This window comes from Glycine soja, chromosome 7, assembly GCF_004193775.1.
Source record: "Glycine soja cultivar W05 chromosome 7, ASM419377v2, whole genome shotgun sequence".
Taxonomy (NCBI): domain Eukaryota; kingdom Viridiplantae; phylum Streptophyta; class Magnoliopsida; order Fabales; family Fabaceae; genus Glycine; species Glycine soja.
In genome coordinates this window covers 20,298,586-20,370,674 of record NC_041008.1, presented here as the reverse complement: position 1 = coordinate 20,370,674, position 72,089 = coordinate 20,298,586, and the positions used below count along the sequence as shown (strand labels likewise).

The 72,089-nt window shown below is 34.9% G+C and overlaps 3 protein-coding genes, 2 long non-coding RNA genes and 1 pseudogene across 6 annotated transcripts; 2 read left to right on the top strand and 4 right to left on the bottom strand.

Moving 5' to 3' along the window:
* Positions 1-26,104: 26,104 nt before the first annotated feature.
* On the bottom strand, positions 26,105-26,985 carry LOC114417767. Of its 2 annotated transcripts, none has more exons than XM_028382833.1 (2): positions 26,935-26,985; positions 26,105-26,846 (listed from the first exon to the last, which is right to left on the bottom strand). In XM_028382833.1, the coding sequence occupies exon 2, from the start codon at positions 26,668-26,670 to the stop codon at positions 26,176-26,178; it is 495 nt and encodes a 164-aa protein (XP_028238634.1). In that variant the 5' UTR covers positions 26,671-26,846; positions 26,935-26,985; the 3' UTR covers positions 26,105-26,175. The 2 variants fall into 2 exon arrangements, with proteins under 2 accessions (XP_028238634.1, XP_028238633.1); XM_028382832.1 differs by having other exon boundaries at positions 26,105-26,853; positions 26,935-26,976.
* Positions 26,986-27,216: 231 nt separating this feature from the next.
* On the bottom strand, positions 27,217-27,877 carry LOC114420500 (serine/threonine-protein phosphatase 7 long form homolog). The gene is made up of 3 exons (XM_028386381.1): positions 27,595-27,877; positions 27,424-27,508; positions 27,217-27,339 (listed from the first exon to the last, which is right to left on the bottom strand). Exons 1-3 carry the CDS (start codon positions 27,732-27,734, stop codon positions 27,217-27,219), a joined length of 348 nt encoding a protein of 115 aa, XP_028242182.1. The 5' UTR covers positions 27,735-27,877.
* A 14,004-nt stretch (positions 27,878-41,881) lies between these two features.
* Positions 41,882-42,336, bottom strand: LOC114418716. The gene is made up of 3 exons (XR_003668085.1): positions 42,241-42,336; positions 41,993-42,160; positions 41,882-41,920 (listed from the first exon to the last, which is right to left on the bottom strand). It is a non-coding gene; the product is annotated as an uncharacterized LOC114418716 (long non-coding RNA).
* A 4,572-nt stretch (positions 42,337-46,908) lies between these two features.
* LOC114417797 lies at positions 46,909-47,679 on the top strand. The gene is made up of 2 exons (XR_003667926.1): positions 46,909-47,018; positions 47,199-47,679. It is a non-coding gene; the product is annotated as an uncharacterized LOC114417797 (long non-coding RNA).
* A 1,052-nt stretch (positions 47,680-48,731) lies between these two features.
* LOC114420499 lies at positions 48,732-51,186 on the bottom strand (annotated as a pseudogene).
* Positions 51,187-54,566: 3,380 nt separating this feature from the next.
* On the top strand, positions 54,567-60,074 carry LOC114420498 (probable transcription factor At3g04930). The gene is made up of 2 exons (XM_028386379.1): positions 54,567-54,664; positions 59,372-60,074. The coding sequence occupies exons 1-2, from the start codon at positions 54,567-54,569 to the stop codon at positions 60,072-60,074; spliced, it is 801 nt and encodes a 266-aa protein (XP_028242180.1).
* The last annotated feature ends 12,015 nt before the right edge of the window (positions 60,075-72,089 follow it).

The following is a 72,089-nucleotide window of genomic DNA, read 5'->3' as shown; positions in this document are numbered from 1 at the left end:
TGCTCCAGTGTGATAACTTTATCATCAACAAGCTCTCTAATATAGTGATGTCTAATGTCAATGTGCTTGGTTCTGCTGTGTTGAACAGGATTTTTAGAAATATTAATAGCACTCAAGTTGTCACAGTACAATGTCATGACATCTTGTTCGACATTGTACTCCTTCAGCATCTGCTTCATCCAAACTAGTTGTGAACAGCTGCTTCCTGCTGCAATATACTCTGCTTCTGCAGTAGATAGGGACACACAGTTCTGCTTCTTGCTGAACCATGAAATAAGATTGGTTCCCAAATAGAAACATCCACCAGAAGTGTTTTTTCTGTCATCTGCACTTCCAGCCCAATCAGCATCACAATACCCAACCAGCATTGAATCTGAACAATGACAGTACATAATCCCATAGTCACTGGTGCCATTTACATATTTCAGAATTCTCTTTACTTGAGTCAAGTGACTTATCTTAGGATTGGCTTGATATCTTGCACAAACACCTACTGCATAGGTGATGTCGGGTCTGCTAGCTGTTAAATATAGTAAGCTCCCAATCATGCTTCTGTACAGACTTTGATCAACACTGGTGCCAGCTTCATCTTTTGACAGCTTCAAGTGAGTAGGTGCAGGTGTTCTTTTATGGCTGGCATTTTCCATCCCAAACTTCTTGACAATGTTCTTTGCATACTTGCTTTGTGAGAGGAATATGGAGTCTTCCATCTGCTTCACTTGGAGTCCCAGAAAATAAGTTAGCTCTCCAACAAGACTCATCTCAAATTCAGATTGCATCTGTTGGACAAAATGTCGAAGCATCTCATTCGACATCCCTCCAAACACAATGTCATCAACATATATATGTGCTATCATCAAGTTATCAGCATCTTGTTTGACAAAGAGAGTCTTGTCAATTCCTCCCTTCCTATACCCTTGCTGAGTAAGGAACTCTGTTAGCCTTTCATACCAAGCTCTTGGAGCTTGCTTCAATCCATAGAGAGCCTTCTTGAGCCTGTATACATGATCTGGATGAGTTGGATCTACAAATCCCTTTGGCTGCTCCACATAGGCTTCTTCATTCAGGTATCCATTCAGAAACGCGCTCTTCACATCCATCTGGTACAGCTTGAATTTGAGAATGCAAGCTACACCAAGTAACAATCTGATGGACTCAAGTCTAGCAACTGGGGCAAAAGTCTCATCAAAGTCTACACCTTCAATCTGAGTGTAGCCTTGAGCAACAAGTCTGGCCTTGTTTCTGGTTATAACACCTTCTTCATTGGTTTTGTTCTTGAAGATCCACTTGGTGCCAATCACATTAGTTCCCTCGGGTCTCGGAACTAGCTCCCAGACTTCATTCCTTTTGAATTGCTCCAATTCTTCTTGCATAGCATTGATCCAGAACTCATCAGTCAGTGCCTCTTTCACATTCTTGGGCTCAATTTTGGAGACAAAACATGAGTTGGAGACAATCTCAATCTCCCTTGATCTTGTAGTGACTCCTCTGTTTGGATCTCCTATAATCAGCTCCTTGGGGTGCATCTTCTGGATTCTAATGGAGGGTCTCTTGTCAGGTTGGTTGATGTTTGATTCATCTGTAGCAGAATCAGAGTTTTCTGCATTTTCTGCACTTTTAGCTGTATCTGCTACATTGTCTCCCGATGTTCTGACATCTTCTTCGACATCCTTCTTTCTTGCTGGAGTTAGATCATCAACAACCACATTGATAGATTCCATCACAGTTCTGGTTCTGGAATTGAATACTCTATATGCTCTGCTGTTTGTAGAGTATCCCAGGAATATTCCTGCATCACTCTTGGGATCCATCTTTCTCCTTTGCTCTCTATCTGCCAAAATGTAACATGGACTTCCAAAGATGTGGAAGTGCTTGACAGTTGGCTTCCTCCCTTTCCAGATTTCATACAGTGTAGTTGGAGTCCCTCTTCTAAGTGTGACTCTGTTGTGGATGTAGCATGCTGTATTCATGGCTTCAGCCCAGAGATTATAGGGAAGTTCTTTGGCATGAAGCATGACCCTAGCAGCTTCTTGCAAAGTCCTGTTTTTCCTTTCAACTATGCCATTTTGTTGTGGTGTAATGGCTGCAGAGAACTCATGAGTGATGCCTTCAGATGTGCAGTATTCAGTAAACTTGCTGTTTTCAAATTCTCTGCCATGGTCACTCCTGATTCTCTTGATGACACAGTCTTTTTCTCTTTGAATTCTTAGACTCAACTCCTTGAATACTTCAAAGGTGTCTGATTTCTCTCTGATAAAGTTGACCCAGGTAAATCTGGAGAAATCATCCACAACAACATAGGCATACCTCTTTCCTCCAAGGCTTTCAACTTGCATAGGCCCCATCAAGTCCATGTGAAGTAGTTCCAGCACCCTGGAAGTGGTCTGATGTTGAAGCTTCTGGTGGGACATCTTGACTTGCTTTCCAATCTGACATTCACCACAGATTCTGCCTTCTTCTATTTTCAGATTGGGAATGCCTCTAACAGCACCTTTGTCAATGATTTTCTTCATGCCTCTTAAGTGCAGATGTCCAAATCTTTGATGCCATATTTTGACTTCATCTTCTTTGGAGAATAGACATGTGGAGGAGTAACTGGTTTCTTGAGGTGTCCATAGGTAACAGTTGTCCTTTGATCTGCTGCCCTTCATTAGAACTTCACTCTTCTCATTTGTCACCAAGCATTCTGACTTTGTGAAGTTTACATTGAATCCTTCATCACACAGCTGACTGATGCTGATCAAGTTTGCAGTCAGTCCCTTCACCAGCAGTACTTTGTCCAGACTAGGAAGTCCATCATGAACTAGCTTTCCCATTCCAGTGATCTTTCCTTTAGAGCCATCTCCAAATGTCACATAACTAGTGGAGCAAGGTTCAAGGTTCACCAGGAATTCTTTGACTCCTGTCATGTGTCTGGAACAGCCGCTATCTAGGTACCAATCTTCCTTAGCTGATGCTCTAAGTGAAGTATGAACAACAAGACTAACAGTCTTGTGTTTTGGAACCCACATCATCTTCCTTCCACTGCTGCTACTTTGAGTTCCATGATGTGGATGACCATGTAAATGATAGCAAAAGGGCTTTATGTGACCATACTTGCCACAGTAGTGACACCTCCACTTCTTTCTTTTGCTCCTTTTCTGCTGCGTTCCATGATGTCGAGACCGATGTTGTGACATCGTGGCTCCAGTGCTGTTTTTGGCAGGAACAAATTCTGTCATGGTTATTCTGCCAGCAGATTTATGATTAAACCCAAGTCCTCTCTGGTTTCCAACATTCTTCCCAAGCTGTAGCACCTCATCAATCATATCTGAGCCTTTATTCAGCATCTTTATTGATTTTGTCATGTTTTCCAGTTTAGAGTTCAGAAAACCAACTTCTCCTTTAAGCTCAGAGATTTCCTCTTCATGTGCCTCCTTCTCAGCCTCCAGATTTGCAATGACCTTCTTTAGTTGTGCTTCTTGCTGAAGAATCTTCTCACTTTTGATGCATAGTTCTCTGTAGGATATAGCAAGCTCATCAAAAGTGATTTCACTGTCTGTATCACTTGAATCTTCAGCAGATTCAAATCTCCCAATGAGTGCATTCACATCTCTGTCAGAATCACTTTCTTGTTCACTTTCTGTATCATCAGACCGACATACAGAAAGTCCTTTCCTCTGCTTCTTGAGATGAGTGGGACATTCAGCTTTGATGTGTCCAAAGCCTTCACACCCACGGCATTGAATTCCTTTGTTGTGACTGGGCTTTTCATCTGACCTTTTCTGGTATTCACTGCCTTTCCTGATGTCGAAAGGGATGTTCCGGACATGTGGTTTCTGCCTCCTGTCCATTCTGTTCAGCACTTTGTTGAACTGTTTTCCAAGGAACACAACTGCATTAGTCAGACCTTCATCAGTGTCCAGGTCATACTCATCTTCTTCTCCTTCATCATTGGACACGAACGCCAGGTTCTTGCTCTTCTTTTCAGTCCTATCCGAGAGTCCTAGCTCAAAGGTTTGAAGGGAACCAATGAGTTCATCTACTCTCATGTTGCAAATGTCTTGGGCCTCCTCTATTGCAGTGACTTTCATGTCAAATCTCTTAGGCAAGGATCTGAGGATCTTTCTCACCAGCTTTTCATCAGTCATTCTTTGGCAATTTCAAGAATGTTCATGTGGAAGTCATGAATACACTCTTCCTCCTTCATCTTCAGATTTTCGAATTTTGTAGCCAATAGTTGCAATCTGGACATCTTCACTTTGGAGGTTCCTTCATGAGTGGTTTTCAGGATCTCCCATGCATCCTTGGCCACTGTGCATGTGTTGATCAGTCTGAAGATATTCTTGTCAACTCCATTGAATAGAGCATTCAAAGCTTTGGAGTTTCCAAGTGCCAATTCGTCTTCTTCTTTTGTCCAGTCTTCTTCTGGCTTCAATCCATCAGTGGGCTTTCCTTCTGTGTCCAGCATCTTGGGATGTTCCCAGCCTTTGATGACAGCTTTCCAGGTTCTGCTATCCAGTGATTTGAGGAAGGCCACCATTCTTGCTTTCCAGTATTCATAGTTGGTTCCATCCAGAATTGGTGGTCTGTTCACTGGTCCTCCTTCTTTCTCCATGTTCATCAGAATTTATCTCCCTAGATCTCACTCAGTGATTTCGAGTGCCTGCTCTGATACCAATTGAAATTCTGATATCGATGACAGATGTCGTACCGGATGTCACGACATCACGCTTCAGAACATGCAGATTATATTTGACTGTATGAACAGATTAAACAAGTAAATAACACAAGAGAATTGTTAACCCAGTTCGGTGCAACCTCACCTACATCTGGGGGCTACCAAGCCAGGGAGGAAATCCACTAAAATAGTGTTAGTTCGAAGATCTAACAGCCACTGTTTACAACCTTCTCACCTAACCACTACCCGTGCAACCTCTACCTAAGAGCCACTCTTAGATATGAGAACCCCTCTCACTCCCTCTCAAACACTCTCCCGTGTTTACAATTAAATCCAATACACACCAGAGATTGCTCTCTGAACAATAGAGATCAACTCTACACAAACAAGAGATCAACTCTACACACTCAGGTCCAACACTTGATGTTAGAGTAACATCAAGGTGGCTCACAAAACACTCAAGTCCCCAAAACTCACAAAATAACTCTTCAATCCCGGACTTGGTAGAAAAGTCGTGCAGCCTTCATGTTTATATAGCAGTGTGCGTTTCTGGGCTGCAACAACCTGTGCTGGATGAGATCTATCATTTTCCTGAAAATCTGCACTTAAAGATCTAAAAGATACAGTTTGATCTTTTAGTTTTTATCTTTAATCTTTAATCCCTGAACGAACTCTTCTAGTTTGTAATTCGAACTTTAATTATCTTTTAATTCGTTCCTAAAGATAGATCATCTTATCTGCTGCTAACTGCACAATAATCTGTTAAAGATATAACAGATTTATGTGTCCAGTATTTTCGGGCAGGATGTCCTGGACATCGTATCCGACATCGTGGATCCTGCATTGTGCATTGTGCAGCAACTCCAGTATTTTCGGGCAGGATGTCCTGGACATTGTATCCGACATCGTGAATCCTGCAGCTTCAATTCTTCATTTGACATTTCATCTTGCCTTGTGCATTGTGTAGCCCGATCTGATTCCTTGACATAACGTTGGACATCATGTGCAGCAACTCCAGCTTTCCTTCATTGTCTAAGTGCTTATGTTTTAACAAAATCTTAGCCAATCTTTTAAAACTCAGTAGAGCTAAGCACTAACAACTACATGCCTTGTAAAAGACAAGTGATGAGGGCATTTTGCTTCATTCTCTTATCATGCAATCAGTAACTTTTGTTGCATACACCTTTGTACATGGTCACTGCATGTTATTGTCACTTGGGGACCAGTGAACTGTTCTTTATTTGCTTGAGGATAGGCAAAACTGTAAATTTGGGGGAGTTGTTAGTCGGTGAATACAACTAACTTTTGTGTATAAAACTTGTGTAAATTGTATCAAACTCCTCCAATTTATGGTTATTTTGTATTGTTGTAATTACTTTTTGTTAAAGATAGGTAATAAATATGTAGTACTTCCATTTTGTGTAATTAATAATCATTTTCTCTCAATTTCAGGATAATTAGGCAAGTTTTGAAGTGCTGATTTTCACCCTCTCGCTAAGCCAACCTGTTGGCTTAGCGAGATATCCGTTGAGCACAACAATCCTCGACTAAGCGTGAGGAAGAATTTGAAAGAAGGATGAGTTGTGCATGTTCGCTGAGTGAAGGGTCATCTCGCTAAGCGCATCGCTTCAGTCCATCCGCTGAGCGAGAAAAATCGTGCTAAGCCGAAATTCACTAATGCGCGCTAAGCGGTTCAGAATTGCGCTAAGCGCATGAGCACGAACAAAGCCACCTATTTAAGCCTGAAATCTAATTTTGGAGAGGAGTCTGGCCTTTTCTTGAAGCTTCTGCATAATTGGAGAGTTCTAGAGAGAGAAAGGTCCAAGTTCCAGAGAGTTTGAGAGAATTTGTGTGTGAAGATCTGCAGAGACTAGAGCTGGAAGAAGAAGTCGTCCCGAGAGCTTGAGATGAGTTTGTGAGTGATTGTGAGGTCCTAGAGGTGGAGGAGACAGCCCCACTACTTGTATTTCTGCAATCTTTCATTCTCTTCTCTTTGTTGTAAAAGAAGCTTCCCAGTTATGGAAAGTTAAATCCTTTGATGGATCTTCCTTGTAGGTACTTGATGTAAATATCTTTTTATCTATTTAATGATGTTTTGTGTGTTCACTGTGCTATCAAAACTTCATTCTACCATGCTTTTACCTTGATCACGTAGATGCATGTGTTTTTAGGATCTTTCAATAGTGGAAACTGGTCTGATTCTTAGAACTTGATAGGACAGGGCTAAGTTGTCGCATTTTCACGAGGAATCGGGGTATGGTAACCTAGTTGTTGTATGTTTGTCTTAATGTAGTCCTGGCCAAGTTTAGTCCAACAAGAGGAATCTGCGGATGATGCTTGATCAGGATTAGGCTAGACTATCATGAGGAATTGGGGTTTAGCATTTCAGGAGACACCATAGAACGCATAAGCATTATTAAGTAGAGAATATCCTTCTAACATCAGGCACCTATTAGGAAGACCAACGTGTCGTCTACTTGTTTTTACACATCATTTCTCATGTGATTTTCCCTTTTAATAGTTAGTTTACACACCTGTTCATAGTAAAAGCATCTCTTTTCACACTAGACACCTATTCACAGAAATAGCTTTACCAAGTAACACAAGTTCCCCGAGAGTTCAATACTCAGTTCTTACCATTTTATACTACTTGCGCGATTCGGTGCACTTGCCGGAAGCGAACATGAGGCATTTAATTTTTTAGAGACTTGTGCAAATTGTAAAGTGTTGTCAATTTGGACTATGATTTTTCTCTGGTAACTATTGCAGCAGACGTCCATTATAATTTTCAGAGTGAAAAAAGAAATTCTAAGATGTCCATTTCATGTCAGTTTTGCTAGTGAGGCATTTACTTTTTTAGAGGCGTGTGCAAATTGCAGAGTGTTCTCAATTTGGACTATGATTTTTCCCTTGTAACTAATGCAGCAAACGTCCATTATAATTTTTAGAGTAAAAAAAGAGATTCTAAGTTGTCTATTTCATGTTAGTTTTGCTGGTGAGACATTTAATTTTTTAGAGATGTGTGCTAATTGCAGAGTGTTATCAATTTGGGTTGTGATTTTTTCCTTGTAACTAATGCAGCAAACATCTATTATAATTTTCAGAGTGAAAAAAGAGATTCTGAGTTGTCCATTTTATGTCAATTTTGCTGGTGAGGCATTTAATTTTTTAAACAGTCTAGTGTAAATTGCAAAGTGTTGCGGATTTCGACAGTTATGTTACCATGCCACCTATTGTAGTATAAGTGGGTAAACTAGAAATTGTTAACTTAAATTAAACAAACAATTTATTTCATTACGTAAAGTGATCACTAAACACAGACATAAGACACTACATGAAAACCTCATAGCAGAAACAACTAAGACATGAATCATCCTCAGATTACCAATCCTATTTGAATATTGTTTCGAGGGATAGAGACATGTTACTTCCTTCGGGCCCGAAAAAGGAGTCAGTATCACTAGCATGGTTTTTGACCCAACAACTCTCGTATTCATCTGATAGGTCCTCAAGATTGGAGGTTGAGTCATGTTGGCTTCTGGGTGGGTTATTATTTTCATAGATTATGGCAAATAACTCCACAAATGGTAGTGGTGGATTGTTGTAAAAAATGTTGAAAATTTTTCGAACATCAGCATCATCTCGTAGAATAAAAGATGTGTACATATAATGTTGTCCTGACTCAAATATGGGGCACCGAAAGTGGAGATGTTGGATATGTTGTTGTGGTTCAATATTTAGTTTTTGGTGAAAAAGTTCAACCAATTGTGTAAAGGTTATGGTATTGTTGACCATGAAAGTTTTTTTTGTTTTTACTAACGAAGGTGGTGCCCTCATTAGTGTTGCAGATTTGGTCGTTGTAGTAAACACAAACATATGCAGTTGGGTATCACATTGTGGTAGGAGTTGAGATAATACTTGACAGTTCTACGAATGTCTTTAGCTGTAGTGGTATTTATAGAATTTGCTTATAGTTGGGTGAGTCATTAGTTAACTATGCATTTAGATGAACGGGTAAATGATCACTTAAGCATTGTTGCAAGGGTTCAAATCATACTTTTTTTTTGTGCTCCTATTTTGAGGTGGTTGTCCATGGAACTGGTGCACGATATATTTCTTTTGGATTCTTTGACATTCAAACTATGGAAAAAATGTGTCATGGATATCATTAATGTATTGGACATAATTTTTAAAAAAATGCAGAACATGGACACTTAAGCATAGTTGCAAGTCCAAATCATAGTTTTTTCGATTTTGTGCTCCTATTTTGAGGTGGTTGTCAATGGAACTGGTACTCCATATATTTTTTTGGATTCTTTGACATTCAAACTATGGAAAAAATGTGTCATGGATATCATTAATGTGTTGTACATAATTTTAAAAAAATGCAGAACATGAGAACTTAAGCATAATTGCAAAGGTCCAAATCATAGTTTTTTCGATTTTGTGCTCCTATTTTGAGGTGATTGTCCATCGAACTGGTGCACGATATATTTTTTTGGATTTTTTGATGTTCAAAATATGGAAAAATGTGTCATAGATATTATTAATGTGTTGGACATAATTTTTAAAAAATGCAGAACATTGGCACTTAAGCATAGTTGTAAGGGTCCAAATCATAATTTTTTCAATTTTGTACTCCTATTTTGAGGTGGTTGTCCATGGAACTGGTGCACAATATATTAATTTGAGGTGGGAAACATACTTTTTTTATTTTTTACTCTTAATTTAAGGACTTTCTTGATTAAACCATTACAGAGATACTTAAACATAGTTGATCTCATTATCACAACATTTTATACTTCAATGACCAAGACGATAACCAGTCCAACACGACGGTGGATGTCGATTACATCGTGGATTTCTTCTTTCCTGTATGACTAGTTCTCCCACGTCATGATGATGTTGTTGTTCTGTGTCAATATATCCAGTGTGGGTTGCTACAACTGAAGAACTTTGTCCCTGTTCTCCAAATGAAAGTGGTAAATCAAACTTTTGTAAAGAAGCTAAATATGATGCCACAAAATTTGGTGTATTCAAATCGACACCAAATATATTGGTCATCCATTCATGGCTAGTTGTGCTGACTGACTCGCCAGTCTGGCTAAAAGTTTAATGAACAGGTGAAGGAGTACAATACATTGACTGAGGATGTGGAATTTCAAAATGTGTTTGTTCAACACTCGTCCCTGCAACATTATGGGTAATTGTTGTGCGTGGATCATTTAGTTGTTCTGCAATAGACAAGAACAGAATAGTGTTTTTCTTATATCATTTCATGTACGCTGGTGTATGTGTCACTATTCCTTCAACCCATTGTCCAGTTAAAATATCATTGCGTTTGTTTTTTCAGATATTAATCCACTCCGTATGATATTCCATCCAGTCACTATAATGATTGCCTCGCATGTCAATTTGGTGAAGTTGATCAAGATTCATGGGATCAACAGGGATATCTTGTTGTAGTCCAAATTGTAGCTTGATCCAGTTTGTTTGATGTCATTCCATAATCGAAAAACAAATGATTGTAGTACATGCAAACCAAATCTCCCTGTCTTTGTATGCATGTCTCGGTAGGTATTCTTCAAATCCTCAATATGAGACCCAAGAAAACTGAAATATATGCTAACAATGCAACATTAATAAATGTTAATATGTACATATTGTTGGCGCAGTTCATGATAGTATTATACCTCATGGTTCTCCATATGATCTATACAAGATCTATATCAGACCAAGTCACCATGAGGTGTGGCCCTAAATTCTAATCTACCACCACTCTATTTGAAATGTAAAAGATACAAACCAGTATTCATTGTAATGTTATAATATGCGTCATTGAAATTAAAAATTTAGATTTTGCTATATGTAAATAACCTTTTAGCGAGTGGATAAGTTGTTTCGGGTCGTGGGACTCTTGGTGCAATAAAAAAACATGTGGTACCAAGCTCGTGACTGCAATAGTATGGCATAACCACTCATAACTCTACCAACCTCTGATGATGCCCGATATAGTTCTCTGTACAGGTTTGCTAAACAAGCCGAACCCCAACTATATTTTTTTATGTTGTTCAAATCGAGTAATAGGTTCAAAAACATTAGATGAACTCTATTTCCAAATTTATCAGGAATTAAAGCACCATCAATCATGTACATTATGTAAGTTCTACACCTGCATTGTAGTTGGTGTATTGTTGGTTCTTCAAGCAATGGTGCGCACAAGATGCTAAGCAACCATGTCAGCTTCAGTGCAGCTCCCTTACATGCATTTTCTGGAGGGACTTCCCCTAGTAACTCGTCGCATAACTCATCACATAAGAAGCTAGGTCTAGTCACAACACAACCATCGACTCTAATGCCTAGATCCAGTGCAACATCTTTGAGTGTGATGGTGCACTCACCCCATGACAGGTGAAAGGTGTGTGTTTCAAGCCTCCATCGTTCAACCAATGTAGGATCAATTCAGCACTGTTTGATTGTAGCAATATGTTGGAACCCGATAGATGACAATAATGGTATAATTTGTGGTTCTGGTTCAGGTATTGTATGGTAATATGAAGTGATTAAGTCGTTAATCATGGTACGTGAACGGTGAACGTGTTGATGATGCAATAGAGGTTTATGAGCCATGACAACGATGTCAAATGGTAAAGCGAGTACAAATGATATAAAATTTGAAGTTGGGTGATGAAAATGTGGTATTGACATACACCTCCCATTTGTATATCATATAAATTATGTTGAGATTCCAAAGCACATTTACACTTTATCTCATTGTAAGGTGTTGAGATTCCAAAGCACATTTTTAATTTGTCTCATTCTAATGCCTCGAGATTCGAAAGCACGTTAACTCGAATGTGCTAGTGTCACGCATCGAGATTCTAATTCACGTGAACCATGGTCCCGTGATTGATTGTATATATAAATGCACCATATCACGAAAGACTTTGCATAGTTGTGTCAAATCAAATTGTGAGAGTAAACAGAGAGAGCAAGCAAAATGAGGTCAGAGCGCCAATCTGTGTGTACGTTTATATGAATGGTGAAATCATTCAAACTTCAAGTGCAAATGCAGTTTTCAGAGGTGACAAGACAAAATTGTTACTGTTGAATCCAACAATGACGATGCCAAACATAATCACCACAATACAGTCATCAATTATAGATAATGATGTTACGCCTATAATTATTTCACTTTGGTATCGTTGTCTTGTATATGAATTCAATGATCAAGTTCAATATAGGGCAATTCAAATTATTGACGAAGAAGGTGTTTTGTGCATGTTTCATACATTTGCGAATATGACAAGTGTAATATGTATGAAACTTAAAGTTGATGTTCATAATTCATTATCACCTACTCAAGTTAATGACCTAAGTTGGGCTGAGATGGAACAGAAGCTGGACAATTCCCTGAAATTAGAATGAATAATTTAACACATTAATGTTGTTTTAGTGCATTTAAGTTTTTCTCAGTATTTATTATGTAGATGTAGTTGTTACATTCTTTGAAGTTGTTATTTTCAAAGCCTACATATGCATGATTTCATAGATGCGGAACAGTGTCGTAGCTAACTCTCACATGCACCGTTTACCCCATTAATGTGTGGTATTGCACACTGTTTAGTCACATGCGTATGTTTACCCCATTAATGTGGTTCTCAACAATCCACATGGGCTCGACACGCTATGCGGAACATTGCAGTCAACACTCATGATGCAACGAACAGACTGTCATGTACATTAATGTGTAGTGTTGCACATTGTTCAGTCACATGCGTACATTTACCCTATTAATGTGGTTTTCAACAATCCAAATGGACTCGGCACGCGATGCGAAACACTGTGGTCAACACTCATGATGCAACGAATAGACTATCATGTACATTAATGTGTGGTGTTGCACATTGTTCATTCACATGTGTATGTTTACCCCCATTAACGTGGTTCTCAACAATCCACGTGGGCACGGTGTGCGATGCGAAACATTACGGTCAATACTCATGATGCAACGAACAGACTATCATGTACATTAATGTATGGTGTTGCACACTGTTCAGTCACATGTGTATGTTTACCCCATTAACGTGGTTCTCAACAATCCACGTGGGCTCGATGCATGATGCGGAACAATGCAGTCTGTTGGATCAAGTGGCCTCAGAATAATTAAGAAGGGGGGTTAAATTAATTATTAATGTGTCTTGACTAATTAAAAACTTATCCTTCTTAATGTTACTAGATTCAATTAGGCTTTACTACTAAGTTATTAGAAAGTAAAGAACAAAAGCAATAACTTAGACAAAAGTAAAGCGGAAATAAAAAGTACACAACAGAAATTAAAGAGTGTAGGGAAGAAGTCAAACACAAGATTTATACTGGTTCGGCCACAACCCGTGCCTATATCCAGTTCCCAAGCAACCACCGGTTCTTGAGATTTCCAATAACCTTGTAAAATCCTTTACAAGCAAAGATCCACAAGGGATGTACGCTTCCTTGTTTTCTTTGAACAACCAAGTGGATGTACACTCCACTTGAATTGATCCACAAGAGATGTACCCTCTCTTGTACTCAGTATCACAACCCAAGTAGATGTACGCTCTACTTGTACCACAAAGGATGTATGCTCCAATGTGTTAAGACAAAGAATTCTTAGGCAATTAGTCCCTTGAATCTTTGTAAGGGGAAAAAAAAGATATCTCAGGCGGTTAGTCCTTTGAAATCTTTTATCAAGAGGGAGAATGGAAGAAACTAAAGAATTCTTAGGCAGTTAGTCCTTTGAATCTTTTGACAAGAGAGAAGGAATGAAGAAGAAGAATAACACAAGTTTTTGGTCAATGAACTTTTCTTGAAAGAGAAAGTATTGAACAAAAACTTTAAGAAAGATGAAGGAAATCTATTATGCATGAAAGGAATCAGTCTTAGTATTTGAAATTCGTGTCATGGTCACATATTTATAATCATTTGATGACTCAAGTTAAAGTTTGTGACTCTTGGCAATTTCTTTAAAACTAGTCACTTTAAGAGTTGTGACTTTTGTGAAAACTAGTCACTTAAAAAGTTGTGACTTTTGAAAAAATCTTCAGAAACAAGTCACTTTAAGAATTGTGACTTTTGGAAATTTATTTTTCAAAATCAGTCACTGGTAATCAATTACCATCAAGTTGTAATCGATTACACATCAACAGATGTGACTCTTCATGTTTAAATTTGAAAATCAAAATGTTTAGAAACACTAGTAATCGATTACAAGTATTGTGTAATCGATTACACAAGTTTGAAATGATTTGAAAATGTTTTATCACAAGTTGTGACTCTTGAAATTTGAAATCTAACGTTTTAAAACATTGGTAATCAATTACATGATTATGGTAATCGATTACAGCTTTGTAGATGAGTTTTGAAAAGAATGTTGGCTACTGGTAATTGATTACTGCCTTCTGGTAATTGATTACCAGAGAGTAAAACTCTTTGGTAAAAGACTTTTTTTTTTTGAAAAATTCTTGTGTTATTCAATGTTTTGAAAAACTCTTTTAATACTTATCTTGATTGAGTCTTCTCTTGATTCTTGAATCTTGAGTCTTGATTCTTTACTTGAATCTTGAATCTTGATTATTCTTGAATCTTTAATCTTACTTGACTCTTGATTCTTTGGAACTTGTTTGACTCATGATTCTTTGGCATCATCAAAAGAATCTTGGAAGGCATTGCTTCCACACAGTCAACACTCATGATGCAACGGACAGACTGTCATGTACATTAATGTGTGGTGTTGCACACTGTTCAGCCACATACGTATGTTTACCCCATTAACATGGTTCTTAACAATCCATGTGGGCTCGACGCGCGATGTGGAACATTGCGGTCAACACTCATGATGCAACTAACAAATTGTCATGTACATTAATGTGTGGTGTTACACACTATTCAGTCATATGCATACGTTTACCCCCATTAACGTGGTTCTCAACAATCTGCTTGGGCTCAACGCGTGATGCGGAACACTACGATCAACACTCATGATGCAAAAAACATATTGTCATCTTTGAAAATTTCCACAGTTGCACATTATTCACTCACATGCACTGAATATCCTACTTATGTCTCTCACCTAACCCTCCTACCTAACTTTGCCACCTAACCCTCCTGCCTAACCCTCGTACCTAACTTTGCCACCTAACCTTCTCATCTAACTCTTGTACCAAACTTTCTCACCCTATATATAATCTCACCATTTTACAACATATCACACACAATAATATTCTCACAAAACAAACCTATATTTGTAACTCTCACAATCTTCCCACTCATATCCCACAAGCACCACCCATGGCTCCACTTAAAGAAATTTCAATCATCATATACCACTATGGTCACAATGTAGACGACCCGATTTAGGGATCGATGTACACATGTGCAAATCCAATATTTCTATATGTGAGTCATTCTATTACGTTAACACAATTGATTTAGAAAATTAACAATTGTCTCCCGTACTCGAGAAACTGAAAAAGTTGTTCAGTTGTTATATTGTGTCCCTATTTCATTTCATTAGGGTCAGACATGTTATATTTCAGCACAACTACTCGACAATGACAATCTTAGAGGCGCGGTAGAAACAATTCTCCAGAATCCACAATTGAATTTTGCCGAATTGTATGTTGTTACTGACCTTATTCCTCAACCACAACCTCCATCTTCACAACCGTCGTGTCCACAACTACAACTACCACCTCCACAACAATTACCGTACAACAACCTGGACCTCAATGATCCAGTGTCTTCATACAACAACCTTGAAACACAAGACGCCTTTGATATTTGTACTTCATACACACAACTATTATACCAAAATGATTCTTTTTTTGATGCCCTACAAACCTCCTTTGACCAACAAAATCATTCTTCATCACAATATTTTACGTCACCCTCACCCTCACAACAACCACAAACACAAACATCAAACCAAAATGAACATCCCATTGCTAACGAAGATCCCATTATACGATTTCATGAGGAAAACATGAATGATTTTAGTGAGGATGAGGATCAACATTTATTTGATCACATCAATCACCAATGCGATGATCAAAGTGATGACCAAAGCGATGATGAGGGTGTTGGCGGACCAACGTCACCTCCGTCACATCTGTTGCAGTATCACCAACCTAGGAGTCCAGTGGACTTGAACCTTGACCATGTACCACACTACATTGATCGACACTATTTTGTTCAACAACAAAATAATGTACAACCACCCACCGGTGCACTCGAGGTTGGCATGACCTTCGATGAAGAAGCACAATGTATTCAAGCAGTCAAAGAATACAACATCAAAAATAATTTTGATTGCAGAACAATATATTCTGACCAGAGAATGCTAAACTTCGTGTGTAGATCACATGAAAATGATTGTACATGGAGCTTAGGCGCATGCAATTCAAAGAGGCATAAGAAATGGATTATCAAGAGTATCAAAGGTCATCACACTTGTCTTATGCCAATGCTCAAACAAGATCATCGGCAACTCGACAAACACATCATAGCACAGATCATCCAACCAATTGTCAAAACCAATACAACAATCTCCATCAAGATGTTGATTGCAGAGATCAAAACGTTTATGAATTATACTTCATCCTACAAAAAAACATGGTTAGCACAGTAAAGAGCGTTGGAGATGATTCAGGGAAACGGGGAAGAATCATATGCCTAGCTGCCAAAACTTGTGGGAGCTTTGCAATCTTGTGTTCCCAGGATTGTGGTCACTACTCAAACAGAATCTGTGTTTGAGGGGGGAGAAATTACCGGGCAAAAGAATGCTTAAACGTGTCTTTTGGTCATTTGGTTCATGCATTAATGGGTTTGCATATTGCAAACCCATAATACAAGTAGATGAGTACATGGCTTTACTGGAACTATACTGGCACATTATTGATAGCTACAACCCAAGATAGAGCAAACCATATCTTCCCAGTTGCCTACGCCATTGTAGAAGGGGAGACAACTTTAGCATGGGGATTTTTTCTAAAGAACTTGAGAAGGCATATTTCAAATAGGCACCCCTCTATCATAAGTGCCTACAAAAACTCAACTAGCTTATGGGTTTAGGACACATCCCATTTCTTCTTCCTGCGCCACATTGCACAAAATTTCCTTCGCGGTACCTCAAACTGCAAACATTTGAAGAAACCACTCATGCTGGATAGTGAGAATCTATTTTATTTCTTTGTTAAACTTTACTTTGAATCAAATTTCATAACGTAATAGATTGATTAAATATTTACAGGTTACGCATACACCGTGAAGATGCACTGGCGACAGCCTGGGGATATCCGTGCGAACAAGCCAAGTGCAGCTGAATGGCTTGATTAGTTACCCAAAATATTTTGGGTGCAATGCTTCGATGAGGGGAAATGTTGGGGACATATGACTACAAATTTGTCTGAGTCTGTTAATTCCATGTTCAAAAACACAAGACATTTGTCGGTGTCATCATTGGTTGAGGAGACATACTTCAAGACCACACAACTCTTTGCTATTAGAGGCTGACAAACTCAGGCAATGATAAACTCCAACTCACAGTATTCCGAAGTCGTCTCCTAGGCAATGAATAACCATCAACAAGGATCAAATACACATTGTAAACAAATTCGACAGACACAATCACACATTTATTGTAACAGAGACCCAATCCCCACTTCAAACACCCAGACCACCTGGAAGGTTTAGGGTCATGTTACAATCCTAAAAGTTTGATGGTGGTGAATACACTTACCGTCATGGCTGCCTATAAATCTGTCAATGTTGATCCCATGAACTATGTATTGCCGTTATTCACTTTACAACACATTTTGCATGTGTACGACAACTCCTTTTGTTTGTTGCCGAAGGAGATCAGTGGGGTCCTGATCCAAGGAGAAAGAGGACTGCAAATGGTCGTTTGGTTTCAACTCGCATTCCTACTGAGATGGAGGAAGAAGAAAATGAACGAGAAACTAGAAAAAAAAAATGAGGAATTTGCTGACAACATGCCCATAATAGAAATAATTGTCCCAACATGCCTTCATCTTCAGTTTTTTCTTAGACAAATGTGATTGTTTAAGTAATTTATTTATAATGTAATATAATGTTCTTCTATAAATAAATTTTTAAACAAAAAGTATTATCATTTTAAAAAATAATCTAATGACATAAACAAATAAATTTTATATAGTAAAATAATAATATTAAAAGTTTTAATTTTTTATTAAAGCAAAAATATTATTAGACAAAATTCAGATTTTTTTTAAAAAGAATTAAAATGTTAACTTAAAAAAAAGTCTTGTATAAATTAAATAACATAAGAAAAATAATTATACTTAATAACATCATTTTCTTATTAATTTAAAATCAATTAAGAATATATTTATATAATATAATATTTGTATTATTTTAATAATTTAAATTAAAACAAATTTAAAAATAAAATAAAAATTATTATAAAAAACGTCATACAGAAGTCGAGGTAGCTAGTCCCAACTTCTCAAGGGTGAGAAAAAAACTGGTGTATTTTGGGTATTAATATACAAACAGGTGTATTTTGGGCAAATAAGGGGAGAGAGAGTGTGCATTGCAGGGAAAAAGAAAAAAGAAAAAAAAAACCCACTTTTCTCTACTTCTTGGCTATTTTAAACCCTCCAATACTTTTAATTTGTAAAACTTCAAACTACCCCACTTTTCTCTACTTTTTGGCTTTTTTAAACCCTTCCATTGCTCCCATTAATTGAAAATAGTTCACATCAATGAATTATTGTTAGTTTGTTCAAATGACTCTTCCAAAACAACATGCGCATTTGGTTTTTGTTAATTAAAAATTATAAAAAAATATCAATATAATTTTACTTATTTAAAAAGAACTTATTAATATTATATTTTTTATATGTATTTTAACAAATTTAAGTTATAACACATTTCATTCACACAAAAAAACACTTAAATAGTAGTACATGATACCCTTAATATTTTGATAAATTTAAGTGTACCCGAGGGTACAATTGTAATTCCCCTTCAATTGGTCGAGTCGTATGTTCAGATTTGTGTCCGAAACCTTTCTCCAAGCGCCAAGAGGGAGGTACCTATGAAGGTACTCTGACCTTTAAGTCAGATATCAATCAATATAATAAAATAAAAAACAGTAATGATAATGAACAATTTACTTTACCATGAGAATCTCACCGTATATATATATATATATATATAGACTATTTTAATGGGTCTCAAATCCATGGGTCCTATATTATTATGATCATTTTTACTATCAAGGTAACATAATTATATTATATTTATTATGATGATATTATTATTTTGATAATATAATATTAAGATAATATTATATTTTTATTATTACTACCCCTCGACCTAATAACAATAATAATATTATAATATAATTATCTTACCATGATAGTAAAAATGATCATAATATTATAGGTCCATGGATCTGGGGCCCATTAAAATAGTGTGTGAGTGTAGATGACGTATCATAGGAGAATGATAATGATGAATCTCAACTGTTAGATTAAAAAGAAATGTCAAGATTAAAAAATTTTAAATTTAAATTAAAAAGTCATTTAACCATAAAATCTCTATATGATTTATAAAACAAAAAATCAAATATTTTAAAGATTTAATTTACGTCAAGATCGTCCCCACAACCACCAACAATGTGATTGCCACCATGACCATCACCATTGCCACCAATATAATCGTCGTTGTTGCCACTATAGTGATGGCGAGGGAAGGCAAATTTCCCCATCTGGGGTAGTTTTACAAACTATTTCCCCAGATGGGGTCCTTTTGAAACATTTTGCAAGATGGGGCTGTTCTTTACGTGAATAGCATGCATGCATGACCAACTCGCCAGAACTAGTGGCGAGTTTGGTCTGCAACTCCCACGTGGCATGGAAACCGCCACCATGAGTGGCGAGTTGCTTGCAACTTGAAATCGCCACCACCACCAGCGAGTCTTCTCCTGGTTTTGGAAACCGCCAGTCAAACTGGCGGGTTGGCTGCTGGATTTTCAGGCGTAGCACAGGCTTTTCAGAAGCCTACAGGCTGCTTTTTTTTTTCAGAGAAAGGGGAGTTGCAACTGCCACTGGCGATTTGAGTGCAAGTTGCAACTCCCTCTGGCGATTTAAGGGCTTTATATACTCACCGTAATTGCATGTGTACTCAGATTTTAGTTTTGAAAAAATTGTGAGTGTGTACTCAGATTTGAGCTGCGGTTTTCGTTTGTGTTTCTTCAATCTATATATCTTAATCAGGTTTGTAATTTCGAAGTTATAATTTCTTTTTAAGCATGTTCTTGTTGAGCTGTGTTTGTTGAGATTTTGTTCAGATTTATCCGCATAAGGTTTTGTATTTGTTTCTTCAATCTATATTTTACTCAGATTTGAGCTGTTATAATTTTTTTTTTCAAAATTGTGAGTGGAATTCTACAATTAAAGAAATGAGGAAATGAAAATTACAATTTAATGAAAAGTATGATACGTTAAAAGCTTGAACTTGTAGTTGTAACAAAAAAATATATAGCATTTTGTTACTCATGCCACAAACATAAGGCAATGTAATAAAAATTTAATGGTCAGAAATGTAAAAAACAAAAAATTTACATGATGAATCAATTAAAAATTATTATTGTTATAACTTTTAGAATATTTATTATAAAAGGCAATAAATTTATGATGCATGATTCATCTATGAGTTCTTTTCTCAAATTATAATAAATACTAGGTTTAGTCTTCTTTTTTTTTGCTAACTAGGTTTAGTCATATTTTGCTCATTTAAATTCAGTGTTGTTTTAGTTTGTGAAATTTGTTATTTTAATTAATTTATTTGTCTTTTATAATAAAATAAATTAATTATTTAATTTTTATTTAAAATTCTTAAATTGCTACTTTTATTCAGAATCTTAAAAAACTTAAGTAAATTAAATTGTTTTAAACCTTCGCATTAAAAATTACTAATTAAAACATTATATTTTACTCACAATAAAAATAAAAATATTTAGATTCAAAAAAGCCTTATTCTCAAAAAAGCCTTAAGTTTTGAAAGAAAATATTCTCATTTTGTAGTAAAATATGAGACTTTTATATCCTTAAATGTGACACTTTTATTTGTTAGTTTCTAGTAAAATAATTTATATTATAATTTTTTAAAGTAATTTTTAAGTAAAACTAGATTTTAGCTTTGAAGTAATTTTTTTGAAGTAATTTTTTTTATTTGTTAGTTTCCAGTAAAATAACTTGTATTCTGATATTTTTTTAAGTAATTTTTAATTAAAAGTAGATTTTAGCTTTCAAGTAATTTTTTTTAAGTAATTTTTTTATTTCTTAGTTTCCAGTAAATTAATTTGTATTAGAATTTTTTTAAAGTAATTTATTTTATTTATTAGTTTCCAGTAAAATAATTTGTATTATAATTTATTTAAGTAATTTTTAATTAAAAGTAGTTTTCAGTTGTCATCAAATTTTTAATTAAATTTCTTCAGTGTTGGTGTATATTAAAAACTACATTTCAGCTTTAAAAAAGTGTGAGCGTTCTTGACATTTTAATTTGTGCGCATAAGGTTGAAATTTGCTTCATGAGACTTTTTGTCATTAGATTTTACTATTTTGAATTTTTTATGATTAATTAATTAAAATATTGTTTTTGTAGGTACACGATGAATTCGGTTATAACAGTGTTGTATTTCAATGGAAGGGTATATGAAGATAATGATGGTGTAATATTTTAAGGCGGTAAAAAAGCGATTCAAATTAAACGTGGAATTAGTTTCAATGCTTTGAAGAAAAAAATTGGAGACAAGGTAAAGTTAGAAAATAATGAAATTATTTCTGCTATCAGTTGTAGATTTTTAGTGTCAGGAAAATATATTGCCTTGCAAATTTGCGATGACGAAGACGTTGAAACGATGCTGGAAAGTTTTAAACAACAACAAGAAATGTCAGTTCTAGAATTGTACATAGAAAAGGATGTGGCTGGTGGTTCAATGTTTCATTCTGCAAATTCCCTTACATCATGTGGAAATTATGTATCTAATGATTACACACAACCGCCAACAAATATGAGTAATTTAAATCTTGACGAAGATGATGATCATGATTATCTTGTGTCTAACTCATACGTTGAAGACTCGTTAGACGAAGATGACAGTGTTGACGGTATATCAGATACAGACAATGAAGTCCCCGAGATGATTCCACCAGTAAGAATTGTTCACCCAACAGAAGGTATGATTTCCTCTTAAAAAATATTTCACTCAATACATTTATTATTTCACGACAATTGTATTTAATGCCAAATAAGTATGATTTGAATTTTTTTTTGGACTGTAAGGTGTACAAGGAATTCAGAATCCATTCTGGAATGATGCTTTGCATTATAATAATATCAACTGGAGCCATCCTGATGAGGAGGACATTTGTGGTTTGGAGATGCCATCCACTTTTAATGTTGGCCAAGAATTATATGTTGGCATGGAATTTGATAGTAAAGATGCGGTCAAGAATGCGGTCAAACAATATGTTATGAGGGTGCATCAAAGTTTCAAAGTGGTTGAAAGCAAATGGGACAAGTATGTGGTTTGTTGCTTGAATAGAAATGCAGATTGTCCTTGCCCTTTCTACATGAGGGCAATTCTATCTAAAAAGACTGATTCATGGAAAGTCACTCAATGGGGTGGACCACACACATGTCTCAATATGACCATGACCCAAGATCATGAGAAACTTGATTCAGATTTAATTGCCACTTGTGTAGTAGGTACGTATTTTATGTTCATATTATGTTATTGTTTAGCCTTAATTGTGATTTAAATTTTGTTATTCTATTGACAGGCATGATCAGAGAAGATCCATCGATAAAAATTTCATTGATTCAAGAGAGGATTAACAGTCAATTTGCGTACAAGGTGTCGTACAAAAAAGCTTGGTTGGCGAAACAGAAAGCCATTGCTATTGAATATGGCGATTGGGATGAGTCATATGCGAAACTTTCGTCGTGGCTAACACACATGCAAAATCATTCTCCTGGATCGTATTTTCAAATACTACATGACGATTTTATTGTTGGAAATACGGTTAGTCGCGAACATCGCCAATTTCATAGAGTTTTCTGGACTTTTGGCCAATGTAAAGAGGCTTTCAAGTACTGTAAGCCAATCATACAAGTTGACGGCACACATTTGTACGGCAAATACCGTGGGACCCTCTTGATGGCCACATCCCAAGATGGAAATGGTGGTGTCCTTCCTCTAGCATTCGCGGTGGTGGAAGGTGAGACATTGACAGCGTGGTCATAGTTTTTGGCACACTTGCGTGAACATGTCACAGATAAAAATGGTATTTGTCTGATATCTGATCGACACGCGAGTATAAAGTCCGCTGTCGCTAACGAAGCACTTGGCTGGCAACCTCCCCACGGTTATCATGTCTACTGCGTGCGACACATAGCAAGCAACTTCAATCGAAAATTCAATAATGCCAAACAAAAAGAAATGTTGAAGAAATTGGGTAAAATTTCATATTTGATGGTCACGTTTATTTTACTTTCATTTATACTTTAAATTGTTATTCATAACTAATTTTATGCAGCCTATACTCCTTGCAAGCACATTTTTGATAAAAATTTAGAAAAATTTCGTGAAGTGAGTCCAGCCATAGCAACATGGATTGATCGCATCTCAAAAGAAAAATGGACGATGGCTTACGATAGAGAAGGACGTCGATATGGCCACATGACAACGAACCTCTCAGAATGTATCAATAAGGTTTTAAAGGATTGTCGCAACATTCCCATAACGGCATTGGTGAAATCAACGTACAGTAGGTGTCGAAAGTACTTTGTTGAGCGTGGCCGCCAAGCCCAAAGACAGTTAAATGAAGGCCAAGTATATTGTTCAAAGCTTGTTAAAGAACTGAGGAAAAATCAAGAACAAGCTTGTACGCACATCGTTCGCGTGTATGATATCCACTCCACAAGGTTTGAAGTAGAGGAGAGCTTCAACCCTATAACGCAACATGGCGGACAAAAGTGGGCAGTAAACTTGAATGGTCGTCATTGTCAATGCGGAAGGTATTCTGCGCTTCACTATCCATGTTCACACATTATTGCAGCTTGTGGTTACGTGAGCATGAACTACTACCAATATATAGATGTTGTTTATACAAACGAGCACATCTTAAAAGCTTACTCCGCACAATGGTGGCCTCTTGGGAATGAAGCGGCTATTCCTCCTTCTGATGACGCATGGACACTTATCCCTGACCCAACTACAATTCGTGCAAAAGGTCGGCCAAAATCAACAAGGATAAGAAATGAGATGGATTGGGTCGAACCATCTGAGCACCGAACAAAATGCAGTAGATGTGGAGCCGAAGGGCATAACAGGCGTCGCTGTCCAATGCAATCTGAGCGTGGGAGTTGTTCAAATCCTTGATTTATGTATGTTAGTCGAGTGACTTGTATTGGTTTCCGTTCTGTTCAATGTATTGAATTTCTGGGGTTCAATGAATTCAGTAGTTAAAAACATTTTGCCTTTTGTACATGACTTATTTGTGGGGTTCAATGAATTCGTTAGTTAAAACCATAAACATAAACCCTAAACCTAAACCACTAAACCCTAACCACTAACACTTAACCTCAACCACTACCCCTAAACCCTAACCACTAACACTTAACCTCAACCACTACCCCTAAACCCTAACCACTAACCATAAACCCAAACCCCTAACACTTAACCTGAACCACTACCCCTAAAATTAGTAGCTTCAAATCAATAAAAGATGAGAAAGCTAAAATTAGTAGCTAAAATTACTTATTTTGATTTATCTACTTTAATTTTTCTTTATGATTTTATTTATTATTTTAGTTTGATGCGCGACATAAAAATAGTCATTATGCTTACTTAACCATAACCCTAACCCTAACTCATATCCCTACACCTAACTCAAAACCCTATACCCTAACTCATAAACCCTACCCATAACCCTAACTCATAAACCCTACCCATAACCCTAACTCATAAACCCTACCCATAACCCTAACCCATAACCTAAGTCATAAACATTGACTAATAAACCCTAACCCTAACTCATAGCCATACACCTAACTCATTACCCTAAACCCTAATTCATAAACCCTACCCATAAAAATAAACCACTAACCCTAAACCCCATCCACTAACCCTAAAAATAACTCACTAACCCTAAACCCCATCCACTAACCCTAAAAGTAAACCACTAACCCTAAAAATAACTAATTAACCCTAAAAATAAAACACTAACCCTAAAAATAACTCACTCACCCTAAAAATAACTAATTAACCCTAAACATAAACCACTAACCCTAAACCCCATCCACTAACCCTAAAAATAACTCACTAACCCTAAACCCCATCCACTAACCCTAAAAATAAACCACTAACCCTAAACCCCATCCACTAACCCTAAAAATTAACCACTAACCCCAAACCTTATCCACTAACCCTACAAATAAACCACTAACCCTAAACCCCATCCACTAACCCTAACCCTCATCATCTAACCCTAAAAATTATCCACTAACCCTCAAAATAAACCTCTAACCCTAAACCTTATCCACTAACCCTAAAAATAAACCTCTAACCCCAACCCTTATCCACTAACCCTAAACCCCATCCACTAACCCTAAAAATAAACCACTAACCCTAAACCCCATCCACTAACCCTAAAAATAAACCACTAACCACAACTCATAAACCCTACGTCCTAAAATTAACTCATAAACTATAACCCTAAATAATAAACCCTAACCACAACTCATAAACCTAACCGTAACTCATAAACCTAAGTAATAAACCCTAAACCTAACACATAAAACCTAAGTCCTAACCCTAACCCATAACCCATAAACCCTAAGTCCTACAACTAACTCATGACCCTTAACCTCACTAATAAATCATAACCCTAACTCATAAACCTAAGTCATAAACCCTAACCCTAACTCATACCAGTAACCCTAAACTTTTAAACCTAAGTCATGAACCCTAACTCATAACCTCACTAATAAATCCTAACCGTAAACCCTAACCCTAACTAATAAACCCTAAGTCCTAAAACTAGCTCATAACCCTTAACCTCACTAATACATCCTAACCATAGCTCATAACCCTAACCCATAAATCCTAACCCTAACTAATAAACCCTAAGTCATAAAACTAGCTCATAAACCATAAGTCCTAAAACTAACTAATATACACTAACCCTAACTCTGTATTTGACATTGGTTAATTTTGCTGTATGACTTTATTTATTATTCTAGTTTGATGCGTGACATAAAAATAGTCATTATGGTGTCCGCGATGGTGATTCAATAACAAATGGTGATTGAAAAAGCAATTCCATAACAAATTCCATAACAAGTAGAATCAGATACCATAAATTAAGTCTGAAATTCAAATTACAAAGATACAACACAAATTTCAAATAGAGACATCAAAATCAGTCATTATGGTGTCCGTGATGGCGCGAGGATGTGCCACATGGTCGATCCCACCTTCGGGCTTGACGATCCGGATTTCTTCTTGCGCGCTGTCTCCGCCCTTCTTGCTCAGCCTCTGCAGAAAACTCGTGACGCAAATCAACACCTAATATGTCACCCATATCAGGTATTGCTCCGGGTACATCCCATTGCGGACCTAATGGGGCATTAGGTGTTGCCATTGGGACATCATGTTGCTGCGAAGGGGTCATGGTCGGCCATGAAAAATGAGGATGTGTTTCCGTAACACCACCAAACGAATGTTCGCTTGCAGACATATCAGTGTCATGATCCTCGAAAGGATACTGATACATCTGCGAAGGATACTGAGAAAATGTTGGTGGCGTGTAATACATTCCATGGCCACGCTGGTCCATTTGCTGCGATAAATCTTCCGCGTGAACAATCTCCCTTCGTCTGTCAAATCCTCGAGTTTCAACACTTGACTGAAGCATGTGAAACTATTGTGGGGGAAATCGACGCTCTGATGCCGGACCATGTGCCACAGGCTCAGTGATCCTCTCTTGCTCTTGGGATATAATCGCTAACTTTTCCACATATGGCACGAGATCATCAACTGTCCATGTGTTTCGCCCTTGTGGTGACACCATATACTGCAATGTCTCGGTAACTTCACCCTGCAATTATTAGGGTAAGCAAATTAATGTCGATGATTTAAAAAATAAATTCAAGTTAAATAATTAAAAAGAAATAAATACCAATGTAGCCGTGTTTGCATTGTTTGGGTCGACAAACATTTTTGTTTTTCGCCTATACCAAACCCTGTAATCCGAGTTAAAACTCAATAGGCCCTCTTGTCGAGGATAAATGTCGACCCTAAACTCAGCTCGATTATTCCACTGACTGATAAAGGGGCCCAACAGCTGGAACCAATTTTCATCTTGTTTGCCTTTCAGCGTTAGCCCATGGATATTCTGTGGTTGCGAAGGAGACTCTGGAATAGGTTGTTGCATTCCAAATTGTCGCAACACCCTATCCGGTTAGTGCCACTCTACAACATGGAAACAAATGAGTGGCACCATTACGCACCACGCCACACTGCCAACCAAACAAATGGGAGGCAACATCGACATAACAGTTGCTGGGTAAGGCTCCCACACAAACTGCATACAATAACACAATTGTTAATTTATCTTAAACCATGACATTTTATTTATTATTTAACAAATACATAATGATCTTGTTACCTCATGTCGTTTCATCATATCTAATTTGCGACGGAAAACTATTAGATCATCATTGCCAATATGTTGGTTTCCACGTCGCAGCCACCTACAAAAAAAATATGAAATAATTAGTGTCGACGCATTACATTATTTATTATTTTCAAATGATTTTTTTTAAAAAAAAAAACTAACCTGTGTCCGAGTGGTTTGTTTTCCATTATAGGAGGAGTTCTCTTTGGAGCCAAAGTCGTGCAGCGTTCCCATGCCCACATTTGGATTAAGATGCACATACCTCCGATTGATTTTATTTTGTAATCGGTGGCGCTACACATCTCTCTGTATAAATAAGCAAGCACGGCAGGTCCCCATGCATATGTGCTGCACTGTTCAAAGTCCCGTAAAAATTGGAGGTACCTTAGGGAAACTTTACTGCTGCTTTTATCAACAAATAGAACTCCACCTATGAATCTAAGGATCCATGCACGGGTAAATCTTTTTAATTGTTGTACGTTACCGTCATGGATATTTATTTCAGAAAAATGGTGAGCCAGCCAACTTAATTTGACCACACTGCCTTGAAGTTCACCTTCCTGTGGTCTGACTCCCAATAATTCTTCACACAATTCAGCCCAATCAAGATTAGTCTGACCAATTAATGGTGTCCCCTCAGTATGAAGACCTAACAAGACTGACACATCTTGAAGAGTAATCGTAGCCTCTCCGCATCTCAAGTGAAACGTGTGTGTCTCGGGCCTCCATCTTTCAATCAAGGCTGTAATTAATGAAGAATTAATTTTTAGGTACCCCATTTTCATAATCCAATAAAATCCCGATTGGCGAAGCAGAGGAATAATTTCCTCTGGTATTGCTTCTTGCCCTTGATAGATGGGTACAGCTCGTCTGATATGTAACTTCCTGTCTGCTTCTCCATTCCAAACATGTTCGGAAACATGCTTAGGTTGCAACCATAAAACGTCTCCATCTATTGGACCAGACTTAATGTGTATACCAGATGAAGATGAGGACGAAGATGCCATTGATACTGTAAAGTAAAATGTAATACAAAAAATTCACAACAAAAATTGTACATTAAAAAAATTAACTACATTTACAAAAAATCAATTAAATATACATACCACATCATTAAAATCTGAATAAATAACAAAATACATCAATTTGAACAAATAAAAATATTCAAAATAACAAAATTACAAATTTAATAACTACACAAATTTAAATAAATGTTCTAAAATACTCTACAAATAACAAAATTACAAACTTAATAGCTACACAAATTAAAATAAATGACCAACTTAAAATACATAAATTTGTTACACGTACAAAAATTTAACACAAAAAAACTTAAAATACTACCTAAAATACTATACAAATAACAAAATTAAAAATTACATACCTACACAAATTTAAATAAATTACCAAATTAAAATACATAACAAAATTAAAAATTTAAACACGTACATAACAAATAAACCACTAACCCTAAACCTCATCCACTAACCCTAAACCCCATCCACTAACCCTAACCCTCATCATCTAACCCTAAAAATTATCCACTAACCCTCAAAATAAACCTCTAACCCTAAACCTTATCCACTAACCCTAAAAATAAACCTCTAACCCCAAGCCTTATCCACTAACCCTAAACCCCATCCACTAACCCTAAAAATAAACCACTAACCCTAAAAATTAACCACTAACCCAAAACCTTATCCACTAACCCTACAAATAAACCACTAACCCTAAACCCCATCCACTAACCCTAACCCTCATCATCTAACCCTAAAATTTATCCACTAACCCTCAAAATAAACCTCTAACCCTAAACCTTATCCACTAACCCTAAAAATAAACCTCTAACCCCAACCCTTATCCACTAACCCTAAACCCCATCCACTAACCCTAAAAATAAACCACTAACCCTAAAAATTAAAAATAACAAAATTAAAAATTAAATAACTACAAAAATTTAAATAAATGACCAAATTAAAAATACATAACAAAATTAAATATTTAAATACGTACATCAATTTAATACAACAAAACTTAAAATACTACCTAAAATACTATACAAATAACAAAATTAAAAATTATATAGCTACAAAAATTTAAATAAATGACCAATTTAAAAATACATAACAAAATAAAAAATTTAAACACGTACATAAATTTAACAAAAAAAAACTTAAAATACGACCTAAAATACTCTACAAATAATAAAATTAAAAATTAAATACCTACACATATTTAAATAAATGATCAAATTAAAATAAATAACAAAATTTAAAATTTAAAATTTAAACACGTACATAAATTTAACACAAAAAAAATTAAAATACAACCTAAAATACTCTACAAATAAGAAAATTAAAAATAAACAAACCAACATAAATTTAAATAAATGACCAAATTAAAATACTTACATAACAAAATTATAAAAAAAATGTACATAAATTTAACACAACAAAACTTAATTTGCTAATTAAAATACTCTACAAATAAAAAAATTAAATATTAAAATAGCTACATAAATTTAAATAAATGACCATACTTTTTTTCCAATTATTAAAATTTAAATTAAATAACATATATTATACACAAAAAAATGTCATTAAATCAAAAAATTACCATGGAATCAAAAATTTAAACAACGTACATGTATAAAATTAATAACATATCATATATTTCAATAAAAACTATAAATAAATCAATTAAATAATATTCACTGTCTAACTAAAACTACAAATACCATATATAAAATACAAATAATATCATACAAATCTAATAAATCTAAACCAATTAATAATAATATAACAACTAAAATTAACGTACAAATCATTTTATCACAAATAATAACATATAAATTTAAAATCAACTAACCTACAACTAACATACAAAATAATAATATACCAACTCAAATTTGTAACATATACTACTTAAAATTTAAAAGTTCCAGCTAACATCAACTTAAGTTGTCAAGTTATGAAAAACTTACCAATATGAGAAATCAACTAACAGCAACACAAGAGAAACCACTTAGGAGAAGAGAGAGTTACTGTCCTACAAAAATAAACAAACATATCAACTAAAATTAAGTTAACATATATATTTATATAACACAATAAATATTTATTATTCAATAATACTTACAAAAACAAAACGCAAGAACAAACGCTGGGAGAACTTGGAAGAATAACGAAGTGCAAGAAGGCTTGCATGTGCACTCGGGAGCTTCTTCTTTTTATAAGGGAAGGGGGAAAATTTTTTAAACAATGCAAACCGCCAGCCAGGCTGGCGGTTCCTTTGCAAACGAATTCGCCAACCGTACTGGCGATTCTGCTACTGCTGCTGCACCTCCGTCCTGCACCACTGCTGCACCCTGCCCTCCTGCCTCCTGCCTGCGCGCCTACTACCTAGCTGTCAGCCTTAGGAACTCGCCAGTCAAACTGGCAGTTCCCTATGCATGGCCATATCGCTGTTGCAAGGAGCGATTCCTTCAGAATGACCAAACTCGCCAGTGGTACTGGCGGTTTGGGTGCTGCTTGCATGCATGCCACGTAAAGAACAACCCCATCGTGCAAAATGTTTCAAAAGAACCCCATCTGGGGAAATACTTTTTAAAAGTACCCCGGATGGGGAAATTTGCCGGCGAGGGAACCATGACGGTCATGTTGGTGGCGACGACAGTGGCCATGGTGGCATTCACGATATTGGTGGTGATGGTGGTAATGGTAGCAACGATGGTCATGTTGGTGGCGGCAACAGTTGTCATGGTGGCAATCACAGTGTTGGTGGTGGTGGTGGCAGTAGTTGACGGTCATGGTGGTTGTTGTAGTGGTGGCCATGGCAGGTTTGGTGAAAACGATCATGACAATGATGATGGTCATGGTGATGATAGGTTTGAGATATTTTATGATGGTATAAATTAATCTTTAAAATATATATATATTTATTTGATATATCTTATAGAGATTTTATGATTAAATGAGGTTTTAATTTGAATTTAAAATATTTTAATCTTGATCTTTCATTTTAATCCAACGGTTGAGATTAGTCATTTCATTCTCTTATAAGATAGTTATATATATATATATATATATATATATATATATATATATATATATATATATATATATATATATATATATTCATTATCATTATTGTTCTTATTTTACTATGTTGAGTGATATTTGGCTTTAGCATCGGACCCCCTCTTAGTGCTTGGAGAAAGGTTTCCGACATGAGCATGGACACATGGCTCAACACATCAAAGGAGAATTACAATCGTAACCTTAGAAGAGTACATTTTGGCATTGATTGTGGGGCCGAGTGAAAATTTCCTATGGCCTATATGTAATGGTAGCGACAATGAGCCCAGAAAACATGGAAGGGAGTGTTAACCCAGGAGCATTGAGCCTCAATAATGCACAATTCGTGCACATTGAGGACGTGACTGACCACTCGAACGTGACTCAAGAATTGTAGGCTGAGATGGAGGCCATGAAAAAGCGTCACGCGGAGGAAATTAAGACCCTTCGGCAACAACAAGCAACACTCCAGAACCTATGACAGGACCCAACTTGGAGACCATCTCATCAAACAAAAGGAAACCAAGGTATCCTGGACGTACTTAACACCATTTTTATGCCCACGACTTGTGAGGTACATCCAAGGACGATTGGCAAGGGGAGACACCACTTAATTCGATGGTTCGTACCTTAGCAATGACACCCATGGTTGCTGGAACCCGAAGGCACCCCTTCGTTAATGGAATCATGGAAGTTCACCCCCCTCCTTCTTGGAAGCATTTCACAATGGACAAATATGATGGTACCATAGATCCGAATGAGCACTTAAATGTCTATCTTACCCAAGTCAACCTACACACAAGCAATGGCTTTGTTTTATGTTGAATTTTCCTAACTTCTTTGAAGGGCCCGACATTGAGTTGGTTCACAAAATTTCCTCCGTACTCCATTGATTTGTTTGACACCTTGGCAACCCGATTCGGCAATCAGTTGGCTACTAGTTGACCCCATCACTTGACTTCCATGGCACTAGTCAATATCAAGCAAAACAAGAAGAAGCCTCTTTGAACATTCATGGGAAGGTTTAGCAAGGTCACCCTCAATACTAAAGGATTGCACCTTGTTGTTTCCCCACACCACCTAATCACAACCTTAAGACCAGAGCCTTTCTTGAATAGCTTATGTAAGAACCCGACCTCAGATATGGATGAGTTGCACCAAATGGCGGCTAAGTATATGTAGATGAAAGAATTGACTGAGTTACGACATCAGACATAGGTGGAACAAGCTGGTGAGAGGAAGGATACTGATAGAGATGGGAAGAAAATGAAACGAGACTCGTTCAAGGAAAGAGGTCCCTCACAACCAAGGTATTCCTAATATGCGGTCTTGAACACCAATAGCGAATAGGTTCTAGAATAGGCTTTTAGCTTGAAAATCATGCGAGCACCCTTGAAGGCACCTACTCCCCCAATGGTTGATAAGCAGAAACACTATCACTTTCATCAGAACTATGACCATACTACTGAAGAGTGCACAACATTAAAAGATAAGATAAAAGACTTGATCCGAGATGGGCACTTGAAGGATTTTCTTCACAAACCACCAGCTACAAAGAACTCCTATGACCATAGAAGGAACCATGTTAGGACCATAGAAGGGAAGATACCCAACGTGGTTGATATGATAGAAGAGATGACAATCGTGATACAAGGTGAGATAAGTGTCACCAAACCAATCAATTGTTCGGCGAGTCATTTACATGATAGTTGGAAGGTTCACGAGTGATGGTATTACGGCTTCGTCACGCAAGAAACATTTGAGGCTGGTCAGGTCAGTCAATGAAGTGTCCCATAAGAAGCCAAAAGCATGATCCACCACTTTCATAGATGATGATTTCAAAGGCCTAGACCCTATGCAAGAAGACCTCATGGTCATCACAATGGAGGTGGACAATTGCATGGTGATGAAAACACTTATTAATCAAGGGAGCTCGGTTGATATCCTCTATTGGCCAACGTTCCAAAAGTTAGAAATTCCTGAGGCAGAGATCAAACCCTATGATGATCAACCGATTGGCTTTTCAGGGAAAGGGTAGATACTAAGGGATATATCGATCTCTACACTAAGTTTGGTACAGGTAGAGATTACCGGATCGTCAACATCCAGTATATAGTGGTCAATGCTAGCAGTTCCTACAACATCCTATTGGAAAGACCATCTCGTATCGCGTTGAGAGCTATAGTGTCAACACCTCACTTGGCAATGAAGTTTCCATCTATTGAAGAAAGGATTACTATTTTTATTATGCTCAGGGGGTACAAAAATTAAATATCACTTATTAACATACTTTTCAAAGAAGAAATAAGAATATATTAATCATTTTTTTCATAGAGTTATTTCACTAAGATTCTAATAATGTTTTTAAAATCATGTTATTAATAACTTATTATTAGCTTTATAAAAAATAACTTATTCCTTGTTTATTATATTTGATAAAACTCTCAACATTTATAAAAGAAAAAAACATATGTATTAATAGTATAAAATAATTATATTCTCACCCAATCACAAATCATGTAAAATAAGTTTATTGAATTTTAGAATAATTAAAAAGTCATCTAATTAGACAATGATTTTTTATTTGATAACATGCAAAATTATTTTACATTATTGTCACATAACCATTAAACTCCATTTATAATCACACTAACAACTAAAATCATGTTCGGCAGGCTATGTATCAATAATACCCTTATAAGTAAGCAATTGCTTACTATACATGTGGATTTGCTTTCTACACCTTTTTAACCTTCTAGAAAGTCTAATTCATAATATAATTTGTGTTTCAAATTAGTCATTCCAGAATGTAAAGTAATTTTGCAATACGGATTAGCCTTTCTAGAATGTATATTATTACATTCTGTAATGACTAATTTGAAATGCAAATTACATTTTGGATTAGGGTGCATGAAATAAGTATGAAAGAATAGGAAGCAATTGCCTTACATGTATCATAATAACTTTCTAGTGAGTAAAAAAAAAACAAGGTTGATAGATGCACATAACAAAAATATAGCACAAGTTTAACACACTTAACGAGAGTTTATTATTTATTTATGATTATTGAATCACAAATTATTATTTAAATTACTTAAAATAATTATTCTAACTAAATGTTAATAAATTTATTATATATAACAAGTTTGATTAAATAATTGTGTAAAAAAATTTAAAAACATATGCATATAACTTGAACTTGTTTTTGCGTTACTGATTAATTGGCTTTTTTGTGTAATTTAATATTTTTTTCATTTTCGTTCTTGTAAAAATTTTGTTTATAATAATTCTTATAAAATATGTTTTTTATTTTTTGTCGTTAAAGCACCTTAGATAAAAAAATTTTGTTCAAAGCGCTTTTTCTATTATTTAAAGTGTTATCTAGCATACTTTATGGAAGAGAAAAAAACTCATTTTATACAAAATAAAAAAGAAAATTTATAAAAACAAAAATAAAAAAACACTAAATTACATAAAATATATATATATATATATATATATATATATATATATATATATATATATATCTCTAAGAAGTCTTAATTAAATTCTCTATCCCGCTTTTCACGTCTCAATGTAGCGGCCTGCTGGATGTGGAAGGGGCAAGTCAAAATAATACTTTATTGGTCCCATTGTTGGTGAGTTTTTAAAATATATACAGTGTCAACTTTATTGTAAAGAATTTTTGGTAGTAGGATGATGAAATGACATTCTTTTAGAAAACTATAACATGTTTATCTCTATATAAATTTATTCCTCAAGCGTTATTTTTGAGGAAATGGTTCTAGAACAGCCTTTTGGAAGAGAAAGGGAAGAAGTTAAAAAAAAAAAAAAAAAAAAAAAAAAAAAAAAAAAAACAGGTTGAGTGTTGGTATTATCCGAAGTAGGTTCCATGATTGTGGCTGAGTATCTCTTACTTGCCTCATAATATTACTATCATATTAATCTTCTCTTTGAATCTTGAGAGACTCTGAAACCATATCCGAACGATGTACGCGTATGTTATACTATAAATTTGACAATTTTTTTAAAAAAAATTATATAAATGTCAAGAAATTTTCGAAATATGAAAAAAAAAACAAAGTAAAAATGTACAATAAGTTGTTACACATTAAATATTGTAGTTTAAATAATAAAAATATAAATAACTATATATATATATATATATATATATATATATATATATATATATATATATACATATTATTAAACAATATATACACGTACTTACTAAATCTTAACATCATAAATTTATAAATAAATATCATTAAAATAACATGCTATAAAATTAAAATTTTCTTAAACAAGTATAGGCTAAAATAACATACTAAGCTAGATACAAAATGCATACATACTTAATGTTTTACATAAAAAAATAAATATAATTAATAAATATAAAATTTAATGCAAGCATACATTACATAAAATATTTTAAAATGATAAATATAAAAATAATAATCATAATAAAAAGCTACTAGTACTTATAGACTTCTTGTTATAAGCTGAGTGTCGTCACTAAATCATGATTAATATTTAATATTACACTAATTAACGTTCATATAAAATAAAAAGATTATAAAAATAGAAAATAATAAGTAATATTAAAAATATAAATTACATAATTAAATTTAAAAAAAAAACTATAAGATTTAAATGCTTTACTTGACAAATTTCGAACACAGCCCACTCCAAAATTTAAAACAAAAAAACATGATATTCTAGAAAATTAAGAGAAGTTTTAAGGGATATACAAATAGTAAAAAATAGTGGCATTAAGTGTATATATAAGTCATTTTTGAAAATTAAGTCGTTGATAGTTTATATATATATATATATATATATATATATATATATATATATGAAAATTGTTTCCACCGGCTGAACTCTAAAATAGAAGCCCAAAAATAATTTAGTTTGGAAAATGTTGGCTCCAAAATCATCTGGCCTATTTGGCTCAATATTATTCTTATTATTTTTTCTTTTTACTTTTAAAATTCATATAAATAAATATATAAATAATAGATCAATTTGACCCTGCCTATTCAACCAACTTGTTTAGAGATTCAGGCTAACTAGACTAACTTGTTTAGAGAAACAAAACATCAAAAGAAAATAATCCTACGCTTGAGACAAAACACATATTTTACGTAAAATAATTTGATTTTGAAGTCTATTCAAGATAACTTGTCAAGAAAACACAAGCACTTTCAAGGTTACAAAACTTCTAAAAAAAATTAAAATAAAAAGAATTAAAAGGATGTGAAGTCCTTTACGACAACTAAGAATTGAATGTGATAAAACATGATGTGGAAGCAAAGCTTCATGATGAATCAACAATGATTCAAAGGTGTTTTGATGATAACAATGATGACAACAAAAGATGATGACAAAAGTGATGAACAAAAAGCTCAAGTGAATCAAAGAACATCTCAAGAGAATCAAGAACAAGTCAAGAGTTCAAGAATCAAGAAGAATTCAAGACTCAAGAAGAAAGTCTACAAACAAGAATCAAGATTCAAGATTCAAGATTTCAAGAATCAAGAAGAATTCAAGACTCAAGAAGAAAGCCTACAAACAAGAATCAAGATTCAAGATTCAAGATCTCAAGAATCAAGATCAAGATTCAAGACTCAAGATTCAAGAATAAAGAAAGGACTCAATCAAGATAAGTATTAAAAAGTTTTTCAAAACTTTGAATAGCACATGAGTTTTTGACAAAACCTTTATCAAAGAGTTTTTACACTCTGGTAATCGATTACCATATTGTTGTAATCGATTATCAGTAGCAAAATGAGTTTGAAAATGTTTTCAAACTGAATTTACAACGTTCCAAATATTTTCAAAAGGCTGTAATTGATTACAATGTTTTGGTAATCGATTACCAGTGTCCTTGAACGTTGAAATTCAAATTTAAATGTGAAGAGTCACATTGTTTTACTCAAAAGCTTTGTGTAATCGATTACACTTATTTGGTAATCGATTACCAGTGACTGTTTCTGAAAAATCAAAAGATGTAACTCTTCAAAAAGGTTTTGACTTTTTCAAATGGGTTTTAAGTTTTTCTAAAAGTTATAATTCTTCTGAATGGCCTTCTTGACCAGACATGAAGAGTCTATAAAAGCAAGGCTTTGTTTTGCATTTTCAATTAATCTCTTACAATCCTTTACAAGCCTTGAATCTCTTTGAACTTCTTCTTCTTCTTTGTACCAAAAGTTTTGTGAAGTTTTCTGGTTTTCTAAACCTTGAAAACTTGTGTTATTCATCCTTTTTCATTCTCTTCTCCCTTTGCCAAAAAGAATTCGCCAAGGACTAACCGCCTGAATTCTTTTTGTGTCTCTCTTCTCTCTTTTCCAAAAGAACAAGGGACTAACCGCCTGAATTCTTTTGTATCTCCCTTCTCCCTTTTCAAAGAATTCAAAACGACACAGTCTGAGAATTCTTTTGATTCTTCCCATTCCCTAATACAAAAGCGTTCAAAGGTTTAACCGCCTGAGAATTCTTTTGTATCCCCATTCACAATGTATCAAAGGTGTAACAGCCTGAGATCTTTGTCTTAACACATTGGAGGGTACATCCTTTGTGGCACAAGTAGAGGGTACATCTACTTGGGTTTGACTGAGAACAAGAGAGGGTACATCTCTTGTGGATCAGTTCTAGTGGAGGGTACATCCACTAGGTTCAAAGAGAACAAGGGAGGGTACATCCCTTGCGGATCTTTGCTTGTAAAAGGTTTTTTACAAGGTTGAAAGAAATCTCAAGGACCGCAGGTCGCTTGGGGACTGGAGGTAGGCATGGGTTGTTGCCGAACCAGTATAAAAACTCTTGTGTGTTTGTTTCCTTCTTCCCTACTCTTTTACTTTCCACTGTGCATTTAATTTTCGCTTTTACTTTCTGTTAAGTTTCTCTTCTACTCCATATTCTCTTAACAACAAAAGTAAAAGCCTTAAAAAAGTAATTTTTAATTGGTAAAGTTTTAGGAATAATTAATTCAACCCCCCCCCCCTTCTTAATTATTCTGAGGCCACTCGATCCAACACATGATAAGTTGATTTAACTTAAAGATGACGGTTGAGAAATGGAGGGGGACAAAATGGAGAGATTTTTTACCAATGAATTATAAACATATTACAGAAGTGAACTTAACACTATTTTTAATCCAAAATCCAAAACCTTATATGTTGTTGAACTTATTTATTTTTATTTCATCTTTACATTTGAATTCCCATAAAGCCAAAAGATTTCTCCAATTACCAAATCTGCCAACAACCTCTCTTCCCACCCAAAAGACCCCTCCACCTGCCAAAAGATTTCTCCAATTATTATCAGACGGCCATTCTCTCATTTCTGCCGCATAGACATCATCCTTATCGTGATATTTGAAATAACCAAGGAAAAGAATATTTTAGATTATCATTTTCAATCCAAACATCATGCAAAAAGCAAACTTGTTCTCCGTTACTAATTAACCTTTCTTATACACTTTGAGAAAACAAAAGACACGACACTTTGTTTTGTTATAGTACTCTTTATCTAGCATATATAGATTCCTACACCATATAGAAGTAGAGGAAGTTGATCAATAAAAATTCAAAACCCTCAATCCAATTGCATTTCCTACTCCATTGTCCCCTTGCATCAACGAGCATAGTAGTCAATCTTCTGCATATCAATCTTCCTGAATTTTGCATAATTATCAAAGAACATATCGTGCAGCCATTGTCGCAACTTCAGCTTAATAAGATTCATCATGTTTTCAACCTTCAAAGTAGCACCATTAAACAAGATAACATTCCTTTGCATCCATATAACCCAAACAACTCTCAAGCCTACATGTTTTCCCCGTCAATCCTCTGGCGCCGATGATGTTGACAGCGAAAAAGGAGTAGAGGCTGAAGTCAACGGCGACGAAGTCAAATAATGATGAGGCCTTCATGACGGAGGATCAAAGAAGGAGGCCTCACAGTACAAGAAAATTGAATTGATCAGTGAAACCCCCACCCTCACAGTGGAACGAGACCTTCCCTCTTTATTATTTATCTCTTGAATGTGAAAACTCTAACACACACCACCAGCATTGTCGTCGCACTCATCCCCTCCAACAAACTCCCCCCACCCACCCACCCACACACACACCGCGTTCACGGCATCGGCATGAGCGATTGCAATGAGAAGTATCACGCGTTCCAAACCTTAATAATTTCATCACACAACACAACCTACGCTTCTCGTCGAGGTTTAGACTCAAAGGTTGATGACGGATCATTTTTTGGTTTTGAAGGAATCAAAGAGAGAAAAGGGGTTTGGGTTTATGGAATCGTTTGCTCGGAGGATAGAGATCCGTCGTCAGAAAAAACTTTAATTTACAGAATGATATTTTCTTAGGACACGCAAACTTGCCAGATTTGGACGCCAGTGAGAAGATTCCAAAGGCAGAGGTAGTGGGTGGTTGAAACTGTGAAAGGTGGGTAGGGTCTCCGGAAATATCCATGGATTAACGTGGCATGTACATCTGAAAATAGGTGGCATTGTTTTTTAAAATCACTTACTCACTTACAAGTTATTCTCACTGTGGACTATAAAAGGTTCGAGTCACCCATTAACAAACTCATATATCGTACCACCTAAAAAAAACTTTCGCACATTGAAAGATCTATGCAACTTTCCCACTGTAGAACTTGATCAGTTCTATTTCTGATGATTTAGATAATGCCTTTCTAAATCGATTCTATAATTGGTCCAGATAATACTTAATTTCTATATTAAGATTGGTCGATTCTACATCTCTCCTAGACTAATCTAAATGTAAAAAACAAGTAATCTTAAAAGTCTTTTTAGTTTGCACCAATGACGCATGCAGTCATAAAAGAAATTGATACACAACTTATTCGCTAGTTAATTAGGTTACTTTTTCACAAATCCCCACTATTAGAAAATACACTATCAACATCGGTTATTTATGGCATTCTACATTGGTTTTCAAACCGATGTTGAAAGTACCGATGTTGAATGTATTATTGTTAACATCGGTTTTGAAAAACCGATATTAACATAAAAATGCTAACATCAGTTTTCTAAATAACCAATGTTATATAGAAAGAACTACAGCAAAATAAATGTATGCATGATGAACGTTGATATCGATTTTCTAGAAAAATCGATGTTAATGTAATATATTAACATCGGTTTTCTATAAAAAAATAGATGTTAACTAATATATTAACATCGATTTTTCATGTATAACCGATGTGAATGTCCATCATTTATACACATATTTTGTTGTAGTTAGTTATATATAACATCGGTTATTTATAAATAACTGATGTTAACGTTTGTATATTAACATCAGTTATTTATAAATAACCGATGTTAACGTTTGTACATTAACATCGGTTATGTATATATAACTGATGTTATTAGAAATAACCAACATCAGTTTTTTGAAAAACCGATGTTAAGGTGCATGTTGACATCGATTTTTCAAAATAACCGATGTTGTTTACTATATTAACATCGGTTTTTGTTAATAACCGATGTTGTTTTCAAGTTTTTTATATATAAACTTTTTGTTTTTACAATAAACCCAAAATTGTACCTGTAAAATGCAATTTCAGACCCAATTCACAGCTAATAAACATTTTATTATGCTTTCAAGCAGTTTTAATCACAATAAACATTGACTAATTGATTTATTATGAACAACTATCAACAAATGAATTCAATGTTCAAATTACATAGGAAATGTCTAAAATGTTAAACCAAAGTAAACTAAGCTAAACTTAATGTCCTTAAATCCTAGCTCTGAGCTATAACTCAGAGATAATATTGTGCCCACTGGATCCGCAGCGCCTTTAATCTCTCTGGCTCCAATGGTCTAGGATCGTTAAAATACTGCATCATGAAATAAATGATAATAAGTTAATAATGTAATACAAATTATAAAAAAATCGAATTTGTTTGAAATAAACGTACCGCTTCCTAGTTATTCCTTAAACTTCCTAAAATAATGGTGGACATCCAGTGCATGACATAATAGCCGCACTCAGTACTTCCTTTTTGTCTATTACACTAAATACACAATGAAATTTGGATATTAATTAAACAATTAGTGTACAGACACATAAGAAGTATATATAAGTGAAAGTTTTATGTAAATGGCGTACCTTGACGACAATCCACCTAGCAGGAGCCTTTGATTTAGGCTGTGGAGCATCATCAAGACCTTTTAAAGCACTGTTCCAGGCGAGTAACAATTAAAAAGTGGTATTGTTGAGGTATTTGAATGCAAATGCTTTGAAAAGAACATTGACCTATTAATGATCCCCTTAAGGTAGTTGTATGACCTGTTATGCAATGAACAAAACCAGACAACTAGGTGTTCCTTGGGCACGATGACCACCATCTGCCAGTGTCCGCTGTAGTAGGGACGAATATGGGTTGGTATATTAGTAAACATTAATTAAATTCAGTTATTTTGTGTGACTTACCCATTCAGGTAGGCTCCAAGGTAGACATCGTGTTTTGAACTCTGCATCCAACTCTTTATGTAACTTTTAGTCTCAAACTGCGATTGTCCAGACCTCTAAATGGACTATGGCTCAAGGAATCCATAGATATCAGAATTCGCAACTCACATACTTGTTTCAGTCATATGCCTGTTTATGTTAATTCAAAGTTAAATATTTGAATAGAAAGCAACAACTTAGGTAATTAAAAGTAATCTAAAATGACTTACAGAATCCAAAACTATAACACGGATATACTGAGACATTGACCACCGTGTGCGATTTCAGAGAGGTCTTTGTGCTTTATGTAGAGCGGGAAGTCTGGATTAAAGACCCCAAACACGGTGGCATCCCATGTAACCTGGTAACGCCTCAAGAAAAGCTCTGGGACGGTCAATGTCATCAGATAAAGCGGATCATCGACCTCCAGATCCAGCTTTTGAGGTGGTTTTGCCAGAGACACAGCTGCATGTTCATGAAACAAAGTTAAATGGCCTAAATTGAGGCACGCTGGATGAATTAATTCAAAAAGAAGAAACATATAGTAAGAGTAAAGTACCTGTTGTGATAAAGATTTGACCAAATGTGTCGGCCAAGCAAGGAAGGTGTGAATTGCCTACCCCACTAAGGAAACCTCATTAGTGGGTATAGGAACTAGAGCATCTGGATTTTTAACCTCCTCCACACCCACCTTTACTTGGCCAGGCAACAAAGGAGTGTTATGAACAACAGTGGATCCCACATAAACTCTCCCCAGGGCAACCGAGAGGGCAGGATTTTCTTCGATGTACAAGCCGCACCAATCTAAGTCACCCGTCTCAGGATCGTTTCCTGAGGGATCAACACAACTCCCATTTGTGCTTACTTTAGGACCTGAGGGACCAACCAGAGGCTCCGGAGGCAGTGCAAGTCCCTGAGATTGCATCTGGGACTGAAATTGGGACTGCATCTGGCTGAACGATGCCATGAGTTGCTGAGTCACTTTTTCTGTGATCGACTCCTCTAGTTGGTCCCTGATATGTTGGGTCAGCTACTGCAATTCTTCAAGAGCCAGTGAGGAAGAGCTGCGGGACGTCCGTGGAGTCGATCCGAAGTATTGTTTGATGGTGACACCGGCTCCAGCAGCATGGACACGTCCAGGGTGCTCTGGACGTCTAATAGTAGCGGTGAGAATATCCTAACGTCCATGGGGGACAAAGGATCCCTATGTCGCCTGCTCCTCAAAGGAATCCTGCACAGAAAAGAATCATTGCATTTCGAATTGGTCTTCAAGTACACGACATGGCATTTGTGAAATTAATTTCCCAATAATCAAGTATGCACTCAGAGAACAACTTGAAATGCATTGTACCAAAATTTCATCAAATTAATCAAAATAATAATAACCTTAACGAATGAATCTAACATAAAAATACCAGTCTCCCCAAACTATCCAAACGGACAATTCAAGACTCAATACAATGACTAATGCAAACTGTCCGCAAGAATCATTGCATTCAGTCTCAAACGGGAATCTAAGGTTCACTCAGCATGAACAACAATTGTTTATATAGCAAATTACATTAATGACATACAAGAACATACACAATCTAAATTTCAATTACAAACTAAGTGTGTGTGTGTGTGTGTCATGAGGGTGTGTGATGAGGGTGTGTGTGTGTGTGTGTGTGTGATGAGGGTGATGAGGATGTGTGTGTGTGATTAGGGATTGATCACTCTCTTACTAGTAGCAAGCAAAGCATATGGGGGAGAGAAAATGAATGAGAGAAAGCTAAGGGGTATTGGTTTAATATAGGACAAAGTGAGGTTAACTAGGTCGGAAGTGAGGTTGACTAAGTGTGTGTGTGATTAGGGTTTGTGTGTATGTGTCATGAGGGTGTGTGTCTGTGTGCGTGTGTGGGGGGTCATTCGAGGGTAGCAAAGGATCATCATATTCTAAACATCATCAGCCACACCATGCACTCCTATATTGTTGGCATACAGAGATTCCCAGAGAAAGAAACAGCCGCTACAATCGCTAAAATTAGGCCTTACAATCCCTATGCACAAACAACATATTCATCCCCTAAGGTCTTCACGACAACAGCAGATTCATAAAAGGAATTCTTTTATCAACATTTCCCAAGAGGCTGATGTAGATAAAATTGTTACTGCTCATTTCATTCAGAAATTTTAATGTATTTTAGTTTTGATTGTTTTGGGCAGGGAAAACAGCTGAAGAAGGCAATTGGTAATATCGTGTACATAGAAGGCAATTGTTTTGAAGCTGTTGTTACTACTGTTGCTTCATATTTTAAATTATGAGAGTAATTTTTGTTGTTCTATAAGTTGTATTTGGTTTGGACAAACTAGTGTCTATTGTCTTTTTCTCTGCAGGATTCAAGATATGAAGCAGGTTATTAGTAGCTATTATTAAAAGCAGGCTTTAGTTTTTTATGTGCTCTCTATTAGGTTGCTGGTATAAATCATAGACTTCTACAACTATACAATTAATGCTTACAAAAACAATTTCAAAGTATTTTTCGAATCAAATATATAAATACCTGAGTTGGAGGCTTCAACACACTTGACTTTCTAGCAATGAGCGCAGAAGCACGTTTGGAAACAACAATGAGCGCAGGATCAACAATGGCTAAAATCACTCCTAGTGGAATCCAAAAATTAAATGACAATAGGACTTATAATCAATTAACATAGGTAATAAGTGAGGTTGTTATGCATACAGGCACAAGACAATGAGGTTGTTAAGCATACTTGTAATATATGTTTTTAAAATCTACTCCTAGTTGTAAGGGACCTCCTAAGAATAAGAAGAAGGATATGAGGATAATAATTTTATGCTTATCAGTTAACCAACTTCACCATTAATTAAATTTAGCTACATTCTCAAACTTTTGGTAGAGGAGAATTTTCCCACAAGTTGAGACTGGTTTGACCTTTTAAGACAAGAAGCACAAAGCTGAAACTTGCACTTGACTAGGAATAACTCACTAGCGGGTTGGAGTGATTCGAGATTCTTGCCAATGGCTGAATAGAAGCCAGCCAACGCACGATCAAAACAATTTTCGATATCTGTTTGATCTCTTGATGATTGGGATGCCATAAAAGTGGATACAAATGTCTCTCCCCTTTACAGTTCTAGCCTTTAACCTATAGTAATGATAATAGCATTTCAACACAAGCCACTTTCCCCACCATCCATCCACCTATTGGCAAGTACCAACAAATGGTACCTCCATTTTGAGTAATTCCCGGATTTAGAAAATATTGTTATGTTTTCCTGAAGAATTAGAGTAACCATAACTAACTGTGATGAAACCAAACAAAATGGAAGAAGAAAGAGGTGCACAACCCAGTCCGTAATGAGGAAATTTGCATAACCAGAATGGAGAAAATTTTTTAAAATGTTGTAGCACAGAATTAAATTAGCGAGTTTTTCTTCTTTTATAAGAAAATAGCCATGAAACTGCAACAAAATAAGCCTACTTCCTAGCATTTAAAAGGGAAAAATTCAAATGCACCTGAGCTGTTATTGGTAGCCTATGTATGTAGATATTTAAAACAAATAAGAAGGAAATGAATAATTGAATTGAGAGAACAAGAGTGATGAGATGTTCAGATGGATGTGTTAACATGAATGAAAGTTGTTGGTCTTTAGCATAATTAATCAAATTAAGTGTGATGAGGTGTTCAGATGGATGTGTTGGGGGAGTGCCCGTCTTCTACCAATAATTGGATCTTATAAGACTTAGTTTATTTCAGTTTAATTAAGGCACCAATGATGAAACTGAATCTAGTGGAAACCTATCTTTACACGTATGAAAATGAAGGGCATGGGTTCTGAGGCTTGGAAGCATGTTTGGTGTCCCCATTAAGCATCCCAATGTCTTCTGCAAAATAAGCACTTTGAGTGGATTCCAACTCCTCCTCAACCATTTATAAGATTCACAAAGTAGTGGGTTTCCCTTTCACACACCTAACCCTTTGAAAACAACCCATTTAACTAAAAATCAGATCTCTTCCATTTTATAATATATTACTATTTTGAGATTCCACTTTGATGATATTTGATTAAGGTGGGACTCTAACAAATCTGGGTGCCCAGTGGTTTAGTACACCATCTCTTTGTGAGAAAATTAAAGGTTCTATTTTAGTTCAATATCCTAATTAAACAAAGGGTGGGGCTTCCAATTGTTAATAGTAAGGGATCAATGTTGGGAATTAGAGTCTATATCAGCCCTCTGCCGTAATAAGTGCTTCTTTTAATTAGTTTATTAATGTCCCAAATCTTCACTTTATAGCTTTAGGAACTGTCTTAAACATATAATCAACATATTTGGCAATTACTTGACTAAGTTCACAGGAACGAGCTAGTATACAAGTTGGGAGGAACAGGAACGAGCTGGTTTATCTATAGTGAGAATCTGAGACTATTATTGTCATGTACTATATCTATATGACTATATCCCGTTCAATTTTAATTCCCTATATTTGGTAATTACTTGACTAAGTTCACAGCACCTGGACCATGTAGTGGAATAGGGTTGAGGGCAATAATGGAACTTTGAGGGCTTTATGACTCAATGATGGATGTACGCCAGGGTTTGTGCGTGTGTGTATGATGAGTGAGTGTGTGTGTGTGTGTGTGTGTGTGTGTGTGGCATAATACAATAGTGCAATCAGGGTAGGGATTGGCCATGGTGAGCAGCATGATGACTTGTAGCCATGTCCTATACAAAAATTCAAAAGGAAAGATATGCAGTGGCACTTGACTCAAATGGATTTGTGAGTTTCATTAAACAAAATATATTTCAAATTCCAATTTTATTTGCTATCATTGGTTTGGCCTATTTAAGGGCTTGTGGGAATTACTCTTACGATTTTGTTATTGATGATCCAAGTATATACATGGGGCAAGGGATACTGTGGTGCTTTAGGCCATCGGGATGAGATTGAGAAGACAACTCCAGAGTTGTTGACTAGTCTCAAGAATCAATTGGTTGTTCAGGTATTATTATATTATTATATATCTACATCCATAAGCTTGGTCAATCTGTGTTGAGATCAAATGGTTTACAATAAGAAAATGTATTTGGTTTTCTATACCAAGTCTTTATTGTGATGAGACTACATACATAGTCCTATCATATTCATAGTGTAAGCAAGTGCTTTTGTTTCTTACCTGTAGGTCTGTGCAAGGAAGAGGAAAACATTTGTTCTAGTTAATTATGGTTCAGTCTATGGCTTTGGCTCCATGGGATTTGGCAGCCTTGGATTCTTGGATAGAAGGGTATCTGATTAAGTATTGAAACCTAGAATCTTAGATACCTTGAGAGCTCACCATGTTTCTCAAATTAGCACTGGCTTGTACCACACTGTGGTGATCACTAGCAGGGGACAAATATTTGGCTTTGGAGACAATGAAAGAGCACAACTTGGTCATGACACATTAAGAAGCTGCCTTGAGCCCACTCAAATTTTCATTAAAGATACATCTGAAGATGTAGAAAGCACCTGAGGCTCCAAAAGCAATCACCTCTTTTTATTTGTGGTTCTGGTACACCACATTGATCAATACTGTTAAAGTTTACTGTTCTATATTATAGTACATTATAATTATATTGTAGTTATTAAGAATAATAAATAACATGCAACATTGTCACCATTTTCCAATCTCTGGAGGAATCTTCCCAGAGAAAGTGTTTTGCCCTCACAGCACTTACAATTTAAGCTTGAGATTATGATTAAAGGTAGAAGAGGCATGATGGGCAAACAAATCCAGACTGACCCAATTAGGTCCTCTAACATATAGGGTCTGGACACCAAACCAATTATGGATTTTAGTTTGAAAATTCCTTTCTTCTCATAAAAAATAATTAATCTGGTTTAGGTTAGTTCAATTTCGTCAATTGTGAAACAAGAGTTTAAATCGAATATGGACAATCACAAAAAGCATTTGAATTGTGAAAGAAGTCTTATTCCACTTCCACGGGCAATTGCCTTTAGTGGAAAACTCCACCCCACCAATTCACAAAAGTCAAATGTTTACTTAAATTGGCGTATAGTCATATAGTTAATGGAGGGGTTGTTAGGTGATATAGGGTTTAAGTTTTTTTCTCTCTCGTATGGTATTTAATTATAAACTGTATAAAATACAAATTGAATGATAAAATGAAATCAATTATATGTTATTAACAAATTTTAACATAATTAATGAATAACTATATCTCCAAAAAAGATTAATAGATTTTCGTCACGCAACAATTTTGGGTTATTTTGCATTCAACATGGGCGATTGAGATTGCTCAATGCTCATGATAGAGGTTGGAAGAAGTTGTGGCTGAAATGAGTGTCCATGTGTGTGGTGTTTATTGGCAAATCAGAAATAGATAGAAGAACGCAATGGAGTTGACCAAATCTTTAAATTTCAATGTAGGCAAAGGCAGACGGGCGTTGAAGTGTAAGAGGGTGTTAGGCCCAAAGAAAAGAATGGGTCCAGTACAAACCAAAGACTCGTTAGAGAGAAGAAAGTTCCAGAACATTTTAAGGATTTTGTGTTTAAATAATTTATTTTTACTCCTATTTAGAGTCTGACATGAGCTGCATTGTTTCTAGAATCTTCCCAGAGGAATCTTCCCAATATCTCCAAGCTCTCACACTCACTGATTTCAGCAGGTATTGGCCCTGAAAGTGCATTAAAACCTGCCCTTATAACTCTAAGCTACTTCAACTTTCCTATTGATGATGGAATTCTTCCGGTTAAGTTATTGCTATAAATGACCAACTCCTCAAGTGATACTAAATTCCCAAGCTCCTCTGGCACTTCACCAAACATGTAATTTTGACACAAGTAAAGCTTTCTAAGTGTTGTAATTTTCCAAATAGGGGTCAGAAGGGGTCCATGAAGCCTATTTGTGCAAAGGTCCAAAACCTCCAAACCAAAACAGTCAACAAAACCATTAAGAATGGGGGCAGAGATGAAATATTTTGATAAATTCAACTCAAGAAGCTTTGGAAGATTACAGATGGAAGGAGCCAAAGCACCAGACAGATTGAGTTGGTAAATTTTCACTGAATTACCACTCAACCTGTGCAGTACACACCAGTCCACTTATAAGAAGTCAAATCAGAAGAAGAATTCTTGTTAACCCTCTTCATTAACCGAATTCACAAGGACCATAATACCAAGACAAAACAACAGCACCATGTAAACCCCATTTAGGAAGTGGAAACTATTACTACACTCCAATATTTCCATCATTTCTCAGACAAACCAAAACAACATAAGTTGGCTTAATTATTTTGAAGAAGAGACAATATAAGGAAAGGTTTCACATAATCAACAATGAACACGGGACAATTGAGAGAGGAGATTCAAGACAAAGCAGAAGATGACATAATAGGACAAAAAAAAATTAATAGTACCGTGTTGTGAAAGGAAGAGCGAAAAACCAAGCTACTCTTCTCACCAAGCTACTCTTTCTCATAACCAGGAATGACCACACATTTTAGTAGTCTTACTTGGGTTCGTTGGTTTTCTCTGTCTCTCTCTCCTAAGTTTGTATCATGTTTGTTGTGAAATGCTCTTACTCACAAAAATTTAATTGTCTGTTACAAGCTTAAACTTTTTTGACCATGTATTAACAAGGAAAAAGGCTTTGAGTTCAGCAAGTCATCGTAAAATTGATGACGATGATGATAACTTAGACAAGTTTCTTGAGGGGATGTTTTCATGATCTTGGCTAATTTGATTGTGGTAACAAAAGGATTCATCAAGAGTTAAGAAAAACTCCTATTGAGTTCTTGTATTAGAGATACTCTAAAATTGAACTAAGCTAAAATAAACATGTAGTATTTAACTTAAACTTATCATATTTTTTATATTAAATTATCAAATTAAGTAATGCCACATGATATCTTTTTTACATTTACAACAACAAGTTGATATGAGATCTATTTAGAACAAGTTGCAGAATTTCAAGAAAACATTTACAAACATATATATTTGATATGAGATCTTACTAACAAGAATAAAAGCAACAAATTAAAGTAAGATTTGCAACATGAAAATATTCCTCATGAATTTTAACGATAATCTTCTTCCTAGTCGTCTTCTTTCTTGACTACCCTATTGAAGTTGCACATGAAACGTCAAAAATTATGTGAAGGCTCTTGAATTCACTTAAGAAATGCCAATAAGTCAACTATACTTGTATGCTTAGGAGTAAATTATGTGAAGGCTCTTGCGGCACCTTTACTGATCATGGGGAGGGATATTCGCAAGTTTGTTGCTTGTAACAGGCACCTTAACTGATCTTTTCACTCTATGTTTCCTGCAAAGGACGCACAAAACAATTAATTGAATGTGAAAATGAACTTTAATCTTTGAGATAACAGCCATTAATCATCAATGGTTAATAGTGTATATGAGACAGTAACACCAGAACACAGAACGAGGGTGAAGTCAAATGGAATATTCACTTTCTCTTGTGTTGTTGTGAATTCTGATAAGAAAAGTGTGCAGCTCCTAGTAAATGGAATGCACTTCCATTTCCATCCATGTTAGCCACACTTCCGTCTATGCTCAAGGAAGAAATGAAAGACCTAGTAGACGACGACATTGATGGTGTTCAACTATAGTTGTCAAAATTCAAATTTACGACACTATTGTTCCTTCGAAACATTATTTATGCTTCATGTTTCATTTGTTGTTGCTGAAAGAAGTGGTAATGTGTTCATGAAGTTTTTCGGGTAAGGTTTAGAGGGCTTCTCTCATTGGAGCTCAATTCCAAACTAGGTTTTCCCATCATATAGATTGAATTTCTAACTGTTTGACCCAATCCCTGAATTGAATTCTCAGTAAAACTTGTATGAGGAAACTCCAAACATTTTGAATGATGATCGGTTTTGCAAATTTGGTTGTCCAAGAGAATACTTTCAGAAAAAGGGATTTGAAGTTTTTTGTGCTTCCTTACTCTTGCATGACCCAAACCACTATTTAGGAGTGAAACAACTTTCTTGAACCTCACTATAGCCCTTGTAGTTTCCACCATCAAATTCCTACAATGAACTTCATTCCTTGGCTGATACATCATACTCAGAACTCAATGACAGCTCTCAATAGCTGCTCTATTAGCTTCTTCAACATCCTCCATATTACCCTCTATCTAGGGTACAAAAAAAGATAAAAGGAACTAAAAAAAAACCCAACACACAAAGGGACACAAACCTAAGATAAGAACACCAGACTTCCTTCCTGTAAAGAAAATTCTCTTCTTTTTTTTCTACAAAACACAGTGCACATTTGGACCCATGTGGCGGATTAGGATAAAGAGACCCACATAGAGACAAACCCAATTTTCAACAAACAATATCTTATTTCTGGTTCAAGTTTCAAAATTTCAGGTCATGAAAGTGTTAATTATTGAAAATATCCAAAGACCTAGTAGATGTGAGAATTATTAACTGGGTGTTGAAGTGGCCTTCTAATTCTAATACTAATATTAGATAAAAGTGAGCAAAGAAAGCAAAGATTTTTGAAACAAATGTGGCTACTCATAAGAGAAATGGCACCCAGTTTTTCCAGTGAGAAAAAGTAATAGTAAAAGCATACAGGTATAGTCAACAAACTTGTGGATAGTCAATAAACTTCCAGTGAGAAAAAGTAATAGTAAAAGTGCAATATACGTCACAAAATAGCCATAACAAAACTAGACCAACATCATTGGTGAGAAGAGTAGCTTGGGTAGTTTATTGACAATGTGGAGCATCAAAGTGTAACTGAAATCAACAGTTTTGCTAGCTTGAGCATTGGGTTTATGTGGCCTTGTGCTGGGTATGGGATGCACACAGAAAAAAAAAAAAAAAAAGTAGAGACAAATTAATAGAAATAGCAACTTAGCATAAAAAACTATAAAACAAGAACACCCACTCAAACTTAGCATACTTCTACCATCATGCAATAACCACATCACTCCTTCCAAACTTAGCATACTTCTACCATTGTGCACACAGGTACAACAACCCACAAAGTTGACCTACGTACCTCGCGGAGAAAGCTTTGAGCTTTGAGCTTTGAGCACCCACGAGTGTTTCAGCACCCTAGTACCTCGCGGAAAAGTGACAAACACGAACTGTTTCAGCACCCTAGTACCTAGCGGAGGAGTGCATGTAGGGTTTTCTTCGAGCCACAGTTCCAAGAGTAGTGTAGGGTTTTCTTCGATAGGGGGTTCTGTGGGTTCGAACGAGCGATTTTCCGACAGTATTGAAAACAATATGGGACAATGTGGGTGTCAAGCGAGCGGTTTCCGACAGATTTCAGGCGGAGGAGAAAGAGAAGAGCGAGTGCAGGGTTTTTGAGCGCGCGGGTTGTGGAATTTCAACGTTTTAACTTATAAACATAACAACATCGATTTTTTAAGGATAACCAATGTTAACTGAATATAGTTAACATCGGTTTTTATAAAACCGATGTTAACATCAACTAGGTAACATCAGTTTTATAAAAGACCGATGTTAAGATCAACTCCTTAACATCGGTTTTGACAAAACCGATGTTAACTAACATATTCATCTTAACATCATGTTAACATCGGTTATTTAAATAACTGATGTTAACATGAAGTACTTAACATCGATTTTTCTAAAACCGATGTTAAGTATCTCCATTTATTTACAAAAATGCTACCGCACTTTCGTTAACATTGATTTTCGCAATAATCGATGTTAATTGAACGATGTAGAAAGCCTTTTTTTTTTTAGTAATGTCCCTTCTGTTTAACTGTGGTATCAGATATTCTTTAAGATGTTTAGAGCACTAATCATGAGAAAATGCTCAATGGTTGGAGCCAGGCATATGCATGACTTGGTACTTAAAGTTGCTTGGATCTAGTTAGGCATGCATGGGTTAGAAAGCTAGCTGTGAGACGCATTCTTCGCAAGTTTGTCGCTAGGTTAGCGCAAAGAAGTGGACGTATAGCTTAATCTTGATGCCCATCATTAAGGATCTCACCCCATGAATATATATATATATATATATATATATATATATATATATATATAACTTCTCATTAATTCAGACTTGGAGTTTTTGTTGTCACACCATAGAATTGGCATTATCAACCCTCCTGGCATGCAGTTAGGTCTTTTGTTTTGTTCCTTTTAAGTTAATTTCTTTTTTGTTTTTCCACTAAAAAAAACCATATATATTATTTTTTTTTCGTTTGTCCTGTTATTTCCTTTTATTGTAAATGTGAAACATTGATAAATTAAGAGTACTTTTAATTACATATGGTGTGTTTGTCGGTTGACGGGAGAAGTAGAGAAGGAAATCAAGGTCATAAGTTTGAATCTCTTTCAATAATAAAAACTAGTAAATACTATTGATTCATTGATCGATAAAAAAAATATCACTTTTAACATTAAAAAACATATTATAAAATAATTTAATAAAAGAGGTACTATATAAGCATAATATTTTACAGAAAACTATTTAAATTAAAGAAATAAGATTATTAATAATTTAATTTCAGATGAACTGAATCTGGTAGATTCAAAATTAATAATGATTACAAAGTCTATATGTTCTTTTATCTTTTTTCTTTTAAACTAGTATTAAAGATGGTGAAAGAGTACAATTGCTGTGAACTTTTTTGTTTTTTGGGATGTAATAATTTGAGTAGCTTTAAATTGTGACAAGTATTATTTTTTAGTTAAGGATTAATTTTCACTTCAGTTAATTAGACAATAAAAATTAACATTAAAGAAATATTATTTATCAAAGAGAAATTTTAATTTTAATTGAACACTAATATAAAAATAATTGATTAAGGTATTACACTTATTTTTTTCCCTACACTGTTATGATGTAGATTTGAGAAGTATACTTGAGAATGATTGAATGTCGCAATATATATTAATTATTAGAAAGAAAGTGGTCTAATTAAACGTGTGTTAATTATTTAAAATACAGTCCACGTGCCAAAATAAAATCACCCATGACAAATGAAACAAAACAACTATATTATAAAGAATAATAGATTAATCCCTTAAAAAAGAATAATATATTAATTGAAAGTTTTCTTTCTTTCGAATATTTTTTTATTGATTTATCTTATAGTTTCATTATCCTAGCTAGTAGATATTTTTTGGCTTCTCCCCCTGACTGTAATTAATATATTTGATTTTGTAAAGATAATATATATATATATATATATATATATATATATATATATATATATAATATGATAATCAAATGAATCATTGTGACAGATATCCTTATTGTTTTCAAGCTTTGTAAATTCTAACATGCTTTTATTATGCTTTTGAACATCCATGCAGGATGCTGCTTCCCATTTCACTTGTCACACACATACCAAATAATTAAGATTAGAAATTATTTAATACTCATATTCTACAAATAATTATAGTCTGTTAATTATTTAAATATGATTTAAGGACTTATAGTTTTAATTTGATACTCTCTCTCTATATCTTTTAAATTGTTCCCAACTTTTTTCTAAATTACGTAAAGACATTTGGCAGTGGTTGGCTTATGATGCATGTACGTACGGAGTCTGAGGTGGTGATCAACAACTTTGCGTTTAGGTCAAAGCTACGACGTGCTTTCAAGAAAGTAGAGCAGAGACATATTGGGTTGGTAATAATGATACGGCGAGGGTTTCATTTAGGATTTGGATAAAAAAAAAATTAAATACTTATAAAAATAAAATAAAATAATTTTTTATAGATTAAAATTAGATTATGTATAAATTAAAAATAATTTTTAAAATAGTTTAATATAAGAAAATATCTACAAATTGATTTATACATAAATTATTTACTTTTAATTGATGAAGAAACTTATTCCATAATTATTTCTTTTCTTTTATATAAGGGCTTATGAAATAATTTATCTGTATAAAGCCTAGAAAGAAGAGGTGAGATGTAAAAAACTTGGATGATAGAGGTTATTCATTTGTCCCCGTTTGGAGGATTTTTTTTTCAGGGTCTTGAAAACTCCTGCTAAAATTTCTCTTGATTTTTAGAACCTTTTCTTTTGAGTAATACGCAAAATTAATTTTTAAAAGTATGGATATCGATCAACTTAATTTTCAAAAAGAACATCATTTATTTGATAACGCCAAATACCAAAATAATCGTTGCTAGGTAGTTTCAAGAATTAAAATTATTTAGAGATTATATCCTTTTCTTTTGAGTAATACGCAAAATTAATTTTTAAAAGTATGGATATCGATCAACTTAATTTTCAAAAAGAACATCATTTATTTGATAACCCCAAATACCAAAATAATCGTTGCTAGGTAGTTTCAAGAATTAAAATTATTTAGAGATTATATCTCCTATGCTTGAACCTTAAGTAAGCATTTACATTAAATATCTAAATTGTCTCCCGGATAATAATTTTTGGTATAAACAAATCACAGAATTTTGGTAAAAGATAACTATAATCGCTAAAAAAAAGAAAAGAAAAACTTAAAGGCACAATTTTACCGACTAATTTAGTGTATTATTCTTTTTTATTTTACGGTGTTTGATTCCTTTTCCCCTATATTCACAAGTCACGAGACCTTGCATCTTTACTTGTTTTGTGTTTGCAGATATTCAAAATTGCATTGCCAGGTGAATTCATGCAGCTATTGCTTTTTAATGTGATTTTTCTTTTTCAATAGTGGGGTTTCAAAGTTTATTCTCATGAAAACCCATCTGCTATAAAACTGATAGAATATAATATACTCAAAAGCTTAAACAAATAAAATTATTTTCAAAAAGGAAATTATATGGAACTGAAATTTCTATAACAAAATTGTTGTCATTCTAAATCATTATATAACAAACTCGTTTTCCAACAGAAAATCTTTCGAATGGATACATGGTACCTTAATAGTACAACTTGAAGCTTCTTGTTCATCAAGTGGGTAACCAAATTCAAAACACCCACCAGCAGTAGTACCCTACCACATCACTTTCATACATCTTTCTTTGTTTTCGAACACTCATGCTTATAGTGGTTTCACTCCAAGTTCCATCTCATGCTATGGAATCTTTCAAAATGGTATCGTATCAATGCTTATTTGATGCAGATTGAGAAGAAAAAAAAGTAAAACAATGAGTTGGAAATCTAACACGGAAGAGCAAATACAAGTTTGGTTACACGTCTCAAAGAATTTGATTTGAATCATATAAAAAGATATACTTTGTATAGTTTCTTTTTTTTTTTTTTTTTTTGTTTACCGGTTGAAAAAATGTCACCCCAAATACATGCTAATTTTTTTATTTGGATTTAATGATCTTGCACTCTAGTTAACACTCAGTACTAGAAACCGGGTTTTCAACATCGGTCAAAAACGGGATTTAACAACGGTGGCTAACCGTTTTTGTACGTAACGTTGTTGAAACTACAAATTTTTAACAACGGTCCAAAATTGACCGTTGTAAAATTACATTCATTTCTACATGAGTGCATATGCCAGCATCGATGTAGTAACCTTCACTTTTAACATCATTTCTTGTCAGCACCGATCTAGTAACCTACGCTTTCAACATCATTTCTAGCCAGCACCGATGTAGTAACCGGCGCTTTCAACATCGTTTCTTGTCAGCATCGATGTAAGAAAATTAGCAACCTGCATAGTAATTAATCAATATGCTTGATGTAAAAATTGAGAATGAGAGGTAAAAATTATTTATATTTTTAATAATCAATAAATATAATAAAATAATAATTAATTAATTAAAACCTAACAATGAGTAATAAAAATTATCTATATTACTAATAATGAATAAATATACTTATATAATATTAAATTAAGTAAAAGCTAACAATGAGTAATAAAAATTATGTATATTGATGTTAAAAGAGGGTTAATTAATTTACCATTCATAAGTAGAAAAACTACATGTAGTCTTTCTACGACTACATGTAGAAAGTACTGCTCTGAGTAATAACACATCTAGCCTTCAAGTTCCGCTACACCAAGTAGTGAAGGGAAACTGATAATAGAACAGATTGCATACTCTAATACTCATGCTAATAAAAATTAATTTCTCCTTAAATAATTCAAAATTTATTCACAACAATTTATGGGAGCAATATTAGCCTGAGTTGTAACTAGGGTAATAAATATGATTGCAACAAAATATGCAACAAAAGAATTATGATGATTGTTGAGCAGCAATTCTAGTATTGTACCTCTTGCTTTAGAGTAATGTGGACTTCATTTGTAGGGGTTCGGTTTTTCCTAGCTTTATCACATTCCGTGAGGTATCCCATTTCATGGAACCAAATCAAATCCATACTTAGGCGTAAAAGTTAATGAATTTTCTTGTGCGTGGGGATTACAGAGAATAAAATCAAAATAGTCATCAATGTTCCAACAGTATGGAATGTGATTAATGAAATCAAACTACATTGTTGGAAATCTGGATATCCAACAGCTTCATTCGATCTGAGGCCTGAATGTGATTTGAGTATTAGAAAGAAAAAAAAGGATTGATGTAGATTGATGTTTAATAAGTCCTCGATTATAAATGCATGTGTGTTCTTAGTGCTGCAATATGTGAGATAGAGATTAATGCAAAAAGAAATGGATCGTGATAGAAATAGTTGAAAATATATAACATAAAAATACATAAAAAGAATAAGATAATTATAAAGATATCAACACTCAACATGTAGAGGTCAGCAGTGTAATGACTTCCATAAATTAGTTTCCTTAACTAGAAGATTGGCACCACATTTGCCATCAATGCACCATTCCATACAATGATGCAGCATGCAGAGTCATCTAATCTAAGTGGATCAGGTAGATTCTTTTATTTAAGGGGCGAGGATCGTTCATCCTAAGTGACAAAAATGCAATGTATACGTGTAGTATAGTCCCTTGATATATTAGTAATGGGAAGCATTGAAAATACAAGATGGAAATTTTCAAGAATGAATTATATACACCATCGGAATGAATGTTTTTCATGCATGTCAATGTTACAAAATTTCTTATTGGAAAATATCAATGGTGCAAAATTTCTTATCAATCCATAACAGTTTTGTCTCTAGTATCCTAAAATTAGTTACATTATATACTACGCCTTTTTTAACACTATTTGTGTGTGCCCGTGTGTCTAAAGTCATTTAATGGCATACTTATTTTTGTTTTTGAAATTTAATATTCAAGAATCAAGATCCTATCAGTTAAATTGTGTGCAACTAATAAAGCTAAGTATATATGATATAGCAGAAAAAATAAATAACTAGAAATAATTGCACTAGTAACTTTGTCTGATTAAAAACTTATTTGTAAATTGCACACCAACATATTGTCAAAAAAACATTTAAATGAAGTGTACCTCTGCTAACTTGCTGCTTGAGTATCCTTTTTCCAGATCTGAGATTCATATCTTCAATGTCTACAAAGCCGACATGATGCATCTACAAAAAAGAGGGGAAAAGAAAAGACAAAGCACTCTAAAAAATTTCTTATGGTCAGAGTGTGAAAGATTAAAAAACAAAAAATTAGTTTTTACTGCTCTAAAATATATTTTTTATTTTCTAGGATTAATTACTTTACCATGAAAACAACATTACCCATCAACCCTTCCCTTTCATAAAAATTACTTTACCTTCTTGAATGCACTGCTTACTCCTCAGTTTCAGTCTAATACTTTGGATCTCTTGCATTACCCATCAACCCTTCCCTTTCATATTCAATATGTCTCTCACCTCAGTTTGTATTTTCTTCATGTCTTGCAAAGTAATGATCAATGAGTTTTAGCTAAGGCGATGATATCCAAAGAGATGGTTATGGATTTGGCTTTTCTAATGTGACGAGTGTATTTTAGAGTATAATAAAGTGCATTGTTGATTAGAAGGTCAACTGTTTAGATTGTGATAAATTAAGTACGCATAACACATGTATAACAAACCATGAAATTGTTAAAATATACCAACAGATTTTCCCATTAGTTATAACTTGGCACTAATCCATTGAAGGACACCTCTCATTTTGAATGCGTCAAAATCAGAAAGCATCCAAAAAGACAACACGGAAATTATCACATACTGCATAATTTTGAAGGGTATTAAATTTTTTTGTAAGTTCTATAGAAATGAGTGATATTATATTCTTACCAAGAATTTGAGGAGAAGACGTTGCTCTGCTTGACCCTGGCCTTCTTTGGCTTTTTTACTCTGGCTCTCTGTGTTCACTGATAAAGGTCTTCTAGAGCATAACTAGGAAGTCATAGTCACAGGCTTAGTTTGCAAATACTCCTCTGGTACCTACCACTGGGCACAAACCTCGAGGTGCAACAGAGATAGTGAAGTCCGACAAAATGCAAGTCTAGGAAGTCTGACGACGAGTCTCAAGAGGACGAAGAGTACGAAGAAGACGACGACAAAGAAAACGTGCCCTCTCCCTCCACCGCTCTCGTTGTCACCATCATCGTCCCTAGTTCCTCCGTCTCCAATGGCGGTGGCAACACTCCAATTTTGAAGCCCACCGCCACCATCGTCCTCACCGACTCATCTGATCCGAAGTGGCGTTGCCTGGAGCTAATCGAGGAGAAAAAGCCGCCGCCATCGCTGGATGACTCGCAGCGGCTATTACAGCGGTTGTGGACCGACGAGGACGAGATCAAGCTCTTGCAAGGGTTCCTCGACTACACATTGCAGCGAGGATCCTCGCACCACAACGACACCACTTTGTTCTACGACCAAATTAAGTCGAAGCTCCAACTCAATTTCAACAAGAATCAGCTTGTGGAAAAGATCCGAAGGCTGAAGAAGAAGTATCGGAACGTCCTCAACAAGATTTGCTCCGACAAGGAATTCTCCTTCAAGAGCACTCACGATCAAGCCACCTTCGAAATCTCGCGTAAGATCTGGAGCAACGTGACTCCAGTCGTCGACAATTCATTGGACGACGATGAAATCAACCCTAACCGTAGCCCCAACCCTAACCTTAATTTTAGCCCTGTAATTCTTAAGAATGAAACGATTTTCAAGAATTCCACGGAGAAGAAAACACCGAAACACTCTCGGAGGTGAAAATCGAGCCAAATGAATTGAGTGCAAAATGAGTGAGGTAATGCGGGCCAGGGTAGAGTGCGAGTATGCGAGGGAAAAAGATGAAAATTTAGGCGAGATTCAAAGACGGTGTTTATAAAACCCGTCTTTGGATAATGCAATTCAACAACAGTTCACTAAACTCGTTTTTGTAACGTGCAGATGACGTTGTTTTTTACAAAAACGTTGTTAAAATAAATCTCTTATTTACTAAAATGTCATCGCCTCTAAAACAACATCATTTTTGGAACCACAAATGTTGAATGCGCATCGTAGAATACTATTATTTTAGTAGTGACTGTTTTACATTATATATAAATCAATCACAAATTATTATTAACATAACTTAATTATATTTAAAAACTTTGATCATACTAGTATTATGAAATTGTTTTTTTGTCAGAGCATGTTGTATTTATCATATATGATATATATATATATATATATATATATATATATATATATATATATATATATATATATATATATATATATATATATATATATATATATATATATATATATATATATATATATATATATATATTTAATATGGATGGGGCCGAAGACCAAAAAAGAGAAATTACACCTTGACTAAGTGAGGAGTAGAAACTCCTCTAACATCATATAGAAGCACAAAAGCAAGCTTGAGGGAGCATGATCCAAAAAAGCAAAAGTCTCATCGCTAGAACAAGCCAAATTAAGAGCATCAGCAGCTGTATTAAGCTCCCTATAAACATGCAGCATCTTGACATGCCACTCCAAAGACAAACATCTTTCTAATCTCCTGGATAATGTTGGATCAAGTGGCCTCAGAATAATTAAGAAGGGGGGTTGAATTAATTATTAATGAACATTTACTAATTAAAACTTATCATTCTCAATCTTACTAGATTTAATTAGGCTTTTACTACTAAGTTAAGAAAATAAAGAATAGGAATTGAAACTTAACAAAACTAAAAGTGAAAATTAAAGTGCACAGCTGAAATTAAAGAGTGTAGGGAAGAAGAAGACAAACACAAGAATTTTATACTGGTTCGGCAACAACCCGAGCCTACATCTAGTCCCCAAGCAACCTACGGTTCTTGAGATTTCTTTCAACCTTGTAAAAACCTTTACAAGCAAAGATCCACAAGGGATGTACCCTCCCTTGTTCTCTTTGAACAACCAAGTGGATGTACCCACCACTTGAACTAATTCACAAGAGATGTACCATCTCTTGTTCTCAGTTACAACAACCTAAGTAGATGTACCCTCTACTTGTACCACAAAGGATGTACCCTCCAATGTGTTAAGATAAAGAATTCTCAGGCGGTTAGTCCTTTGAATCTTTGTAAGGGGAAACAAAAGATATCTCAGGCGGTTAGTCCTTTGAAATATTTTGTTTAAGGGAAAGGGAAGAATCAAAAGAATTCTCAGACTGTGTCTTTTTGAATTCTCTTGAAAAGGGAGAACGAAGACCCAAAAGAATTCAGGCGGTTAGTCCTTCGTTCTTTTGGAAAAGGGAGAAGAGAGACACAAAAAGAATTCAGGCGATTAGTCCTTGTTGAATTCTTTTTGGCAAAGAGAGAAGAGAATGAAAAGATATAGCAAACTTTTGTTTTCTGTAGAAGAACAAGGTTTGAAAAACAGAAAACTTAGAAAGCTTTTTGGCAAAGGAAGAAGAAGAAGAAAGATGAGTAGGAAAGGTTTCAAGATTTCTCAAAAGTTGTTCAAATAAGTTCAAAAGGTCTCAAAAGTATCTTTGAATGCAAGTCAAGGTCTTGCTTTTATAGACTCTTCATGTCTGGTCAAGAAAACCATTGGAAGAGTTATAACCTTGAGAAAATCTTTGAGAAAACCATTGGAAGAGTTACATCTCTTGACTTTTTATTCAGAACTTGTCACTGGTAATCGATTACCATAACCATGTAATCGATTACACAATGCATTTTATGAAAGATATGACTCTTCATAATTGAATTTGAATTTCAACGTTCAGATACACTGGTAATCGATTACCAATATATTATAATTGATTACACCATTTAAAAATCATTTGAAACGTTGCAAATTCAGTTAAAAGCTTTTGAAATCAAACTTTATCATTGGTAATCGATTACAGGAAACTGGTAATCGATTACCAGAGAGTAAGTACTCTGGTAACTTAGAAAATTTGAGAAAACTCTTTTGAAAAGCAAAATTGTGCTATGTTTGGTTTTTGAAAAATCCTTTTCAATACTTCCCTTGTGAAGTCTTCTTGATTTCTTCTCTTGAATCTTGAATTCATCTTCTCTTGAATCTTAAAATCAACCTCTCTTGAATTCTTGAATCTTCTTGATTTCTTCTCATGAATCTTGAAATTAATCTTGATCTTGAACTTGTTGACTCAATCTTGAAATCATTCTTTTGGGCTTTTTGTCATCATCAAAACTACTTGATTCATACTTGAATCATCATCATGAAACTTGCTTCTACAGATAAGCCTCTGTTGGATCAAGTGGCCTCAAAATAATTAAGAAGCGGGGTTGAATTAATTATTAATGAACCTTTACTAATTAAAAATCTATCCTTCTTAATATTACCAAAAGTAAAAGCAATAATTAAAGTGCACAACGAAAATTAAAATAGTAGGGAAGAAGAAGACAAACACAAGATATTTATACTGGTTCGACAACAACCCATGCCTACATCCAGTCCCTAAGCGACCTGCGGTCCTTGAGATATCTTTTCAACCTTGTAAAAATCCTTTTACAAGCAAAGATCCACAAGGGATGTACCCTCCCTTGTTCTCTTTGAACAACCTAGTGGATGTACCATCCACTAGAACTGATCCACAAGAGATGTACCATCTCTTGTTCTCAGTCACAACAATCCAAGTAGATATACCCTCTACTTGTACCACAAAGGATGTACCCTCCAATGTGTTAAGACAAAGTTCTCAGGCGGTTAGTCCTTTGAAACTTTGTGAATGGGGAAACAAAAGAATTCTCAAGCGGTTAGTCCTTTGAAATCTTTTGTTTATGGGAAAGGGAAGAATCAAAAGAATTCTCAGACTGTGTCGTTCTGAATTCTTTGACAAGGGAGAAGAGAAACACAAAAGAATTCAGGCGGTTAGTCCTTCGTTCTTTTGGAAAAGGGAGAAGAGAGACACAAAAAGAATTCAGACGGTTAGTCCTTGGCGAATTCATTTTGGCAAAGGGAGAAGGGAATGAAAAAGATGAATATCACAAGTTTTTGAACAAAGAACTTTTCTTGGAAGAGAAAGTTTTGAACAAAAACTTTTAGAAAGATGAAGAAAAGATGAAACCAGAAAGTTCTGAAAGTAATGAAAGAAGATGTTGAAAGATAGAATGATTGAAAGAGATGATTGATCTGATTTAATTGTTTCATGCCAAGGTCACATATTTATAGTTTCTTGATGACTCAAGTCAAAACTTGTAACTCTTGGCAATTCCTTTAAAACTAATTACTTAAAAAGTTATGACTTTTGAAAGAATCTTCAGAAACAAGTCACTTGAAGAAATGTGACTTTTGGAAATGAATTTTTTGAAAACAGTCACTAGTAATCGATTACCATAAAGGTGTAATCGATTACACATCAATAGATGTGACTCTTCTTTTTGAATTTTAAAAATCTTAACGTTTTAAAGCACTAGTAATCGATTACTACAATCTCGTAATTGATTACCAGAGAGTAAAACTCTTTGGTAATGATTTTGTGAAAACTTCTTGTGCTACTCAATGTTTTGAAAAACTTTTTAATACTTATCTCGATTAAGTCTTCTTTTGATTCTTCAATCTTTGAGTCTTGAATCTTGATCTTGATTATTCTTGAATCTTGAATCTTGAATCTTCTTGATGAAACTTTCTCTTGAATCTTTCTCTTGATTCTTGAATTGTTCTTGACTCAATCTTGAAATCATTCTCTTGGGTTTTTTGTCATCATCTTTGTTATCATCAAAACACCTTGAATCAATCTTGATTCATCATCATGAATCAATGAAGTTTGCTTCTACAGCCTCTAGCCAATGGCACCACCTTCAGACTACTCCTTAGAAATGTTGTTGACAACAACTTTTGAGTCAACCTGTAATTCCAGATATCTGATATGCTTGGAAGCAACCACCTTTAAGCTCTCCAAAACTCCCCAAAGCTCTGCTATAAACGCATAAGAATTTTCCAACTTCTTGGTGTACTCCCGCATAATCACCTTTCCCTATGATCACGTAACAAACCCCCACATCCAGCTAATTGGATATCACTTTTCATGGCTTCATCAGTATTAAGACAAGCCTTCCATAGGAAACATCAAATCTATATTCTTCATAGTAGAAGAGGAAGAAACCATATACTCATAAATATTCTTGCCAAGGGGAGAAGGATAACTTGCAAAATTACCTTTAATAACATCCCAGCAAAAAGTAAATCTTGCTCGGCCTTATTTCTCCAAAACCAAAGGAAATAGCAAGTGGTAGCCCACAAATCAGGCTAAGGGATACCATGAGAGGAGTGATTATTGGAGTTCAAATTCCAACTAATCCACTGAGAGAGATCATGCCCAAAGAAATCAGATATGCGCTTAAACTTCACTAGGTGAATCCAAATGGATCTGGCCAGGGAACAATCTCTTATAACATGGGAAATTGTCTCCTCAATATGAGAACATTGAGAACAATTAGGAGATCCCAACCCCCATGAAGCAATACACTTATGGTTGAAAGCCGACCATGAGACATTTGCCAAATAAAAACACAAATTCTCTAAGGAGTATTAAACTTCCAAATTACCTTTCCAGTCCCCATTATGAGGAAGGTTTTGAAAACCATTTATCCTCTTGTAGGCACTCGAAATAGAGAATTACCCCAAGTGATCACCCGACCACAATCTCTTATCAACTTCATCTAAACGTGAAGGGGGAACAATTGGCATAATTCTTTTAATCACATCCTCGGTAAGGAACTGTCTCAACCTACTCAAGTCCCATGACCACTAATAATGACCATATCCCCAACCTTAAGGTTATGCAGATGATCTGGAATAACATTAATAGTGTGTTTGGATGGAGCAATTTAGCAGGAGAATTCATTTTTTCAAGGAATTTAAAATGATTCATGATAAAATAGCTTGTTTGGATACAATATTTGAAATGAGATTTAAGTTTTGGTATTTTTATGAATCATTTTGATTGACTAAAATAGTGGGATTTCAAATTCTCTCAAAAAATAAAGAATTTGAAATTCTTTTTTCAAAGATGCTCACTCTAACTCATGTTCTTGCTTGCGACTCTTTCTCGCTCAACACTCGCAACTACGGGTGACCCAAGTTTTTACGGCTGACATCGACATAAGTTATTTTTTACTGACCTTGGCCGAGGTTTTTTCGGTCATAATTTTTTTGTATGATGTCAACCAAAGCTATTTTTTGCCAATATCAGCTAAAAAAAATTTTAGATGATGTTGGTTAGGGTTATTTTCTCACTAGCGTCAATCATGAGAATTTTTTGCTGATGTCCGCCAAGGATTTTTTTGGCTGTTGTAATCCAGGTTTTCTTAGTTGATGTTGACCAATGGTTTTTTTGGCCAACGTTGGCTAGATTTTTTCTACTGACATCAGTTATGACTAACTTTTGAGTAGGCACCTGCTAAGGTTTTTCAGCCGATGTCAACTAGGATTTTCCAGCCAACATCAATCAAAGCTATTTTTTATCCAATATCGGCTAGGGTTATTTTTCAGCCAATGTTAGCTTGGGTGTTTTGGCTGATGTCAACTAGATTTTCTTAGTCGACATCAGTTAGGAATTTTTTGGCTGACATCGACTAAGGTTTTTTGGCTGACATCAGCCAGAACTATTTCTTAACCACATTAGCTAGGCTTTTTGGTTGATGTTGGCTAGGGTTTCTTCTACTAACACTAGCTAGGTATTTTTGACCGACATCGGGTATGACTCTTTTTAGTCGACATCCCCTAGAGTTTTTTCGGTCGACATTGGTCAGAGCTATTTTTTAGCCAACATCAGTCAAGCCTATTTTATAGCCGATGTTGGGTAGGGTTTTCTGTCCGACATTCGTCAAGGCTATTTTTTAGCCAACTTTGACTAGGGATTTTTTTGTCAACGTTGACCAATGATGTTTTTCAGCTGACATCGGACAGGTTCTATTAGTCGGCATCGACCAAGCTATTTTTTAGCCGATATTGGTAGATTTTTTTGTCAATGCCTGCTAGGATTTTTTAGGCCAACATTGGCTAAAAATAACCTTGGTCAATATCGTTCGAAAAGACCATAGTCGGTGTCGTTCAAACAAACCCTAGCCGACGTTGGTAAAAAAACCTATCCAACATCGATTGAAAAATAGACTCAACCAACGTTAGCCGAAAAATAGCCTTGGCTGACGTCAGCTGACAAATATTTCCGGCATACTTTGACAAAAAAAACCCTATTTGATGTCGACCGAAAAATAGTCATGGTTGATGTCAGTTTAAAAACATCACTGGTTGTGGTCAGGCAAAACAACCTAGTTAAAATTATCAATATTTTGTATTTTTAAATTATTAAAAATTGAAAAAAAATTTAATTAATATTTCAAAATTAGATTGTGTTTGTTTTCTATAAAGTTTAGTATTAAAATTTCATCTATTTAAAATATAAAATTGAAATTTTGCATATGGAGGAAATTGAATTATCCTATCCAAACAAAAAAATTAAAATTGAAGAAATTTGAATTGATTTATCCAAACAAAGCAATTAAAAAATAAAAGCAATTCAAATCAAAGCAATTCAAACCGTAGGCATTTCAAATTTTCAGAAATTTTGAAATTCCTAATCCAAACACAAGGTAAAGGAATTCTTTAACCTAGTATTATCATCTATCCACTTGTCAGACCAAAGGTTAACTGACTGGCCATTACCAATAGCCCACCATTCCTCCTTAGACAAAAAGGGCCACACCTTAGCAACTCCTTTCCAAAGAGGGGAATCATTAACTTTGAATTCAAAGACCAATTGATTTGGATCTCTTATGGCATTTTTTTCCCTTAACACCTACTTCCAAATACTAGATTCCCCAGATCTTAGAGCCCATCCAAGTTTCATAATACAAGCCGTATTCATGTCAATCAAACGGGTCATGGCTACACCTTCATTAACTTTGGGAAGAGTTAAAACATTCCAATTAACATCATGGACTTTTCTCTTATCAAGTGCGTCCCCCTAAATAAAAGTTCTCTGCATTTTCTGAATTTCCTGAATAATATTTCTAGGAATGAACATGGACATCATAAGATAGATGGGAACAACTTCAATAACATATTCAGTCCGAGTCATTCGCCCACTTGAGTGAGCTGAGAAGTTTTCCACCCAGATAACTTAGAAGTCACTTTCTCCAGCAGATAATTGAAGTCCCCTTAGGTGATTTACCTAATAAAGGTGCCCCTGTATATCTACCCAAGGCTCCTACCTCTTTAAACCCAGACTGATTAGCAAGGTCTGCCCAAAGCTGAGAAAAAACATTTTTTGAGAAATAAATACTCGTTTTCTCTGCACTTATCACTTGGCCAGACATTTTACATAAAGTATCTAAAACTCCCAGCACCTGTTGTATGTTAGAATTTGAAGCTTGGCCAAAAAGGAGCAAATCATCATCAAACATCAAATATCATAGGCCCGTGTCTTCCAGCACACATAGGATTCGAAAGACCAACATCAACGTGATGTGATATCAAATGAGATATTTTATCCATACGCAAGAAAAAAAATTGTAACATCCCTAATTTTTACATTAGCGTTTTACTTATTATTTCAAAAATATGCAATGTAACACCTTAAAATAATGGTTACTTATACTCTTTAAAACCACCTTTCTAAACATCTTTAAAAGCAAAAGAAAAGCATAGAACAAAAACTTTTTATAACCTTGTAACCAAAACACTCCAAAGTAGGGTAAATTTTTTGCGGAATTAAAGCTTAAATATACTCCTTCACAACTTTCCGTTTAACAAATATGTCAAAGTTTAAAAAGAAGTAACTCATACATTCAAATTCGTATTCAACATAAATACGTACAAAACATGGTTCCATTTTAAACCACACTCAATATAAAAAAATAACATTGAAATTTAAGATATATATATATATATATATATATATATATATATATATATATATATATATATATATATATATATATATATATATATAAAGGTCCAAGATGAGCCTCCATGGTCACTTATAAGCAAATAAGTATCCAAGGTAACTAGTAAATAAATAAGATGACTGAACACAAGTTACTAAAACCTAGGTTTACTCATATCAATACACAAAAGTGGAAAAACCTAAGTCTTAGAGAAGTCATTTATCCAAGCTTTGTGGAATAATTGTGCTATCAAGAAGGTATATGTTAGACAAAAGTGAACCCACCAACAAGAACCTTGTCAATAACTCTCGGAGGGATCCTCCTACACTCAAAGATGTTAACCTACAATCAGAGATATGCCCTAATGCTCATCATTCGAACTTGAAAATGTTGGTTTAAGGGGTGAGTCATTTGCTCTCTTAGAAGCCATAAACAAAGAAATATCAAGCATCAACCCACACAACCACTACATGTGGTTTATTAACAAACAACTCTCGCGGTAGCCTAACCGTATATCTATCACACATTTTATATATCTTGGGCCTAGCCTGCCATTAAGCATCTCTCGCTTTAATGGTCTTACAAACTACTTTAGATGACAGTTGGAGTTCACATTTTGCCCAGTACAAGTGATACTCTTCTCTCAAGCATGGATATGACTCTATTTTAGTCAGGAATGTCAAATAAGGCCCGTGAGTCCCTCACGCTAATTGGATCTATTATCCTTACTCGGGTTATCACCGTTCTTCATTAGCCCAGGTTCCTTTGAACCATTAGGACCATCTCCCAATATAAATTGTGTTTGCATCTTTTTTGTAACCATTTAACTCTTATATTTTTCTTACTTAAGTTTTTTAACATTTTTGTGTCTATATTTTGTTTTGTATCATTGTGTAATTTTTTTAATTGTGATTAAAAAATAAAAGGGTATTTGCAACACACCTAAATCTCTTGTTTGAATTGGACTAAATGAATCTATTTGTGAAAAGTTTTAATTTGTGTCTAAAATCAATTTGAAACCAATCCCCCCTCTTCTTGGTTTGTATTTCCATACACCATTATTTCTAACATGTTGTAACCCTTCATCTCACAATTATTCCTTAATTATTCTATTTCTTTATTTTATAAAGAGTTTTAATCAATTTAATTTTCGTAATCATGTAAAGTTGAGAAAACCTTAATTAAAATTTTAGTGATTTTTTTTAAAAATTTTCATTAGTTATTTTCTAAATTAAAGTCAATACCGCTTAGAAGATAAAACCTTTTATATGTATTTTTGTAAAGAAAATGTAATGCAATTTTGATTAGAAGAATACTTCTTTTAAAAAATAAAAGCAGAATAAAATAAGTGAACTATATCATATTACAATATATATAAATATGCATAAGTGCGTATGCACATAAGGTACTAAGTTTTGGAAACGAAGAAATAAATCAGAGTACATATACAACCAAGTCACTAGAATACATGTGATAAAAATCTGATGACTGAAATGTACATGTAAAAGTCTGAAACCTAGGCCTACCTATACAAGTACATAAAAAGGGAAACACCTAGTCTTAGAGCAATCATCACTAAACCCAACCCTAGAAAGGCCATGTCGGATAAAGATGATGAGTATGCTGACTGAGGGACATACTTTGACACATCGGATGAAGATGATAAGTATGTCTACAGAGGAACATACTCCGGCTCTACCATCTGATCCTAAACAAAAGCATAAGAAGGAGTCTTCCCAGTTCATCAAACAAACATAGAAATACTTTAACAAGCCAAACACAAACTATTACCCACGGTGATCTATCGGATGTGGTTATCTATCGGATTTCATTTGAATCCTAGCGTTTCCTTTACTATCTTTACATATATTTCTCACTAGCCAGTTGTCATTGGAACTCCCAAAACTCAGTGGTTTTTTATGCGTAAAAATAGTACTCGCATAAGGACAAGTGTACCCTATGCAATAATAACAGTAGATTAAAAGTCCGAATATTGAATCCTAGACACCAGTTGTATTCCAAAAATAGTCAAAATTATTAAACTAAACAGTCAATATAATTGAAAGAAAATTGAAGTATTTTTATGGTTTTTATTGTAAGAAAACAAATTAACTATTACAAAAGAGAGATTTAAGTGATATTAAAAGCGATCATGGATTATGATTCGCTAGTACCAATTTTCCCTTAATTATCTATACCTAAAGTCAACCAAAGCCTATGATCAAGGTCTAAGGATGCTCTTTGTCTTAAATCAATACTCCAATGATTGTAGACATTAATTTAATTCAAAGGATATAATCAAAATCAAGGATGATCAATTATGGATTCATTAATTTATCGGAGATTACCCAAACAGTTTGATTATACAATTTGGTGTAAAACATTCTCTACTTAGGTTTACTAAACATACGCAGATAATCACCATAGTATATTCAATTAAGCATAAGAATGATCAATTCCTAAATAAACAATAAAAATAAGGAAGAGAGTTAATTAACATAAAATACTAAGGAATTCCATTAAGAACAGAGAAAGAAGTCCAATTGAATAATTACATCATAAACCCTGAACTAGGGTGACTAGTCGCTCATGATCAAAATACAATTAGAAAGCCTATATGAAATTAGCATAGACATACCAACAAGGGAAGAATGATGATCATAATTCATCCTTACAGTGTTGTCTACGCTTCACAACCCTCAAAACCCTCAAAAGTGCTCTATAATTCATAAAATAGGCAAAAAGATTCCCAAAATTCATAGATTTGGCCCTCTTTATAGGTTTCTAAGGATGATTACTCGAACTAGGCGTAGTATAGTTGTACTAAAATCCACTACAACCGTGATCAGAAATTGTGACCTTGAAGCTCTAGGATGTTGTGGAATGACTATTGTCATCATGGTGCGGACTACGAATGTAGTGAATTCACCACGGTTATTGTCGGAAGGTTGACATTGTTCAGAAAAGGAGTCATCATATTACCATGGTCGTATTGCTTACCACGGTCATGTTGAATGTACTATGGCTGTGGCTAAGTGACAAAATTTTCAAATCTTCATATAAAAATGCAAATTTCAATTCTTTTCACTCAATTGAGCAACTATGCTTTTGCAAGACAAAACTAGCATCCAAATGTGAGTTCTGACAAGAAAATGCATGAAAATGACACAAAATATTCCTTTAAAAGTGGTTTGTCAGTTTTACACATTTAAGTTAGGATGACTGTTGGGAGTACACATTTTCAACATGGTACAATGATAAGCTCTCGCCAATGAACGATTTCTCATATTTTTGTCAAGGTTGCCAAGACAGCTATGTGATCTACCATCACAACGCTAAGTCGTACCCTCCAAGGTCAAACAACCTTACGATCATCTCCCAAGTACCAATTATGGTCATCCACTACTCTAAGAATTGACTCCTCAACAACTCTCTTTACTAAAAAAAAGTGTATTTTCTTGGTCATGGTGGGGTTCTACTGTCTTTAGTACTGGACAACAACAAACTAGCATATGAGGTTAAGACATCGCTCGTAGCTCCATAATCACGTCTTTTTAAGGACCCACGTCCTCTTTAGCACTCTAGGTGAGCATTGTCATTCGACCTTCACTTCACAATCTCCGTTGTTTTCATAGCTAGAATGCCCCACATGATTTTCTTCGTCTTGCACTTTCCATGTCTCATCATGCACTTGCATTTTCATACATGTATCTCAAAATTATGCTAACATTACTAGACAAATTTTGTCGTCACAAGTACTTGAAAATCAATCGTATCACACAAACAATCACATGCATACACAAATTTTTTAGTGCTCGAGGTTCACACTCCCCTCGGTCTCCAATTTAGTTAAATTAAATTAAAGACATCATACACACAAACTAGC

Bases quoted from the DNA above. Each gene is read 5' to 3' on its own strand.
- LOC114417767 (XM_028382833.1), bottom strand. From the start codon at position 26,670: ATGCTTCAGTCAAGTGTTGAAACTCGAGGATTTGACAGACGAAGGGAG.
- LOC114420500 (XM_028386381.1), bottom strand. From the start codon at position 27,734: ATGTGTAGCGCCACCGATTACAAAATAAAATCAATCGGAGGTATGTGC. The intron at 27,509-27,594 runs GTTAGTTTTTTT...TTTTTTTTGTAG, and splicing joins AACAAACCACTCGGACACAG to GTGGCTGCGACGTGGAAACC. The intron at 27,340-27,423 runs GTAACAAGATCA...TATTGTATGCAG, and splicing joins ATATGATGAAACGACATGAG to TTTGTGTGGGAGCCTTACCC.
- LOC114420498 (XM_028386379.1), top strand. From the start codon at position 54,567: ATGCATGTACGTACGGAGTCTGAGGTGGTGATCAACAACTTTGCGTTT. The intron at 54,665-59,371 runs GTTGGTAATAAT...ATGCAAGTCTAG, and splicing joins GTAGAGCAGAGACATATTGG to GAAGTCTGACGACGAGTCTC.